The 72089-nt window shown below is 39.1% G+C and overlaps 3 non-coding genes and 1 pseudogene across 3 annotated transcripts; 1 reads left to right on the top strand and 3 right to left on the bottom strand.

The window, feature by feature from the left end:
* Positions 1–17848: 17848 nt before the first annotated feature.
* Positions 17849–17955, bottom strand: LOC120267388. Its single transcript, XR_005538451.1, has one exon. It is a non-coding gene; the product is annotated as a small nucleolar RNA R71 (small nucleolar RNA).
* Positions 17956–45406: 27451 nt separating this feature from the next.
* LOC120266434 lies at positions 45407–45513 on the bottom strand. The gene has a single exon (XR_005538174.1). It is a non-coding gene; the product is annotated as a small nucleolar RNA R71 (small nucleolar RNA).
* Positions 45514–61715: 16202 nt separating this feature from the next.
* LOC120265984 lies at positions 61716–61822 on the bottom strand. Its single transcript, XR_005537832.1, has one exon. It is a non-coding gene; the product is annotated as a small nucleolar RNA R71 (small nucleolar RNA).
* Positions 61823–68074: 6252 nt separating this feature from the next.
* On the top strand, positions 68075–69257 carry LOC120258195 (annotated as a pseudogene).
* The last annotated feature ends 2832 nt before the right edge of the window (positions 69258–72089 follow it).

The raw sequence follows: 72089 nt of genomic DNA, 5'->3' as shown, positions 1-72089 counted from the left end.
TCTTATATTCGACCTCACAAACCTATCTGCATGAAAGTAATATAAAACACACATATTAGCGTTAAAACCCGATAAAATTAATGCTCATCATAAGGAAAGAAAACTTTGCATTCTTATCGCACAAGCACTTATCAGGAACCAAGGAAATCCATATAGGAACACATACAATCCGGGTTAGAAGAGTCATCCCAATTTCTCTGGAGTAACTAAGGTCCACAAAAGGCTATAGCACCACCGGGTTTCTAACAACAACAAGCCCCAAACATGGAGAACCGAGTTTCAGGTTTGGAGACCTGAAAGACCGATTTGGAAAAGGCCATGACTAGGTTTGTGTAATCATCGGATACAAGGTTTTAATCAGTTGAGGCTACACTTCGTAACCACACTGCTTTTTTGCACAATCTTGAAAATCATGTGGGACAAATTGCTAAGTCTCTATCGGAGGGACCACAAGGAAGCTTGCCGAGTAATACCGAGACCAATCCTAGAGAGCATGTGAAGGTGATCACTTTGAGAAGTGGTCGTCAGGTTAAAGGTAGGCTTCCGAGTGAGAAACCCAATGAACATGCACTCGAGGTCATACATGTCGAGGAGGGAACAAGCAAAGAGAAAGAGGTGGCACTTCCACCTTTCAAGCCAAGAATCCCTTATCCCTCTAGATTGAAGAATGACCAAGGTGATGAGCAATATAAGAAGTTCCTGAGTTTGTTCAAGCAACTCCACATCAATATTTCTTTTGTTGAGGCATTGGCTCAAATGCCTGTATGCAAAATTCTTGAAGGACTTGTTGACTAACAAGAGGAATTTGGAGGAAAGTGCTTCAGTAATATTAGATGCTTCTTGCTCGGTTGTGTTGTAAAACAATATGACGAACAATAAGAAAGACCTGGAAGCTTCATCATTCCGGGTAACATTGGCAATTTGGGTGAAAAAAAGGCATTGGCGGACTCAGAGGCCAGTATCAACGTCATGCCATACACCTTATTTCAGAAGCTAGGCTTGGGAGAGTCTAGGCCCACCCAGATGACATTGCAATTGGTGGACCGAACAGTGAGACATCCGAGGGGCATCATAGAAGACGTGCTTGTTAAGGTGGACAAGTACATTTTTCTGGTTGACTTTGTAGTGTTGGATGTCGATGAGGATGTGGATGTACCTTTGATATTTTGAAGACCGTTCTTGTGTACTTCTAAGGCATTAATTGACATGGACGGCGGGGAGCTGACACTAAGAGTTGGAGATGATAAGCTCACATACCGTCTCACTGTAGCCATGTGGCATTCTCTCGATTTCAATGGTACTTTGTATTTTCTAGACACTACTGATGTGATTGTTGATGAATACATGCAGGAAATGATCAACCCAGATCCATATGAGGGTTTGTTCGACCAAGAGGTGGACAATAAAGAAGTAATGATGCTTGGTCCAACAGAATAAGTACCATCTACTTCGGGGATCATGAAGAAGGTCCTCCGGAAGATGAAGAGGGCTAGGAGACACCACCAGAATTGCTTCAAAGCTGTTGGAGATGGGCGTGAACCAAACAAATTGGATGAATTCATCCTCTACCTTCAAGAGACTTTGCTCATCATGCTTTCAAGTTATGGGTAAGAGGGCAACCTTCATCTCTGAACCCCCGTGAGGTAAGACAAGGTATGTCAAGCTTAGTGACGTTAAACAAGCGCTTCTTGGGAGGCAACCCAAGTGTTTACTATTTTCTTAGTTGAGTAGTTTAGTGTTTGCATGAATAAAGTGTTGAGTGTTGGTGTCTTGATTTTTATATGCTTTTGCTTTGTTTTATTGTGGGGTTGTAATGTCATCGTGTGTTTTCATGTGGATTTGGCGATGTTTTGGTCGCTTGAGCTAGTTTCTCATGATTTTCACTAGTATAGTTTGCATAATAGGGCAGGCTCTGAGTGTGTAAACATGTTCAGGAATTATCTGCAGAGCCTGCAGAGTTTTTAAGGCATTCAGAGAAAATGCACGAGCGTGTGAAATTTCCGCACGCCCGTGGATTTGTACTGCAAGCTCATCCAGAGAAGACACATGGGTGTGGACATGCCCCTGTGAGCAACCTTGTGATTTCCACATGCCCGTTGGTAATTTCTGCACGGCCATGTGTTTTCGTATAGAGACTTAGCAAATTATCCCGAGAGCGCACAGGAGCGTGGACTAGCCCCTGTGGGTGAACCTGTGACAAACGCACGGGCGTGGGTATTTTCCTAATGCCCATGCGAATCTCTGCAGAGGAGCCATCTCCATCTCGAGAAGACACAGGGGCATGCGTTCGCCCCTGTGAGTTGGGTCTGTGAATGTCCACGGTCGTGCGTAATTTTCGCACAGGCGTGCAAAACAATTAGATGATTCTCTCGGTTGGACAGAGAAGCCACGGGCGTGCAGCTGCCCTTGTGAGTCGAGCGCACGGGCATCGGTATTTTCCCGCACGACCGTGCGGTTGCATTGAGAGACAATGAGTGTTTTCCCGAGAGCGCACAGGGGCGTGCATCTGCCCCTGAGAAAGCTCTCCTATAGAGGCTCACAGGCGTGGGTAATTTTCGCACGCCCGTATGGATGTGCAGAACACCAAGAGGCGCAAGTCCTTTTAAAGGATCATCATTTCTTTTCATTCCCACACTCCCTATTCGTCTGAGAGCACATTCACACTTCTTCCCGACTTCCTACTGCAATTTTTGGAGAGATTTTCACTTGGTTTTCCAGCCTATTTAAAGTTTTTTTCTTCATTTCATCTCATCGAGTAAGCCCTATCTCTTTGTTTTCTTCATCAATTCTTGATTTTAATTGATGAAAATGGTTAATGTTGCTTCGTTTCTACAATTAGAGTGGTTATGCGTGTTTAGAATGAAGTTAGACGTAATTAAATGGTGCATTGTTGGATTTTTGAAGAGCAGCCATGCTTTTTTTATGGCCAGTGAATCCACACCGCCGTGAGGAAATTCCACATGACCGTGTGAATTTTTGTGCCACTACTTATTTAGTTTGTTTGATCGATTTTCTTTCAAATTTTGCAGATCATGGTACCTCGGTCAAAGAATCAAGCGGATAAACGACCGCGTGAGTCATCTCCTTAGTCCCGAGAGCATGAGATTCACTATCCCTGAGCATCAGGCTCGTTTCGTGCATTTGTCAAGAGTTAGATTCGGACAGACTTGATTCATGGACACAAGCATGTTGCGAGATATATAGCCAAGAGGAGAGTTAGTGGATGAGTTAGAGGAGTCGGTATCAGTTGGAGGTTGGGGACAGTTATTGATGATCAGAGAGCACACCATCCATACACTTACACTCAAGGTGTTATCCTCATTTGAGCTCGATCATGCGTATAATAGTTTTGACAGCAACATTGCTATACAGTTCAGAGCACTGGGGGATTACTATAGCATGAGTGTGACACAGTTTTTTATCAGACTAGGATTGTATGAGGAGGCATTCATGGGTACTGAGGAGTATGCACAGTTACTGACAGATTATCCGGGCACTTTGACTCCGCAGAGGGCATATGGAGTGTTATGGAGACAGGGCCAGTATGAGCCAGGGGTGTCCAAGGCCACATGTCTTTCCCAACCTGCGTATCGATATTTACATGCTGTTATGAGCAAGTCGGTAAATGGCCGTGGTGATAGCACCGGCATCCTGTCCCAGCAGGAGCTCTTGTATCTGTATTCGATGGTTCAGCACACACAGATCAATTTGGGACACATCTTCGCGGAGTATATACGACATTAGGGGCAATATGCTAGATTGGGAGTGATCTTCTCGGGGTCCGTACATCACGAGATTGGTTATGGGTATGGGTCTTCTGACCATGATTCGAGGGATCGAGAAGGCGAGTATACCTACTCCTTTAGGCATAGAGATGCTACACCTGATGGGGATGGTTCACAGGGTCCGATCTGGAGTTTATGTCTGGATTATGCCGGCTCAAGAGATAACTGAGGGGGATGATGATGACACCGGTGCTTCTCAGCCTGCCCCTAAGCCTCAACCGGCATCGATGGAGACCGAGGCATCTCCTGTGGTAGAGGATCCACCCCCATTACTCATGTTTTCACCATCTCGAGCCCATGATCGCTTTGAGAGGCTCGAAAGTGCTGTGGGAGTGCTTCAAATAGAGATCACTGAGGTCCGAGCAGATATTGCTGAGGTCCGAGCTACACAGGCCTCATAGTATACAGAGTTCATGGCACGTTTTGATATGCTACAGTAGATTTTTGAGGGACACGTTGCCTCATCTTTTATTCTGAGACCTCGGACTCCCCTGGCATCTCTAGCATCTCCATCATCTAATCCAACACCGGTTGACCCACCGTATACCTCATCACCACCAGCATCAGGAGTAGAGCCAGAGCGTGACATCGGCACTTGACTTTATTTTCATCATTTTTATTAATTTTTCATTTCATTTTGGACTTGTATACTCAGAAAGGATTTTCCTTCTGAGTTTATTTTCGTTTTGTTATCTCGAGTTGTACTCATTGCTTTATCTTTTATATACTCATGTTGTTTTTGTTTTATTGAGATTCACTGAACCCCCTCGTGTATGCGTGCGGATGGTCTTGTCATTGGCATGGCCAATGGTGCTTCACAACCCGTTGGAACATTACTCCCAAGGATTTAGCTCCATCAAATCCAACACTAGGAGTCAAGGGAGTATTGTTTTGATTGCTTCTCCCACATTTGTTCTTGATTGATATACATTATGAGTGAGCTTCCATGTGTACATTGGGGACAATATACAACTTAAGTGTGGGGGTGGGGGGAGGGGAGTTTTATAGTGCACACATCTCTTTTATACTAATTTTGATTGATATACATGCCCACATAGACAATGGAGGTTCACCTTAGTTGCAATGATTGTATTCTTGAGTTTAGGAGAATTTTTAACATTTTCTCATGCTCTAGTTTTTGGTTGAATTTCTAGGAATTTTTGCCCGATTGACACTTGTTACACTACTCACTTATTAAACTCTTTTGGAAACTCAAGTTTGATGTTAAAGGGACTAGTTATAGATGTTTCTTTTGTTAATTATAATAAAAAAACGGAAAATGAAAAGAAAGAACAAAAATAGTTTTATTGTTTAGTTGTGCTTGTTGGGTGGAAAGAGCTACCGCTTATGAAGTATGAAGCTACTCTCATAAGTCAGATACTAGTTTTGCCCTAATGAGAGAAAGAGCTATCTCATAGGATGAGTGAAAGCTACCACTCCGGTAGAAAGAGCTACCACCTCGAAAGTGTGAAAGCCACCTTAGCGGCCGTTTTGGAAACGGCTACCTTAGAGGATGTGTGAAGCTACTACCATCTTTGAAATTTTTGTTACTTTTTGTAGATAAATAAGTCCCTTATACTTAGAATTTTGAGGAGTATACCTTGGGTTGACTTGAGTGAGTTCACACACTTACACGATTTTGGGTTTGTTGTCCTTTTTGATTCAAGTTTTTAGCTAGAGCATTGACTTTTCGTATTTAGTGTTGAAATCTCCCTTACTTGTAGAATGCTCTCTTTGTATGCTTTGGTGAACCTAAGGCCAAGCACTTCCAATATTTTCTTCGTCTATGCTTTATGTTTTAATTTTTGCTTGAGGACAAGCAAAAGATTAAGTGTGGGGAAGTTTGATAAGTGCTTTTGTGATAATAATGCGAAGTGTTCTTTCCTTATCATAAGCATTACTTTTATCGGGTTTTAATGCTAATATGTGTGCATTTATGTTACTTTCATGAATATAGGGTTGTGAAGCTGAATGTTAGAGAAAGAAGCCAATGTAGATCGTGAATGCACCATTTGGAGGAAATCTTGAAAAGGTTGAAACGCGAAGACATAAGTCGGGTTCAAGATGCGAGAATGTATGGCAACCTCCTTGTATTCAAGTTAGCACATCGATTTGGAGGGGCACAAGGGCAGTCACATTCAAATATTCTGGCTTGGGCATGTATAGCAAGATCTCCACCAATGTGTCCGTTTATTGAAGAAGCAAAGCGATCTAAGGTGTCAATGTGTGCCTGTTTATATTGCCTCGATGAAAGCATGGATTCGGGAGTGTTTCGGGCTGGTACTCTAGCAGGTAAAACATGAGAATCCACACGGCCGTGTGGAAATTCCACACGCCTGTGTGAAAAATCCACAGGGGTGGCCACATGGGCGTGTGGATTTCCGATTCCAGCACTATTTAAGGCTGATTTCAGCCCCGATTTGAGGATTCTTTTCTACATCTTTTCCCAAACTTGAGAGAGGACTGCAGTTAGGGTTTTGAGAGGTATTGGCTAGGGATTTGGAGAGGTTCTATGGCTCCGATATCATGCTCCATTTGGAAGAAGGTTAGTGGGAGAGCTTTCGTCGACACCGATCCGGCGTGGTGTATCCTAGGCTGGACAAATGGACCCTTGGACGAGTAGAGGACTCTCCACAAGACTATTAAGGGGGTTTTCTATGGATTCTTTGCTTTTACATTTGATTTCATTGATTGTAATTAGCTCCATGGAGAGCTAAACCCCCTAGTGGGTACTTGGGTATTTGTGAACCGTAGGATGTATTCATTTCATTGAACCTCTTTATTATGCTTTCAATTAGTTGATGTTTTATTTGAGTTCCAATCTTGAATGCTTGATTGTATGAATAGTCCCTTAGAGTGACAGTAGGGTTCAGAGTTCTTGTTAGTAACTCTTTGTGAGTGAGTGACACACCATGAGAGTTAGACAAAGCTATATTAGAGAGGGTTGAGAGGGTGAGTCGAGAGGTAGCGGAGCGTCCCCTTTCCCCTCCAATGTGATTTATTCTACCTACATTTCATCTAGCTCTTTGCGGTCATAGTAGAGTGAATGGGCTAAGGGATAACCTTCAGCTGGGGCTTAGTTGCAGGGGCAAAAGAGTGAAGCGTTGAAGTGATTTTAGTACGTAGGGCTTAATTGTTGCTAGGGACCTTCCACCTGGACCAAAGGGTTAGGTCTATATCTAGGAAGAGGATTTATCACTTGGAATCCCTATAACTCATTACGATTCTATATCGAGTGCGAGGTTGAGAGGTTATTCAATTTCTCATCCGGGACATGTATAGAGTTAGGCATAGTTGACCTTAGATTTGGGACCATGTATTTAATGATCTCCATGACTCATTAATTCATTAGTTAGAAAGCATAATAGAGAGTTTTTGCACTTGAAACGAATGTCCTAGGTGGAACAATATCTGGGAACCCCACTTATATCGATTTCCTTACCTTCCCTTTGACTTGTACTCTCTCTCTGTTTCCTTTTTGACACGTCCGAATATGTGTGTATGCCGCAAGTGCACGGGTGTCGAAGTAATAATACCTAGGTGAGAGGGATAGTCAAATCCACAGGGAATAGTGCTTAGAGCCACCAAGATTGCTATTTAACTAGAATGAAAATATGTTGAAAGTGATGTGACAACAAACTCAATACAAATGAAAATAAGAAAACATAAAGGAGGCGCAATTAAAAGATAGGGGAGGCAATCGATGATAAATGGGGTACCCGGATATTGTTCCGCCTAGGACAATCATTTCAAGTGCAAGAAACCTCTACTATGCTTCCTAATTAATGCAATAGTGAGTCATAGAAATCATTAATTGCATAGTCCCAAATCTAAGGTCAACCATGCCTAACTCTATACATGTCCCGGAGGAAAAATCTAACAATCTCAACACCTCGCACTCGTATAGAATTGCAATGAGCTGTAGGGATTCCAAGTGATAAACCCTATTCCTATGTATAGACCTAACACTTTGGTTCAGGTGAAAGATTCCTAACCACAATTACGCCCTAGATGCTAAAATCACTTCAACGCTTCACTCCATTGCACTCGAAACTAAGCCCCAGCGGAGGGTCATCCCTTAGCCCATTAACTCTACTATGGCGGCAAAGAACTCTTTGAACGTGGAGGTAGGATAGACACACCGGAGGGGAAAGGGGACGCTCCGCTACCTCTTGACTCACCCTCTCAACCCTCTCCAATCTAGCTTTGTCTAACTCTCATGGTGTGTCACTCACTCACAAGAGTTACCAAGAAGAACTCTCAACCCTAGTGTCACTCTAGGGGAGTATTCATACAATCAAGCATACAAGATTGGAACTCAAAATAAACATCAATTAATTGAAAGCATAATAAAGAGATTCAATGAAATTAATACATCCTAGGCTTTACAAATACCAAAGTACCCACTAGGGATTTAGCTCTCCATGGAGTAAAATAAAATAGATAATGAAATCAAAAGTAAAGAGATGCAATCCATGAATGAAGACCCCCTTGTGTTCGTGTCGAAGGTCTTGTGGATCGGCCTCGTCTTCTTCAAAGGTCCCCTCGTCAAACCTAGGGCACACCTCGCCCGATCAGTGTCGACGAAAGCTCCCCCAATAGCTCTCTTCCAAAAGAAACACGGTGTCGAAGGCCGTTAAACCTCTCCAAAGCCTTGCCAAAGCCTCTCCAAACCCTAGCCGCCGACGCCTCCAAAGATGGGGAAAGGTAGAAGAAAATATAGGGGAAAAAATTGAAAAATCGGGGCTGAATCACGGCTTTTAAAGGGCTGGAATCGGGCATCCACATGGGCATGTGGAATTTCCACACAGGCGTGTGGAATTTCCACACGCCCGTGTGAATTGTCTAGAAATTCTAATTTTCGGACAGCAGTGAACAGTAACTGTAAATCACTGCATTGTTTTGCTACAGTAATGTGCTACAATAATCTGCCAAAGACACTCCCGAAGCCACTTTTCATCGAGGCAACATAAACGGGTACATGTTTATGCCGTAGATCACGTCGCTCTTTAAATGAACGGGTTCATTGGTGAAGATCTTGCTATCAATGCACAAGTCAGGATACGCAAATGTGACTTCCCTTGTGCCCCTCTAAATCATTGTAATTGCTTGAATACATGGAGGTTGGCATACATTCACATATCTTTGAGCCCAACTTGTGTCTTCGCGTTTGTTCCTTCTAAGATTTCATCAAATAGTGCATTCGTGATCTACTTTTGGCTTCTTTTCTTAAAACATAGCTTCACAACGCTACCTGCGCAAAAGAACACAAATACACATGTATTAGCGCTTAAACCTGATAAAAGTAATGCTCATTATAAGGAAAAAACACTTCGCATTCTTAACACACAAGCACTTATCACTTTTACTTTTCTTACATCACATTTTGTCAGACAACTCACTATTCATTTTTTTTAATTAAGAAACAATTTAAGTGTTTTTATTCCCTACTCTTTGTAAATACGATACCCACTCATCTGAGATTTATTACTTTGACAAACCCATGCGCTTGTGTGACATACGCAAGGGGCGTTGTTAACATAAACGCTTATCACTTTCTCCTAATTCGTGTGCTACACTTCCAGCCGTTTTGTGTGGATTAGTTTCTAGTTTGTAGTTTTGGGGCAACTACTACTATAAATAAATAAATAAACTTGTTGCTCGGATCCAGCCCGGTTTTAAATCTGGACAAACCTAACTTGTCCGGACCTGGTTTCTTTCAAAACTGCATTGTCCGGATGTCCGAATTTTGTCCAAATCCTATAAATTACATTTAACTTCACTCAAATATTAAATTATAAAAAGTAATTTAATTCACATTAAATGCAAAAAAAATCCAACAATCCAAAACTCAAATAAAATCATACAAAATTCCAAGTCTCAATAAAAAAAGACATATAAGTTTGAAGTTTTTGGAAAATTGGGCTTAAATTAATTGGGCTCATAATTTGGGCTTTTGAAAATTTTAGAGGTACAAAAGCCCGGTTGTCCGAATTTCTTTGTCCGGACCCAACCCAGATTTAAATTCGGACAATCAAGCATTGCCCAAACCCGGCCCGGATTAATACAACTTTTGTCCAAACCCTTTTTATTCTGGGCTGTACAAAACCGGGCCGGTGGGCCCGGACAAAATATTGCCACCCCTAGTAGAAATTGGTGTACAGTCTTGCATGTTAAAGCGCAACAAGATTTTCTTTATATAATTCTTCTGAGAAAGCCAAATCTTTCTATTATTTTTATCTTGGTAAATTTGTATCCCTAGAATCTTATTTGTCGGTCTCAAGACCTTCATTTCAAATTCTTTAGCCAACTATGCCTTCAATGATTGATACGATCATTGTTGGGGCCTGCTTCAACATGTCGTCAACATACAGCAATAAGAAAACAAAATCTTCTTCTTCAAACCTCTTGACATATGCACAAGGGTCTACATTGAATTTTCTGTATGCAAGGCTCATGATGAAGTAATCAAATCTCTTGTACCAACATCTCTTTCCTTTTGAGCATATCTTTTCACCACTAATCTAGCATGATAACAATCTACTTGATCATCACTATTGTGCTTGATCTTGTAGACCCATTTTGTTGCCAATGGGCTTTCGCCCTTATGGTTGTGACACCAGTTCCCATGTCCTATTTTTAGGGCTTCAATTTTTTTCTAGCATTGATATCATACAACTTGGTGTCTTTCTTGTACAAGTTGACTGCTAAATTTTTAGAACTTCAGATTCAACTAACTCTTGTATCTCGTGCTCTTGTTCAACTTTAGCTTATGTTTCTACATGTAATGTTTTAGTCTCTGTGCTTTCTTTTGTAGTGCTTCCACCATCTTCTTGCTCTTATTCTTTGTCTTTAATGAACATAACATGCCCGCTGATTACAACCTTGTGGGCAGTGGGATCCCATAGGTTGTACCACTTAACTCCATCAGCATAACCTAAGAACATACATTTTCTAGATTTTGGATCTAGCTTTGTAGTTTCTTGTGTTTCATGCATTTTACATAGACAGAACTTCCAAATATATGAAGGTTTGAATAATCAACTGGCTTAATATTCCACATCTCCATCAGTGTCTTCAACTCGATTACAGTTGATGGAGTCTTATTCACCACATAATAGGCGGTGCTGACTGATTCTGCCAAAAACTTCTTGTCTAGGGGTATAATTGGTGCTTACCACACATCAGAGTGAATCAATTCTAGAATCACCTTGAAGTAGATTTCTTTATGCAAGAATCTTCATTCCTTGATCCGACATGTGTCCAAGTTTTCTGTGCCATGTTATTGTGCATCTTTAACTTGCTCTAATTATGGCAACTGAAGCTTCTCCTTATTTCAAAGTTTCTCCCTTTAGCATGTATAAATTTGCAGCTATTTTATCTCCCTTTATACATTCAAGTGCTCCTGGAATTATCTTCATCACCTTGTTCTGGACTTTGATTTAGTAACCAAGATCAAGTCATCCAATAGACAACAAGTTCTTAGTCAGCCCCTTCATATATCAGACTTCTTGAATGGTCCTATTTGTTCCATCATACATCTTTAGTTTGATAGTGCCAATACCAATGATGTTTAGAGCTTGATCATTTCAGCTATACACAGAACCTCCAGAGATAGGTTCGTAGTGATAGAACTATTCTTTTCTGGGAGTCATATGAAGCATTGGCGCTGAGTCTAGAAGCCAAACATTAGCAAACCTTTTCCCTGTGTTTGTTGCTACTTCACATACCATGGCATTTCCATCTTCTAAAGCATTTGCAACATTTTCTTGAGGATTGGAATCCTTTTTATTTAGACTCCTATATTATTTCTTCAAGTGAACTTTCTTACCATAGTGATAGCACTTGAAAGTCTTCTTACTCATTGATTTTGATCTACCATGACCGTAGCTCCCACTGGGGCCACGTTCTATTGGTCTTCCTCTCATCACCATCAAGGCCTCCGCTTGTTGTGTATTTACCAACCTGTCTTCCTTGTTCTTGTGCAGACCCTCTTCCTCCACAATGACAGCTGTTATGTGATCGAAGACTAGAATAACTATGTGGACATTATTTGTTAAGTTGATGAAGAGTTGATCATAAGAATTTGGTAGACTTTAGATTAAAACTTTTGCACATTCACCAAACTCTATTTCATGTCCCAGTGATGTGAGTTAGGAAGATAGAGTATATAGTGTGTTCAGGTGCTCAATCACTGAAATGGATTTCGTCATACACAAAGTGTAAAGTTTCCTCTTAAAGAAAATCTTGTTCTAGAGTGACTTGGCCCCATACAGCTTTGTGAGGTAATCCCATATCTCTTTTGTCGTCTTCTTCTCTACTATACTTTCTAGAACTCCATCAACAAACACCAAATGAAGATTTGCAATGGCATTACCATCGATCTCATTCCACTTATAATCTTTAACCTCAGGTGGGCTTTCAGTAATAGCTGCTAAGCAATTATCCTTCCTTGGGATAGCCTTCATCTTTAGCTTGCACAATGAGATATTACTCCAATTGAATTTTTCAAACTCATACTTTGCTGTCATTGCTTCTATCACAGACTACTTCAAAGGAAATAACTATTCCTACAAAGGATGAATAATAATCTAACTTATTTTCTAATGTGGAGGATCCACTATTAGTGGAAGCCACAAAGCATACGATAAGTAGATATATATATAGATACCCTAAGTCAGGCTCTGGTACCACTTATCGTGAAATTATGGAACTGGGTAGAGCAAGGTCAGAACAAACGTACTTGAAAAATAATAACAATAAAGATGGAGACAAATTTTGCATGGAAAACCCCCAAAATGAATTAGGGTAAAAACCACGGGCAAGGTAGAAAAATTCGCTATAGCAAAAAAATAGGAGCTACAATCTCTCTAATAAGGAGAACAACCGTCTGTCTTATATTAGAAGAAAAACACTAACTCTCTTATTCTTCTCTTCCACTATTTATCACTCTTTCTTCTTCCTCTCAATTGGTGCAATTAAGGCTTTAAACTTCACTCTATTTATAAGTAGGAGAAGAAGATAATTAAATAATGATTAGCCATTATTTTTTAATTAGGTGGCCATAATACTCACCAACTTTATCATACTAGCCATTCTTTTTTGACATTCATGCAGTCGCCCAGGAGATGTATGGAGATTTGTGAGCTATCATATTTGACCAACAGTTAGAGATACTCAGAATTTGAAGGAAAAATATCTGCAACTTTATGGTGATTGGTCAAGTTTTGATTGACTGAAGCTATTGGCTTCATTTTTAAAACAACTTAAGCAATATGAAATGATTGTGAAAACTAATGAATCCAATAAAATGCAAGCGTAGCATAATAAATTATTAATATTTTTTTACAAATATGTGGAAAAGCAAGGAACTCTCATTTTTGCATAAGTTCTCTACAAATGACTTTTATTTTTTTATGTTTATTTGCATGATTGGGTGTATGTTTCTTAGAATAAAGATACTAATTTTACATTAAATATGGATTTTATTATGTCCCTACTTTCTTTTGATCTAAGCTCTTTGTAGTTTATGTACATAGTGCATATATTTATGTGGCTTTGATTAGCTTTGTTTCGGTACTACTTTAGAATTCAAGGAGGCAACGCAAAATATCTTTAATTAGCTTTGATTAGCTTTGTGCAATACAAAATATATTTAAGGACATGAGAATGTTGTCTTCTATTTAATGCCAGAATGGATTAGGCAACAAGGTAAACATTCTTTTGTGGAAATTGAGTTTCTTTTAACAATTTTCTCTTGCTTTAAATTTCCTCTTTTAAAGCACTTTTTAATAGAAGTTTACACTAGCATAGCCATTTTTAAATGCAACTAAGGCACTGATAGGCTCCAACTTGGTGCAGAAAAAGGAGATCTAAATGACAGTTCGATCTTCACAGTGTATGATCTAGGTTGAGGCATAATTAGTTGCGAACAGTCGGGTTTGGATGAGACCAATATGTTGGAGAGAGATGATTCGAAGCTTCAAGAACTCTAACCCCCTGTCCGAACAATTGCAAAACCACAAACCGTAAACTAATGCACACAAAACGCCTGGAAGCATAGATCACGAATTAGGAGAAAGGCAAAACTTTCCTCTCGCGAATCCAGGAGAACGCACAAGAACAATGGTACTAAGACAACACTTATTTCGTGAATAATAATCAAAGTTCTATCCTTCAAAAGAAAAGGCACACGGCTATTTATAGCCAACTTAAACTTTGGAAACAAGAAAATTATCTTATTAAAATTGGCAAGGGAATCAATCTAAAAATAGAAAATGAAAATTTTATAGGAAAATAAAATTAGTTAGAAAATCAATCTAAATATAGGAATAGTATCCCACAGTACTATAGCACGTGAAGATGGAAGGCGAATCTCTCCACTCTTAATCTTGGAATACTTGATTTCCTAGTTGATTAGGATTTGATTTTGTTTCCTTCCAGAAATTGGTTTGGTTTAGAAAAGAGATATTTTGGCCTAATTTGTCTTAACGGGAAATCACATCTCCCTTTGTTTGCAGGGGGCCAGCGAAGGTAGCCAAAATTTCCTTCTTGGACATGCACGTGAGTGTGAGGCCAACATGTGGTGTAGCTCCAAATGCTTCTCTCTTGCTATCTTCTTGTTTAACTAAGTCTGGAATTATGTCCTCACTTCCTATACACCTAAGTACAATTAAAGTAGAAGAAATTGGAAACACCACCATTTCAAAATATTTTAAGAATAAGCTTAAGTTCGCGTTCACCTGGTTTTGGATTTGTTTAGCATGGTTTCGTGTAAATGGTCCTTGATATGCTTCCTCTTCTATACCAGATGAAATATTACCATCCGTAAGTGGTGTAATTGGCGTGAGAATGATGTCCTCATTAGGTACTTTTGTTTTTGTCTATTCATTGTTATGTGGATATGGTTGTCAAAGAAATAGAGAAAGAAAGTGGAACAAGTTAATATGCTTGAACAACTTCATGTGTGACCTTTTGGGTCTACATATAAATATGGACAAGTATACATATATGTTTATACATACATATGCATGTATATATACATATATAATTTAACAATACCCAATAAATCTAACACCCCCTCAAACTCAAGGCGGATCATGTGTCTTTGCTTTGGATAACATGAATAGATGCTGATCACGTGTCTGCGTCTTAGTAAAGGAATCAGCCACCTGGACCTTTGTAGGAAGATAGTGAAGTGACACAGTTTGGGCACGTACATGGCATCGGGTGAAGTATGCATCAACACCAACGTATTTGGTTAACTCATTCTCGACAGATCTGCTTGACCAGTGTTTGACCAAAATCCTGTAAAATCGAACGCAGCCAGAGCCCCTCATAGAATGTAAAAGGCAACACACAAACCTCAGCATTAGTACTAGATTTGGCAATGGTAGGTTGTTTCTTAGTCTTCTAAATAACAAGAGAAGTTCTAAGAGAAATACAGTAACCAGTAACAACTCGATTATCAGGAGAATTAGCTCAGGTAGCATCAGAATAGGCCTGCTGCTGAACAATGGATTGGCGTAGGTAGAACAGACAATGAGATATAGTACCACGAAGATATCATAGTACCAAGATAAAATGAGCATAATGAACAGAAGTGGATGCCACAACAAACTAATTAAGAATGTGAATTGCACTGGATATGCAAAGACGAGTAATGGCCAAGTACACCAAACTGCCAAATAGATGTCAATAGCGAGAAGGACCTGATAAGGGAATCCCATTAGAAGCACAAAGCCGCAAATATAACTCCATCAATATAGCGGCAGTATGGGCATTAATCAAACTAGAGTGAGCAAGTAGGACATGAGTATAACGTTGCTGAGAGAGACGGTAACCATTAGGATGAGAAGTAATCTTAATACCAACGAAGTAAAGAAGCGGACTTAAATCAGTTATCAAGAAAGTCTCACACAACTTCTGCTTCACAAATAAAATATAAGCAAAGTCATCGCCAGTAAGGATCATGTCATCCACTGATAAGTGCTTCATATTGGTAATATGAAGTATTCTTTTCTTATAATGAGCATTACTTTTCTAAGATTCACACAGGCATGTGGAAATTCCACATGCCTGTGCGGATAGCCGATTCCAGCCCTATTTAAGTCACGATTTCAGCCCGTTTTGATAATCTTTTTCTCCCATCTTTTGCCCATCTCTTTACCATCTTTTGAAGTGCTCGCAGCTAAGATTTAGAGGGGCTTTGGTAAGGCTTTTGGAGTGGTTCTACGGCTTTTAACACTGTGTTCCTTCGAAAGAGACTTATTGGGGGAGCTTTCCTCGGCATCGATTCAGCGAGGTGTGCCCTAGGCTTGACGAGGAAACCTTTGGAGAAGACGTGGCCACTCCATAAGACCATCAACATGAATACCAAGGGGGTTTTACTTATGGATTGCATGCTTTTACTTTCGATTTCATTGTTGATTGTATCTTACTCCATGGAGAGCAAAACCCCTAGTGGGTGCTTGGAATTGTAAACCCTAGGATGATATTATTTTATTGAACTTTCTATTATGTTTCTTTAATTGATGTCTTTAATTGAGTTCCAATCTTGAATGCTTGTTGAATGGGTTTTCCCTTAGAGTGACACTAGGGTGGAGGGACTACATTGGTAATCCTTATGAGTGAGTGACACACCATGAGGGTTAGACAAAGCAAGATTGGAAAGGGATCGAGAGGGTGAGTCGAGAGGTAGCGGGAATGTCCCCTTTCCCCTTCTATGTGATTATCCTACCTCTGTGTTTAAAGAGTTCTTTGCAATCACATTAGAGTGAAGTGAGAGAGGAATTCTGCTAGGGCTTAGTTGTGCAAGCAACAGAGTGAAGCATTGTAGTAATCCTTAGTGTTGGGGCTTAATTGTGACTAAGAGTTTTTTGCCAGGACCAAAGGGTTAGATCTATGTTAGGGAATAGTATTTATCACTTGGAGTCCCCAAAGCTTTAAGCAACATTTACATAGTGTGAGGTGTTGAGATTAAGCGATTTCTCTACCTGGGTATAATGTAGGGTTAGTCATGGCTGACCTTAGGTTTGGGACCGTGTATTCTATGATTTCCATAACTCATTAAGAATCAGTTAGGAGACATAATAGTTTGTTTTGCACTTGAAGCAATTATCCTAGGGGGAGCAATATCTAGGTACTCCACTTTCTATCGATTGCCTTTCCTCTCATTTTTTATTGTGTCTCTCTTCCTTCTTCCTTATTTATTTTCATTTTTATTGATTTTGTTCACCCCACTATCAATTCATCTTCATTCTAGTTAAATAGCAATCGTTGTGTTTCTTATCACTATTCCCTATGGATACGACTACCCACTCACCAGGGTATTATTACTTTGACAAACTCGTGGACTTGCGGTTCACACGTAAAACGGAGTTGTCAAGTTTTTGGCACCGTTATCGGGGACTAGGAATTTTAGAAACAATTTGCACTTTGCTATTTTAGCCATTCACCATTTATTCTATTTCACAGTTTCTTATTCTTCCATCATTCTGATTTTTTTTCCTTTCTTTGGTTATAACTCTAGGTTATGACCCAAGGGAACCCTTCGACATTGGTTAATGAAGATCCTGAACTTGAACAAAACACTTCATAGAAGGGGGAAAGAACCTGTGCAAGAACAGTCAAATCAAGCTGAGGTAGAAGGTGAAAGGTCAAATATCAGATAATATGGCAGAACAAAATAAACAGCAAAGGATACTATCAGATTATGCCAGACCCGTAGTTCTGGGCACACAGTCTAGTATTGTGCGGCCACCGTTTACAGCTCAGAACTTTGAGCTAAGCCAGCATTCATCCAGATGATACAACAGTCAGCATAGTTTAATAGTTTGGCCGATGAGGATCCGAACTACCACATAGAGAACTTCTTAGAAGTATGCAACATGCTTAAGATTAATGGAGTTACGGATGATGCTATATGATTGAGGGCCTTACCATTTTTCTTGAAGGAGAGAGCAAAGCAGTGACTACATTCATTACCTAGACAATCGATTACTACTTGGGAGAAGATGAGAGAAGCTTTTCTTGCCCGATATTTCCCTCCCAGAAAATTTGTAAAGTTCAGGAATAAAATTTCCTCCTTTGTGCAAATGGAATTGGAGTCTCTTTTTGAGACATGGGATACGTTCAAAGAGCTCCTGTGGAAATGTCCTCAACATGGGTTCCTTAAGCGGATGATCATTCAGACTTTTTATAATGGGTTGAACCCAAGCACAAGCCAGTTCCTTGATGCAGCATCAGGAGGTACCTTAGGAAGAAAAACCCCTAAAGAAGCCCGACATCTCATTGAAGAAATGGCTATGAATAGTTATCAATGGAACACAAGAGACAGAAAAAAGATAGCCGGACTTTATGAGATCGATGCAGTTACTTCATTGGCAGCCCAGTTTGAGTCATTGAGCAAGAAGTTAGATACTCTAACTTCTCCTAGAGTGGCGGCCTTGAATAATTACACTGGGTGTGGAGGAGGACATGCTTCGTCCGATTGCCCGATTTCTACTGGTGGTACATCATCAGTTGAACAAGTGGATTTTATGGGTAATGCAATGAGAAGCCAAGGCAATCCGTATAGCAACACCTACAATCCAGGTTAGAGGAGCCACCCAAATCTTTTATGGAATAATCAAGGGTATCAAATGGCGTACCAGGTTTCCAACAATAACAACAAGCCCTGAACATGGAGAATCGAGTTTCAGGCTTGGAGACCCGGATAACTGATTTAGAGAAAACTTTGATCAAATTCATCCAATCGTCGGATACAAGGTTCCATCGGTCGAAGCTACACTTCGCAACCATACCGCTTAATTGCATAATCTAGACAATCAAGTAGGGAAAATTGCCTAGTAACACGGAGAAAAATATGAGAGAACATGTGAAGGCGATCACTTTGAGAAGTGGTCGTGAAGTTGAGGATAGTCTTCCGAGTGAGAAGACCAATGTTGAAGTACCCGAGGTAGTGGAGGTTGAGGAGAAAGCCAAATAAAAGGAGGTGGCACCCCCACCTTACAAGCCAAGAATCCCTTATCCCTCAAGATTGAAGAACAACCAAAATGATGAGCAATACAAGAAGTTCTTGGGTGTATTCAAGCAGTTGCACATCAACATTCCATTTGCAGAGGTGTTGTCTCAAATGCCTCGCTATGCAAAGTTTTTAATGGACCTCTTGACCAACAAGTGGAAGTTAGAAGAGAGTGTATCTGTGATTTCTATGATTCTAGATGTTTCATGTTCGGCGAGGCAATGATGGGTCCAAACCCGTACGAGGGGTTGCTAGACCAAGAGGCAGAGAATGAAGACATCATGACACTATGTCTAGAGGACAAGGTGCAACCTACCCCGGGGATCATGAAGAAGATGATCCGAAAGATGAAGTGTCCAAAGAGACGTCATAAGAAACACCCCAAGATTAATGGGGATGTACAAGAATGGAGTAAGGGTGACGAACCCTTGTGTAGTAACAAACTCAATAACTCCCCCTCTACCTTCAAAAGATTATGTTCATCATGCTTTTAGGTTATGGGTAAGAGGGAAACCTTCATCTATGAGCCCCTGTAAGGTAAGTAGAGGTACGTCAAACTTAGTGGAGTTAAACAAGCAGTTGGTGGGAGATAACCCTAAGTCTTTACTATTTTTTTCTAGTTTTTAGTTTAGTACTTGCATAAATAAGTGCATGAGTGTTGGTTTCTTGATTTCTACATGCTATTAATGTGCTTTTCTCGCGAATCATTAGTGTTTTCATGTGTGACATGTCCGAATATACATATAAACCGCAAGTGCATGGGTGTCGAAGTAATAATTACCCGGTGAGTCGGGTAGTCGAATCCACAGGGAACGGAATTATTAGTAATAACCACTTCTCTATTATCTAGTCGAAAATCAATGAATATGATGGAGTGAACTTAATTGCAAGCAAAGTAAATAAGTTTGCAAGAAATAAAGTAGAAGAGTCTCAATCACTAACGATGAGGTACTCGGGCATTGATCCCCCTAAGATCTTCTATGAAGCTCAAGATTCACTAAATGCTCTAGAATCGAGTCTAATGAGTTGAGGTATTCCAATAATAACCAATCCTTGTCTCCAAGCAAAAGGCACTAGTCCCCTACAAGGTCCCAGTGGAGAAATCGACCAATCTTAACACCTCACACCCCATATGACAGCAATACGCTCTAAGGAAACCTAAGAGTGAAACTGATTCCAAAATATAGATCCAACCATAATACTCGGTAAAAGATCCTAACCAGCTACAAGATCCCGGCAGAGAAATCGAGCAATCTCACACCTCACACAAAATATGGTTGCAAAGAAAAAAAGGAATACGGAGATAGGAAACACTCAATCAAAGGGGAAAGGGGACACTCCTCTATCCTCAGGCTCATCCTCTCAACCCTCTTTAATCTTGGCAATCTAACTCTAATGGAGACCTCTCACATAAAAGTATTAAATCATGCAATGTAAATTAACCACAAGGATTAACAACACTAGCAAGCAATTAAATCACAAGATTAAAACTCAAAACAACTTGGATTAACTAGAAGCATTAAGAGAATCAATACAAAGTATAGATCTTAGGGTTCACATACCCAAATACCTACTAGGGTTTAGCCTTCCATGAGCCTAGTTACAAAACAATAATGGATACAATAAAAAGCAATAAAACCAACAGAGAAAACCCCCTCGAATTTGTGCGGATTGGCCTTGATTGGTATTTCCACGTCTTGAAGGGTTCCTCTCCGAAGCTAGGTCGCCAATGGCTCCCCAATGCTATGACATCGAAGGAACCTACCAAAGTTGGTGATGAACTCCATCTTAATCGGTGAAGACATTCTCCTCCAACCCTAGCCGCCTTTTTCTCCAAATCTATGCTCAAAGCTTAGCAAAAAGCCACTTTAGAATAGGCCAAATAGTGTATTATAGCTTTCAGATCGCGCCTGTCACGTGCTCCCATGCGCCCATGTGGACTGCAGAAATTTCCACGCGGGGGCGCTGAATTTCCACCCGGGCACATGAATAGTAATTTTTTGCTTCAATATTACTACAGTAAAATTGATGCACCGCTTTGCTACAGTGATTTCCACAGCCGCGCTGTCAAACATTCTCCTCTTAAGGCCACACAATCGGGCACACGATCATATAGTAGGCTATAAGCTTTTCCTTCATCGACGCGTCTTGAAAAGTCTTGAAATCTTTACAAAGAGAAAAAATGTGGAGACATGGCTGCCTTTGTGCCCTTCCACTAGTAAATTGGCTTGCATAACCATGGAAGTTGGCACACATAAACTCTCAACATTGTGCCTTGCTAGCCTATCTTTGCTTCCTTTTGAATTCCCAATGCCTTCACAACCTATATGCATGAAAGAACACCCAATACACGAAATTAGATATAAATTATATAAGATATGATGCTCAATGTATGTAAAACATTCATAAAAACGTGTTCACTTAAGCACTTATCAAACTCCCCCACACTTAAGCCTTTGCTTGTCCTCAAGCAAAATTAAACATTAAACTCATGGAAAAAAAAGAGAAGTGCTTGGCCTTAGGTTCACCAAGAGGATACTAGAATAGGATTCTAAAGTTTTGGAGAAAATAAAACACAAGACAATAACAATCAATGCTCTAGCAAACAATTTAATCAAAAATAAAAGTGATAGAATCCGAATGCGTGTGTGTGAAAAACTCAACTCATGACAACACTATGTCCACTTCTAAGTTCTTATTTATGAACCAAAAGAATAGATAGTAGCTTCACACAATCCTCTAAGGTAGCCCTCTCCCAAGAAGCCTCCCGAGTAGCTTTCACACTTTTGAGGTGGTAGCTTTTTCTACCAAGGGTGGTAGCTTTCATACATCCCATGAGATAGCTCTTTCTCTCATTAGGCCATAACAAGTATCTGACTTATGAGAGTAGCTACATACATCATGAGTGGTAGCTCTTTCCACCCCCTATGTACAAACAACAAACATTGTCCAAAATTTTTTCCAATTTTTCTGATTTTTCTGATTTGGATTTTTTTTTATTTTTTATTTTATAAAACTAGCAACTAAAGTCCCAAACATAATGAACTAGAGTATCATAGGTCTAATGAGTGAGAAATGTGCACAAAGAGCAAACGGACAAAAATATTCAAGAAAAAATTAGATGAAAACTAGAGCATGATAAAATCCAATGTTTACAACCTCCAAAAACTAAGAATTAAACTCTCAACCCTAAGGTGAACCTTCATTGGCAACAAGAGCATGCTCATGAAAACACAAGTAAAAGTCATGTAAAAAGTGAACCCTCCCCCACACTTAAGATGTACATTGCCCTCAATGTACACATGTAAACACAATAAAAATAGCATCAATAGAAGCATAATGTGTGCGGGAAGACAATTAAAAATAATACTCCCCTGAACTCCTCATTAACATGTGGTGAAGTCTATCTCAAGGGCGGTTTGTAACAATTGTGAAGCTCACACGACCATGGAATAATGCACATGATTGTGTCTTTGACTAAAACATCAACAACATCACTCTCAAAGCCAACTTCACGGAATACAACGGGTTCAGTAAAGCTCAACAAAGTAGATAAGAAAATAATAGCATGAAAGAATAAAGATAACTCTCAGAAGGTGAAACTTTTCTGAGCACAGAAGTCCACGAACTAAGGATAAATCACATAAAATGCAAAAAATAAAAAGTCTTAATAGTGTGACAACTCAAGCGTCGGCATCTGGAGCTGGTGCTGGTGCTACCACGGACGCTGGTACAGAAGTAGATGAGAGCTCCTCATTAAGAGTCTCTTGAATAAGATCAAGTCGCTCCAGAATCCGCTCCTGGTTCTACAAGATGACGGCAACGGCAGCCTCGAGTCAAGCCAGGCACTCGTGTACTCGAGGAGAAGATGAGTCTGGATCCGTGATGCTATCGGTGCTGCCTCGATGATCTTGGGCTCAGCTATAGATGGTGTCTCGGTGGCCTCAACAAGCTCCTCATCATCCTCAGATGATGACTCCACTAGTACGTAATCACCTGAGCCTGTACGTCTCACAATGCGCATCGACCAGAGAGTAACCAAACCCAATGATGCTGGACTACTGACCCTTTCCTCGGCCCTAACCGAGAGGATTAGACCCATCTTGAACATAAGACGAGTGATGTAGGGTCCCGCAAACAATGCTCCCAATCGCAAGTACTCACTCTGATGACGAAAGTAATCGGCGACCACATATCCTAAGTGGAGAGGAACTCCATTGACCACGAGTGGAGGTACAAAAGATCTGTCCTGTAAAGTGAACCAGTACTATCTCCATGACCTGTCACTAACCTGCAAAGAATGGCATGAATGTAAATGTGCGCTACTCGAGGCGCAAAGAGGCCTTCGACTGGCCTACGGAATATTGATGACCACCGCATAAATCATGGAAAACCTGGCCCGGAATGAAATCATAAGAATAATCGGTGAGGAGCTGAGTGCACTCGATAGTATCAGAATAGTCCTGATCATACAATATGAGATATATCGAGAACGAAGGCTCTGAAACGAATGCCATCCTTCTTGTCAAAATTGATATTAATTGTGTCACGTTCGAAGGAAATGAGGCAAGAACCTCCAAGGTGATATCTCGTCTTACGGGCAACTGAATAGCAAACAGTCGGTCCCAACCTCGCACACTAACTAGTTCCCTGACCTCTTCAGTAAGACCAATATCATCTAGTGCATCCCAGTCAATAAATTGTGACTGTCCAATCTTGAGATTCTGGAGGCGCTCGAACCGTTGCTGATGAACGGGGTCAGGAAATTTGGCTGCCGATTGTGGGGTTGGCTCCCTATCATGGCAAGGACATTTCTGAGCCAATCTCTTGGTCTGTGGTGCTATAACTGCACACAAAACATGTAAAAATATCAGTTCGGAATATATATAGTGTAAACAGGGCACCGCGCGGATGAAGGCAGCGAGCTGGAGAGAAAACAGGGCCAAACGCCCACTGTCCAGCCGACGTGGGTGCGTAGGTAGGCCACGCGCCCGTGTGGGCATGTGCTGGCCTCTGCCAGTCTGCCACGCGGTCACGTGGCCTGTGCCCAGCGCGTGAGCACAGTGCGCGATCGCGCGGGCCAGAGCTCGCGGCTAGCCAGGCTGCTCGCCCGCGTGCCCCAGCGACGCCCTCGCGTGGCTGGGGCCGCTCTCCGCCAAGGGGGAGGCGAGGGCACGTAGCCCAGGAGACTGTGCGCGACCAGCCCACACGGACGCGTGGGTAGGCCGCGCGCCCGCGTGAAAGCCCGACTCTGGCGAAATCGCCAGAGTAGGTCTCCTATGCTGCATACAAACCATTTTCAAGCATTCAATAAGTGTCCAACATGATCTACTATGAAAAATAGCACACAAATACCATGAAAACACCAAAAAAATGGTTATAAAGAACATGGAAAAGATATGAGGGAGTAAAAGCTTACCAGATCAAATCGAAGAAGAAAACTCGATGTAAACTCCAGCAAATCACCTCTAATCCTTCAAAGAGTTGAAAACAATTGGTTTTAGAGATCAAAACTTGAGTTTTATAGGAGTGAAGGGTGGAAGATGAAAGGGTTCTTTGAAAATGGAAGATGATGAATAGTGTCCCTTCACATTCTTATAGGCACATGGGGGTGTGAATTTTCCACTCCCTCGCATGGGTAGTGTACATGATTGTGTGAAAATTCCACGCGACCGTGTGAACTGTAAAATTTCTGCAAACAGTTCACTGAGGGCCCAAAACTCCCAATTAAAACCAATTTTTTGACAATTAACATTAAAATCACCCTGAACCATGTCATACACATGATAAATAATTAACAACGCCAAAAAATGTCATGAAAACACCAGCATACATCAGAAATTGATCGAGGCACAGACTCATGAATTTATTACTGCAGGAAGTAAATTTTAAGTCTAAAAACTAACTAAAAAGTTTTGGGTTGGCTCCCAAAAAGCGCTTGTTTAATGTCACTAATCTTGACATACCTGTCCCTACCTCATGGTGGCTCATAAAGATGGAAAAGCCTCTTTATTAGCGGCTTGTCCATCTTCTTCAAAGTAAGGCTTCAACCTATGTCCATTTACCTTGAAGGTTCCCTTCTCCGGGTGAGTGATGTCAATTGCACCATGTTGAAATACTTGACTGACCTTGAATAGCCCTAATCACCTTGACATTAGCTTCCCCGGAAACAATTTCAACCAAGAGGTGAAAAGTAACACTTGGTCACCCACTTTGAAGTCCTTGTGCAGTCTAATGTGCTTGTCATGCCATAAATGTATTCTTTCTTTGTAGATTCGTGTATTTTCATAAGCTCTCAAGCGCCACTCATCTAACTCATTCAACTGTAGCCTTCTTTGGTTACTAGCCCGGGAAAGACTGAAATTCATTGCCTTAATTACCTAATAAGCCTTGTGCTCAAGTTCCACCGGTAGATGGCATGCTTTCCCATAGACTAAGTTATACGGCATGGTCCCCACCGGAGTTTTGTATGCTGTCCGGTATGCCCATAACATGTCATCTAATCTTTCTGACCAGTCCTTCCGGTTGTGCTCCACTAACTTTGACAAAATTCTCTTCAACTCTCGATTGGTCACCTCCACTTGCCCACTTGTTTGGGGATGATATGGAGTAACAAGACGATGGTTCACACCATATCTTTATAGAATTTTCTCAAGTTGTGCATTGCAAAAATGAGTACCTCGATCACTTTTGATAATCCTAGGTGTCCCAAAACGAGTGAACAATTTCTTGAGAAATTTGACTACCATTCTAGCAGCGTTCTTGGGGAGAGCCTAAGCTTCAACCCACTTAGACATATAGTCCACAACCACCAAGATATAACGATTCCCATTAGAGCTAGGAAATGGCCCCATAAAGTCAATGCCCCAAACATCAAAAACCTCACAAAACTGTATTGGATTTTGTGGCATCTTATCCTGTTTAGATAGATTCCCTGCTCTTTGGAAACTATCACAACGTTGCACAAATTGTCTTGCATCTTGAAATAATGTTGGCCAATAAAAAACCAGCTGCCCGGACCTTTTCGGCTATCCTCCCTGAAGCATAATGACCGCCCACCGGTCCGTAGTGACAATAAGCTAAAATATCCCATCCTTCTTTTCACGATACACATCTTCGCACTACATGGTCTGCACAAATTATGAAAAGGTAAAGATCCTCCCAAGAAAAATGCTTCAAATCAGCAAAGAATTTCTTCCTTTGTTGGAAAGAAAGTCCTCTAGGTAGAACTCTCCCTGATAAATAATTGGCGAAGTCAGCAAACCATGGCGTATCAACTTCTGAAATCTCCTGCAGAATATACAAATGCTCCTCGGGAAATGCATCATTAATGTCAGTCTTCCATGGCCCCTCTTCTTCTAAACCTTCAAGGCGAGAAAGATGATCTGCAGCAATGTTTTCAGCCCCTTTCTTATCCCTGATTTCAACATCGAATTCTTGCAATAACAATACCCAACAAATCAACCTTGGCTTCGCATCAGACTTGTTCATTAGATAACATAGTGCCGAATGGTCTGTGAAGACAATCACTTGTGAAAGAATGAGGTATGATCTAAATTTGTCAAATGCAAAAACTATAGCCAGCAGTTCCTTCTCCGTAGTAGTGTAGTTTTCTTGGGCACTTGTCAAACTCTTGCTTGCATAATAAATGGGCTGAAAATGTTTATCTTTTCTCTAGCCAAGAACAGCCCCCATGGCATGATCACTAGCATCACACATAACTTCAAAGGGGAGGTTCCAATCCGGTAAAATAAGGAGTGGTGCTTGCACAAGTCTTTCCTTTAAAATGTTGAAGGTAAGCAAGCAAGCTTCATTAAACTCAAATGGGGCATCTTTCACCAACAACTTGGTCAACGGCAGAGCTATCTTCGAGAAATCTTTGATAAATCGGCGATAAAAACCTGCATACCCCAAGAAACTCCTAATTGCCTTAACAATAGTTGGACGACGTAGGTTTTCGATAGTTTCGATTTTTGCCCGATCAACTTCAATCTCTTGGATAGAAACTTTATGACCAAGGACAATCCCCTCCTGGACCATGAAGTGGCATTTTTCCCAATTCAAAGCCAAATTCGTCTCTTCACACCGCATAAGCACCTTCTCAAGATTTTTCAAGCATGTCTCAAAAGAATTCTCGAATACCGAAAAATCATCCATGAAAGACCTCCATTACATCTTCTAAGAAGTCATCAAAAATAGCTAGCCGTCATACATCTTTGGAAGGTAGTGGGTGAGTTGCAAAGTCCGAATGGCATTCTTCTATAGGCAAAAGTACCAAAAGGACATGTAAAGGTTGTTTTCTCTTGATCCTCGGGGGCGATTGGGATTTGGAAATATCTCGATATAACATCTAGAAAATAATAGAATTTGTGGCCAGCTAGTCATTCCAACATTTGATCAATGAATGGCAATGGAAAGTGATCCTTCCTTGTGGCATCATTCAACCTATGATAATCGATGCAAACACGCCATCCCGTCACTGTTCTTGTTGGAATTAATTCATTTTGTTCATTTTTAACCACCGTCATGCACCCTTCTTTGGTACCACTTGTGTTGGGCTCACCCAAGCACTATACGAAATGGGATAAATAATTCCTGCGTCTAGAAGCTTCAAAACCTCCGCTTGTACCACCTCTTTCATATTTGGGTTTAGTCTTCATTGAGGTTGAATCACGGTTTTGTAATTTTCTTCCATCAAAATCTTGTGAGTGCAGAAGGAAGGATTTATTCCCTTGATATCTGAAATTTTCCAAGCTATGGTTGTTTTGTGCGACTTCAACATGGTAACAAATTTCTCTTTTTGTTCCGGAGACAGATTTGAAGCAATGACTACTCACAACTTTGACCCCTCGGCGAGGAATGCATACTCCAAATGTTCTGGTAATATTTTTATCTTTAACTCAGGGGGTTCTTCCACCGACAGTCGCAGCCTACTTGCATGTTTCCAATCGATTTCTTCAAACCCTTGTGAGGTGTCTTTGACTTCTTCCTTAATTACCTCCTGCTCTAGCTCACACACACCAAGGTCACCCAAAACATCTTCATCATCCACTCGGTCATCCAAACTACAAACATTAATTAATGAGATTGATTCAACACAACCGATGGTTTCATCTTCTTCGATTGTTTCAGATTTAGGCCCAATTAACCCTGCTGCAACTTCCCTTGATATAGATATAGAGACTTCTACTAATTTATTTTTAGCCCCATTCTTAAAAGACATAAATGCAGATTTGTCGAAGTCTTCTAACAAGCTCAACAATTCAGCTCCTTGATAAGATATTCCATATCCTTGAACTATCTTTTGCAGTTCGGTTGTCCTTACCCCCAAAACCTCATCATGTAGCTTGCTCGAGTCTAGGTACGCTACAACTTGTTCTATCTTTTTCTCATTAGATGCCATATGTCCCTTTATTGTCTCCATTAGCAATGCTTGGTCAAACATCATCCCGAAATATAATGAAAGGCCAGGAATCACTGTTCACTTAATAGGGAGAAAGAAACAAGGCTACGAATAACGAGAAATGTGGAAGAGAGAAGTGTGACATAGAAAGGCAAATGAAAATGTTAATGACTAAAGTAATCAAGTCATAGTGTTCCAAATATCCCGTTCCCCAGCAACGGCGCCAAAAACATGGCACATCCGAAAATGCGTATAAACCGCAAGTGCACGAGTGTCGAAGTAATAATTACCCGATGAGTCGAGTAGTCGAATCCACATGGAACGAAAGTATTAGTAATAACCACTTCTCAATTATCTAGTCAGAATCAATGAATATGATGGTGTGAACTTAATTGCAAGCAAAGTAAACAAGTATGCAAGAAATAAAGTAGAAGAGTCTCAATCCCTAAAGATGAGGTACTCGGGCAATGACCCCCCTAAGATCTTCTATGAAGCTCAAGATTCACTAAATGCTCTAGAATCGAGTCTAATGAGTCGAGGTATTCCAATGATAACCAATCCTTGTCTCCAAGCAAAAGGCACTAGTCCCCTACAAGGTCCCGATGGAGAAATCGACCAATCTCAACACCTGACACCCCATATGACCGTAATACTCTCTAAGAAAACCTAAGAGTGAAACCGATTCCAAAATGTAGATCCAACTCTAATTTCCGGCAAAGGATCCTAACCCCCTACAAGGTTCCACTGGAGAAATCGAGAAATATCACGCCTCAGACTAAATATGGTTGAAAAGAGAAAAAGGAATACGGAGATAGGAAACACTCAATCAAAGGGGAAAGGGGGCACTCCTCTATCCCAAGGCTCATCCTCTCAACCCTGTTTAACCTTGGCAATCTAACTCTAATGGAGACCTCTCACATCAAAGTATTAAATCATGCACTGTAAATCAATCACAAGGATTAATAACACTAGCAAGCAATTAAATCAGAAGATTAAAACTCAAAACAACTCGGATTAACTAGAAGCATTAAGAGAATCAATACAAAGTATAGATCTTAGGGTTCACGTGCCCAAATACCTACTAGGGTTTAGCCTTCCATGGGCCTAGTTACAAAACAATAATGGATACAATGAAAAACAATAAAACCCACAGAGAAAACCCACTCGAATTCGTGCGGATTGGCCTTGATTGGTAGTGCCACGTCTTGAAGGGTTCCTCTCCGAAGCTAGGTCGCCAATGGCTCCCCAATGCTATGACGTTGAAGGAACCTATCAAACTTGGTGAAGAACTCCCTCTCAATCGGTGAAGACCTTCTCCTCCAACCCTAGCCGCCTTTCTCTCCAAGTCTATGCTCAAAGCTTAGCAAAAAGTCCCTTTAGAATCTGCCAAACGATGTATTTATAGCTTCAGATCGCGCCTGTCACATGCTCCAACTCGCCCTTGTGGATTTTCTACACGCCCGTGTGGACTGCAGGAATTTCCACGTGGACGCATAAACAGTAATTTCTGCTACAGTACTACTATAGTAAAATCACTACAGTACTTTGCTACAGAGATTTCCACAAAATGCGATGACAAACATTCCCCTCTTAAGGCCACACAATCGGGCACACGATCATGTAGTAGGCTATAAGGCTTTTCCTTCATCGACGCGTCTTGAAAAGTCTTGAAATCTTTACAAAGAGAAAAAATGTGGAGACATGGCTGCCTTTGTGCCCTTCCACTAGTAAATTGGCTTGCATAACCATGGAAGTTGGCACACATCTCCTAATACACGAACTCGTCTTGTGTCTTCCTCCTTGATTCGCACAAGAACTCTCAACATTGTGCCTTACTAGCTTATCTTCACTTCCTTTTGAATTCCCAATGCCTTCACAACCTATATGCATGAAAGAACACCCAATACACGAAATGAGATATAAACCATATAAGATATGATGCTCAATGTATGTAAAACATGCTGACTTAAGCACTTATCAATGTGCTTAATTATGTTTGGCAAAGTTTCTTAGTCATTTGAGCATGTTTTTCATGATTCTCTGGTCAATTTTGTATAGAAAATGTAGGTTCTATATGTGTATAAGTGTGCAGAAATTTTTTGCAGAGTCTGTAATTTTTTCTAAGTCATTCAAAGAAGACACATGACCATGTGGAATTTCCACACGGGCGTGTGATTCTGTTCAGAGCTCAACTTCTCTATCCCGAGAAGACACAATGGCGTGTGAATGCCCCTGTGAGTGGCCCTTGTGAAGATCCATGACCGTGTGGTATTCCCACACGGGCGTATGAAACACTTAGATAAATTTCTTGGATGGACAGAGAAGCCACAGGGGCGTGTGGGTGCCCCTGTAGGTCGGGCACACGTGCATGGGGAATTTTCACAGGCCCATGTGGATGCGTTCAGAGGCAATATGTGCTATCTTGAGAGCATACAGGGGTGTGTGAGTGGCCCTGTGAAGCTCACCTACGGAGGCACACGGGCGTGGGTAATTTCCACACGCCCGTGTGGATGTTCAGAACACTAAGATACACGGCTTTTCTTTAAAATCTATTCGTGTTTCTTCATCTTTACACTCCCAAACACTCGGAGAACACATCCTTCCACTCTCCTAACTCCTCACAGTCATTTTAGAGGGATTTCACTCGATTTTTCCGGCCGATTTTAAGTTTTTCATCCTCATCTCGTCGGTAAATTCTTTTCCACTTTTCTTTGCCAAATCTTGATTTCTTTTGTTTAAATCTAGTGAATGTTGTTTTGTTTATATGTTAAATGGTTGGTGCATGTTTTTAGAGTGGTTTAGAATGAATTTTTGATGTATTTTTGAGGATTATACATAGAGACCGTGTGGTTCTCACGCCCCATGGATCCACACGGGCATGTAGAATTTCCACACGACCGTGTGGATTTTTGCAGTATTGATTCTTCAAGTAAATTTGATCAATTTATTTTCAATTCTTGTAGACATGCCAACACCAGAGACAACAAAAGCCAAGGGCGATGTAGCAGGGGGGTCTCAGCCGGCTTAGGAGCCCCAAGAGGAGCAGATGGAGACAAAGGCACCTTTCATAGCACAAGAGCCACCTCCAGTGCACATCTTCTCTCCACCCCAAGCCCATGATCATTTTGAGAGGCTCGAGAGTGCTGTGGGGGTGCTACAGAGTGACTTGGATGAGGTTCGTGCGCTAAAGGTAGAGAACCACACTGAGGTGATGGCGTGTCTTGATGTTCTACAGCAGTTACTTGAGCGAGACGCGACATCTCCATTTGTGATGAGACCCAGGACCCCTCAGGCACCACCATCACCACCAGCACCAGCCGATCCACCGGTTACAGCATCGTCTCCAGCAGTATAGTAGATAGAGGATGGCACCGATGCTTGATGCGTCTTCACTTTATTTGCTTTTATTTTCGTATTTCATTTTCGCAATTTATTTTGGACTTGTATCACTCAGAAAGGATCTTCCTTCTCAGTTTATCTTTTATTTTCATTATCTCGAGCTGTATTTCATTGCTCTATCTTGATATTCTTGAGTTTATTTTATTTTTGTTGAGCTTTACTAAACTCCCTTGTGTATACGTGCAGATGGTCTTGTGAGTATGGAATTTGAGGACTAGTTATGGACACGGTCAATGTGATATTCACATGACTGTGTGTGCTCCAGAACCCATTGGAACTCAACTCTCAAGGAACATAGCTCTATCAAACGTACCATTAGGATTTCATGGAAGTATTGTTTCAATTTCCCACCTTCACATATGTTTTTAATTGTTATACTTTTTATTGTACTTGCATGTGTACATTGATGGTAATGTACATCTTAAGTGTGTGTGTGTGTGGAGGGGAGGATCACATTACACATGTTCTTTATATAAATTTTTATTGAAAATGCTCACGTAGCCAATGGTGGTTCACCTTAGTTGCAATGGTTGTATTCTTAAGTTTAGGAGAATTTTTAACATTGAATGTTCTCATGCTCTAGTTTTTACTTAAAGTTTTAGGAATTTTTGCACAATTGACAGTTGTTGCACTACTCACTCATTAAACCTTTTTGGAAACTCAAGTTCGATGTTTAAGGGACTAGTTAGTTTTGTTTCTTGTGTTAATTTTTCCTACAAAAATGGTTGAATGAAAAGAAAAAGGAAAATATATACTTGTTTTTGGTTGTGCATTTGGGGTGGAAAGAGCTGCTGCCTATGAAGTATGAAGCTACTCTCATAAGTCGGATACTAATTATGCCCTAATGAGAGAAAGAGCAATCTCATGGGATGAGTGAAAGATTACCCCAGTAGAAAGTGCTACCACTTCAAAAGTGTGAAAGTCACCTTAGCGGCCGCTTCGGAAAGGGCTACCTTAGAGGATGTGTGAAGCTACTACAGTCTCTTTGCCTTGTTTTGTAAATAAATGAATCCCTTATACTTAGAACTTTCAGGAGTATACGTTGGGTTAACTTGAGTGAGTTTACACACACTCACATGATTTCGGGATTGTTATCCTTTTTTATTTGAGTTTTTAGATAGAGCATTGATTTTTTGTATTTAGTGTTGAAGTTTCCCTTACTTGTAGAATGCTTCTTTTGCATACTTTTGGTGGACCTAAGATCAAGCACTCTCAGTATTTCCTTCTTCTATGCTTAAATGTTTTATTTTTGCTTGAGGACAAGCAAAAGCTTAAGTGTGGGGGAGTTTGATAAGTGCTTGTGTGTCATTAATACGAAGTATTCTTTTCATACAGTGAGCATTACTTTTCTCAGATTTTATCGCTCATACATGTGTATTTGTGTTACTTTTGTGCATGTAGGGTTATGGAGACAAGTATGGAAGAAAGAAGCCAAAGTAGATCATGAATTCATGTTGTTTATGAAATCTTGTAGTGAACAAACGTGAAGACACAAGTTGTGCTCAAAGACACGTGAGTGTGTACCAACCTCCCTTGTGCTCGAGTGAACATGCAAAGTGGAGGGGCACATAGGCAGTCACACTCATGTGTTCCGACTTGTGCAAAGCTTGCAAGATTGTTATCAAATGTGATTTTGTTGAAGAAGCAACACGATCGACGGTATGAATGTATGCCCATTCATGTGGCCTCAATGAAAAGTGTGGATTCGGGAGTATTTCGGTGGAGTATTGTAGCAAGTTACTGTATAAAATCACTGTAGCAAGTTGCTATAGTAGTCACAGTTCACAGGCCGCAGAAAATCAATTCCTGCAGATTCACACGGGTGTGTGGAAATTTCACACGCCCTTGCAGATGCCCAATTCTAGCCCTATTTAAGTCACAATTTCAGCCCGTTTTGAGAATCTTTTTCCCATCTTTTGCCCATCTCTTCACCATCTTTGGAGGCGCTCATAGCTAAGGTTTAGAGGGGCTTTGGCAAGGCTATTGGAGTGGTTCTACGGCTTTCAACACATCATTCCTTTGGAAGAGAGTTATTGAGGGAGCTTTGCTCAGCATTGATTCGGCAAAGTGTGCCCTAGGCTTGATGAGAGAACCTTTGGAGAAGATGGGGCCACTCAACAAGATCATCGACATGAATACCAAGGTGGTTTTACTTATTGATTGCATGCTTTTTCTTTTGATTTCATTATTAATTGTATCTTGTTCCTTGGAGAGCTAAACCCCTAGTGGGTAATTGAACTTGTAAATCCTAGAATGATATTGTTTCTTTGGCCTTTCTATTATGTTTTTTAATTGATGTCTTTAATTGAGTTCCAATCTTGAATGCTTGTTAAATGTGTTTTCCCTTAGAGTGACACTAGGGTTGAGAGTAGACCTGACCTCGGTTCGGTTCGAACCGTAGAACTGAACCGAAATTGTCACTATTGGAGCCGAATTAGAACTGTAAAAATGGTTTCAGTTCCAAACCGGAACCTTGAACCGGAACTTTAAGGTTCCGGTTAAGGTTCTTATGAGTTGAAAACCGGAACCTGAACCGAACTGGAACCGAACCACCGGTTCCCATTCAATTTTTTTTTTAATAAAAAGTATATATAATATAATTTTTATATATTTTAATTAATCGTAATTAAATTATTTAGAACCAAAGCAGACCCAGAACCGTATTGGAACCGAACCGAGAATCGAATACTTAAGACTACGATTCGGTTCCGGCTCTATAGTTTATAAAACCAAACCGGCGGTTTTGAACCAAAACCGAACCGAAACCAAACCGTGGTCAGGTCTAGTTAAGAGCCTACATTGGTATTCCTTGTGAGTGAGTGACACACCATGAGGGTTAAACAAAGCAAGATTGGAGAGGGTCGAGAGGGTGAGTCGAGAAGTAGCGGAACATCTCATTTCCCCTTTGGTGTGATTTATCCTACCTCCGTGTTCCAAGAGTTCTTTGCAGTCACAATGGAGTAGAGTGCTTAGAGAGGAACTCAGCTAGGCCTTAGTTGCGCAAGCAACAGAGTGAAGCATTATAGTAATCCTTAGTACTGGGGGTTAATTGTGACTAGGGGTCTTTCGTCTAGACCAAAGAGTTAGATCTATGTTAGGGAATAGAGTTTATCACTTGGAGTCCCTAGAGCTTTAAGCAACTTTACACAGTGTGTGGTGTTGAGACTGAGAGATTTCTCCAACGTAGCATAATGTAGGGTTAGTCATGATTGGCCTTAGGTTTGGGACCGTGTATTCTAGGATTTTCACGACTCATTAAGCATCAGTTAGGAGACATAATAGTTTGTTTTGCACTTGAAGCAATTGTCCTAGGAGGGCCAATGTCCTGGTGCCCCACTTTCTATCGATTATCTTTCCTCTCATTTTTTATAGCATCTGTCTTCCTTCTTCTTTCTTCATTTTCATTTTCATTGATTTTGTTCACCCTACTATCAATTCATCTTCATTCTAGTTAAATAACAATCTTTGTGTTTCGATCACTATTCCTTGTTGATACGACTACCCACTTACCAGTGTATTATTACTTCGACAAACTCGTGCACTTACGGTTCACATGCAAAAAGGCATTGTCATCCACATAAAGAAGAAGAATGGTCTGACTGCAAGGGTAAATGTGAATGAAGATTGCTTGATCATGTATGCTTGGAGTGAAACCAGTAGTTTCAACCAAGATGCTAAATTGCTCAAACATGACAAACAGAATTCAAAGGAACCCAAAGGCTCAAAGGAAGAGTCATGTAAACCTCTTTCTTTAAGTCCCTCGTGAAGAAACACGTTCTTCACATCAAGCTGATGAAGAACCCAACCACAAATAGCGGCAAAAGCAACCAAAGTGCCCACAATATGCATGTGGGCTACTAAGGCAAAAGTCTACTCATAGTCCCAGCCATACTCTTGCTAAAAGACACAAGCAACTAAACATGCTTTATAGAGTTTGAGAGACCCATTAGACAAGTCTTCACCCGGTAGATCTAGCGACAGATGATGGGAACAACATAAGAAGGAAAGAGAACAAGATCTCATGTATAAGTCCGAGTTAAGGCATCAAGCTCCTCTGCCACTCAGGTAGCCAAACTACTTCCCTTTAGATACCCGACTCAAAGACATTAGAAACACTGGTGCTAACAGAAGTGTAACAGACAAGTGGATTTAAAGTGGAGCCATCACTTAAAGAATAAGTGTGAGAGAGTACCTTAGGAGCCTAATTGATAGTAGGGGAGGTGTTAGAGATGACCAGCCAAGATAGAGGTTCTGCGGGTTACCGGCGGTGGTATGTGAAACGAATAAGAGGGTGAGCAAGAGGAAGAGAGAAAGGAGGATAATAGAATACAGGAGACTCAACAGATAAAGGAGGAAAGAAGTCAAGAGAAGAGTGAAAAGGAAGCTTTGAAAAAAGGTCAAATGATGGAGGACAGGAAGACACAAGGGGAACATTCTCAACCGAAGAGGTAGGGAAAAGGAAGAACAGAGGGACCAAGGTAAATGGATACTCAGTAGAAGAAAGAGAATAATAAAAAGGAGTAGACTCATAAACGTGACATCATAGGAGATGCGAGTATGATAAGTGACAGGATCATAACAGTGATAACATTTATGCTCAAGGTAGTATCCTAGAAAACACAAGAAATAGACTGAGTTGTTAGCTTCGTTCTCTCCCTAGGTGAGAACAAAACAGAGTACTGACAATAAACAACAAAAAGATGATCATAGCAGAGAGGTGTCCTATGGAGACATTCACCTAGACTACAACCATTAAGGTGAGAAGAGGGTTGTAGGTTAATGAGATAAACAATAGTGCTAACAAATGGGCGTGAAAACCAAGCCTTCAATTGATACTATTGAAGAAATTAAAAATATTGCAAGAAGTGGCACACAAATGGGCGTGAGAACCAAGCCTTCAATTGCTTTTTTTTTTCAAAAGCTTGATGTTGACTGGTGGCAGGGAGATGGTCGCGGCTTTATGCAAGAGTGGTAGACAAATAGGTATGGGAACCAAGTCTCCAAATTTTTTTTTTTATGTTTGATTTTGACAGGTGGTAGGGAAATGGTGCATGTTCAAGCGCAGGGTGATGGTAGCAAGTGGTGATAGTCCCCAAAAAGAGGATGAGAAGGAAGCAGGCCTGCAATCTGGTGCTCGACGATGTCACTAGTTTCAACACCGAGTGAAATGTGGTTGTGCTGATTGTGGCTGAGCGCAATGAGAGAAGAGGAGAGGATAGCGGTAGCATGGTCGGAAGAGAAAGGAAGGCGGCAGGGGGAATACATGAGCAATGGCGGCCAAAGAAAATGAGGCATTGATGTTAGTGGGAAGGAGAGGAGGTGGCCGAAGAAAGAGGCGAGGGTCCGTTGGCGGCGGTGACATGAGAAAGAGGAGGAAGAACCTTAGCTCATGATACCATGTTAGAGAAATAGAGAGAGACAGTGGAACAAGTCAATATGCTTGAAAAACTTCATGTTTGACCCTTTGGGTCAACATATAGATATGGACAAGTATACATATATGCCTATACATATATATGCATGTATACATACAAATACAATCTAACAATACCTAATACATCTAACAATATTCATGCATTTGGTTCTATGTATAAACACTGTAAACTAATAGATGTGTTGTTTTTTTTCATTCAAAAAGTTGATTTTTATTTATTATTGTCGCATGGTCTATTCATGTTACTTTGCCATATATTGCTTGAATGTTCCAATTTTGACCTTGATTAATACTAATTCAAATAAATATTTTGCATAATAAATGAGTCGCTTGTTGGTAAATTTTTATTTGGAAAAAATATAAGCATATCATGGTGTGCAAAACCCCAAGACTTTTGACTAAGGAGTAAGTTTGGATAACCTTTCCAAGCAAACAAGAATAACTTAGTGTAGGAGTTAATTGTTTCTTAAAATTTAGTAAAATAAATAAATGTGATCATTAACTAATATTAACTTAGATTATCCTCATGCCTATGAAATTTTTGTGTTAGTCCAGGTTTGAATGGTTTTTTATTAATGTGCATGTATGCATAAACAAGCAATAATTAAACCAAAACACTAAATTGTACTGTGAAAATGATTAAAAGGAAATAGTTAGACTCTATTTCTTTTTACTCATGAAGTTTTGATATGAGATTGAGTTGCAATGTAGTCCTCAGAATCATGTTTATATTTCTTACTTTTCAATCTAAAATAGTGTCTTTTTTTAAATTGCTTATGTTTCTTCTTTGTTAGTTCCTACTAAAATTCTTAACTTTTTTTAGTTTGTTGGGTTTGATATTGCTCATGCATGGTTTTCTTATACAGGAAATAATCAAGGAGTTAATGGCGAGCAGTGATACTAAGATGGTCTCAGTGCATGCTAGGTAGCAGATTTCTCTATGTTACATTTTGTTCATAGAAGGTATAAGACAATACTATTTCATAAGAAATCTATACCATTTCTTATTATGCTTGTTCTAATTCATGACTTATGAACAATTTTGTTATGTGTGTTTTAATTTGATCAATAAAATTGTTTTTATATATTGTAATTTATCATTTTTGTTTTTACCTATTACCAGGTGAAAAATATTATAAATTATATAATATGCAAAAATTGTATAGATATAATGATGATATTATCTCTCCGTAAAAAGTTTCAATTAATTTATAGATATACTGACCATCATATCCGTCACTAAAAGTTTTGAAATTTTGTTTTAAATAGAGATATAGTGATGGAAGCTCCATCACTATGATGCTATCAGCAAAACTTTATAATTTGTTCTAAAAATGAAACTATAGTGATAGAAACTTTCGTCATTATAAATATCATAAGCATAATCGTCAGTAAAAACTTTTAAAAATTTCATCACTATAGATATACTGATAGTATTATCTGTCAGTAAAAACTTTTTGAAAATATCACTAAAGATATACTGACGGTATTTTCTATTGGTAAAAGCTTCTAAAAATTTCATCACTATAGATATATTGATGGTATTATCCATCAGTAAAAACATTTTGAATTGGTTTAAAAATAAAGATAAAGTGTTGGACATCTCTTTCAGTATAGGTTATAGCTACATACTCTATGCTGTCAGTATATCCTGATGGGATATTGCAACAACCATACTTTTTATCAATATAAACCTATAGCGTCAAGGGATAACTTAACATAAATTTAACTATTGCAATAGATTTCATGGCCGTTGGTATAACATGAAAATTATTTTAGTGACAGAAATTGAGGTTTTAATGACGGATCTTTGATTGTTACTATATAACAATTTTTTTGTAGTGATAAATGAACACACCAATCATGATTAGTGAATAGCACACTATGAATTGTTTCATAGCCCAGTGAATCCTCAAGCTCTTATTTATGAATTATATGACCATATCGGTATAGATTGGTTTGAGAGACGCCTTCTATTTAATAAACAATATTTCCTATTTCCTTGAAGAAGCTAAATGTGTAGCATGAATATGAACAACTCAGTATTGCGTAAATGTTTAGGCAAGTTATAGCGTTGGCCTAGGCCTCAGTTGTCCAACCTAATGATTATATTTTGAAATGTTTGTATGTTTATTGTAGAGTAGGCTATAAAGTTTTAGGAAAAATAAAAAATTCCATGGATTTGTGTTCCTAATAATCACTATAGTGAGATGATAAAAGATTTGTGATGAGATTTGTTTTAATGCATTATTAATTGGCAAAAATGGGATTTTACGTAAGATATTATCGATGCTCTGATTTGAGGAGCTAATCAGTACTTAGTTTAGATTAATTGGCAGAAGAGTACTAAAACCATTAAATGAGTCATAGTAAAAATATATGGAGTAATAAAAGTAATAAAAATTTAACTAGTTTATATATATATAGTAATCATTTTGAAATAATAATAGTAAAAATATCCAAATTCCTGCAATTATATTTCGGAATTATATTATTTTTAAATTATGGATAGATGCTTCTTTGTGTATTTCAGAATTATATATTTTTAATTATGCTATATTTGGAAAGCAGCATAATGGTTGAGAAGCATGGTGGATTGAATCAAACAGCTGCTGTGCTGGAGGCTTGATCATTAACTACCCACCTACTTCAATAAATAGCTAAACCTAATCTTGTAAATTGGATGACAAAAGTGGCATTTGTAAGTATGCTTTAAATGGTAAATGAGACAGGGACAGAGAAGAATTTGATTTAAATATATGTGATGAAAGACTCCAACTCATATATCAAGGAAATTCATCATCCGGTATCAAAACAATAAAACTTTCTAGCTTCCAAATAAAACTGCGATAAAATTATTGAACAATATATTTTCTACTAAACAATATATTTTGCAACGACGGAATATTTCTGTAGTAATTTATTGGGGAAAAAAATTCGCAGGAAATTTAGGGCATGTAAGCTTTAGCAACGGAATTGCAATCGTCTTATTTCATTGCTATGTTTCTATTGCTGTTCATTTAAATTCCATTGCTATATTGTATAATTCAGTTGGTAATGTAATAAAAACAAGTTGATCTTTTAGAATTTATTCCATTGATAATCTGATGCTGAATCCGTTGCCAATGGTTACAAATTATGACAGAATATTTCTGTAGCAATTTTATTGGCAAAAGGAAATTCACTGGAAATGTCGGGCGCGTAAGCTTTAACAACAGAATAGCAATCCACTTATTCCATTTCTATGCTTCCATTGCTATTTTTTTAACTTTTGTTGCTATATTGTACAATTCTATTGGTAATGTATTAAAAACAAATTGATCTTTCATAATTTTATTCTGTTACTAATCCGACACTATTCCCTTGCCAATGTTTACAAATAACGATGGAATAGATTCGTAGCAAAATTTCGGTAACCTTACCTTTTTAACATTAATTTACTAAATACCCAAATTTTGTAAATTTGTGGCCAAACTTTTCATTCTTACACTATAATAAAAAAAGGGAATCAAAGACAAAATTTTACCTCTATTAAAGAATATTTCTTCATTAGAATGCCTTTTTTACTAATGAAATTCCATCTCTGATATGAAATCCTATCATAAGAATATTATAAGAATTAATTAAATAAAATTGAAATTTAAATAATTTGTAGCTAATGGATCTAACAATAATGGATTCCCAACTCAAAAACATTTTATTACTCATCGAATTCTATCTCTAAAAGTTTTTCGTCAATAATGGATCATTCCTTCTCTAAAAATATAACCATGGAATTCTTACTATGAAATTCTATTAGAAATATAGTTTAAATTTTAATAAAATAAATTTTAATTTAAATATTCAATAGTCAATGGATCTAACAATGACGGAATAATATCTCAAAAACTTTATTACCCATAGAATTTTGTCTCTAAAATTCTTCATCACCTATGGCCTTCTGTCTCTAACGTGAAATTCTGTCAAAAATATGTAATAAATTAATTAAATAAATTGAAATTAAAACATTGCTTCACCAATGGATACAATAGAGACAAAATTCCACCTACGAAGTCTTTATTACCTATAGAATTTTGTCTCTAAAGTTCTTTATCACCCACGGAATTCTATCTTCGAAATGTCTTATTACATACAGGATTCTATTACTAATAAGCAATGAAATTTCACCATTGATATTTTAATTTTTTATTTATTCTATTAATAATTGTTATTTTCTTAATATGTGTAATTAAATATCAATTGAAATGCTCATTATGAAGTCCAAGATCAATTATTCATTATCAAATAACAATACATCAAACATCCATTAAAAAACATTTATATGTTTTAAGAAATGCAATGTCTTGAAAGCAAGCAAAGTTTATACATTTCCAATAACATAAATAAGAGAACAAAATGTAAATTGGAAAGTAATAAAATAATGTAAGTTCTATGAATCACTCTGTCACATTCGATCTTCACAAAAATTAGTGCTTTCTTCTCCTTAGTGTCCATCATTGCATCCAAGCGGAGATAGTCCAATAAAAGCATTTCCAGCAAACATTATAGGATTTGGCATCTTAGTAATTTGAAACATATGGATTGATTTCATCTATAGTTTGTATTAAGTTTTGATTTGACTCCTCTAAGCTTCATAGTTTATCCTTTATAACTATCATTTTTCTTATAGATGATCAAACTTTAGTCAATAAAGTTGGATGTTTAGCTATTAGCCTACAGGCTGGGTGGGATGTTTTTGCAGTACAAACAAAAAAAGGAAAATGAAGTTCTTGTATATAGCAAGGTTCCAAAGCTTTATACATGAGTACCTATAGTTCCCATCCCACCAATTGCATCACACCAAGCTTGTGAGTCAAACTCAAGAAGTAAGATACATCAAAACCATTTTTTTACACATTGATAAAGTATAAGATTCCTACAAGTTTATACATTTTAGAGCCAGATAACATAACAAAAGAAAAAAAAAATTATAAGTATAATAATCACATATATTTAATATTGATAAGTAGGAAACAATTTTGAAATAAAAATCATGTACATTAAAAAATTTTGACATATTATTAACATAATTGCCATGACCATGCTCACATTTGTCAATAAGATTAAACCCCTCTCTGCATGTTGGTTTTCTTTTCAATTGTTTTGCTTATACAAAATTTTGGAATAAGTTATTCGTGATACATACAAGTAAGAGAAATATAAATATGTCATATTCTCTACATGAAGCATAAAAGGAATTGATCCACCTGCATACTTGGTAATGTTTCCATATTTCTCTAAGTCTTAATTTTAATTGTCTTTCTAAGATTGATTTTTCCAGGCTTTAGTATTCCAGAAAATATCAATCAGTTGATCCCAAGTATCAACTCTAATACAATCTACATTATACCTTTTACGCTCTACAAAAAGAGCTCCCTTGTCCGGCTCCTTTTCTTTTTCCATCATTCCTTTAAACTATTCCTTATAGTAATACCCCAAAAATTTTCTACAACCTATTTTTTCTACTAGCCATACAAATTTTTTCTAACTACTTACATAAAGGAATATCTAATTCATAGAAATAGAGCTTATTAAAGGATTTCAAGGGATTGGAGATTAGATCAAGGAGAATATAATTATTGACTAGAAAGATAGCCTGAACTAATATTGCAAGTATGTTTAAATATGATAGAGCATGATAATAATATAATACAGTAGGGTTAGTATCTTAAAATATATATTCACATATAAAGTTTTCATCATTAAATATAAAACTAAGTTTACTAATTTATTTTTCAGTATGTTCATTCAAGTGCTCAATGCTTCACAACAACTAATGCTATTGTTCCTTTGGTAGAATGGTATCATAGTTATCATTGTTAAACCTAGAGTTTTGCTTAACTCAATGCAAGACCATCATCGCCTCAAGACTCAACTAAAACCCATAATTTTTTGTGATTTCTCCTCAAACATTTAAAAATTTTCAAACCATAATCAACTTCAGCATTGATAAGTGCTTGTGCGATATGAATGCAAAGCGTTCATTTCGTATGTTGAGCATTACTTTCCTTGGGTTTTATACTAATTTGTGTGTTTTTATGTTACTTTCGTGCAGGTAGGCTTGTGAGCCCGAGTATGAAGGAAATAAGCCAATGTGGATCGTAATGCAGCGATTTTGGAGGATATCTTGCTAAGGTTCAAACCCGAAGACATAGGTCGAGTGTGAGATGCTAGACTGTGTGCCAACCTCCTCGTATTCTAGTTGGAACATCCATTTGGAGAGACACAAGGGCAGTCACACTCGAGCATTCCGACTTATGCACATAGAACTGTAGCAGCACTGTTCACAGCCGACCGAGAAAACAGGAATTCCGAGAATCCACACGGGCGTGTGGAAATTATCCAAGCCTGTGTGGAAATTCCACATGGGCGTGTGAAAAATCCACAGGCCCGTGTAGTCGCCTGACTCTAGCCCTATTGAAAGCCAATTCAGCCCCGATTTCAGCATTCTTTTCTCCATCTTTTCCCCAACTTGAGAGAGGGCTTCGGCTAGGGTTTTGAGGCGTATTGGCTAAGGTTTTGGAGAGGTTCTATGGCTCCGACATCGTCATTCATTAGGAAGAAGGTTGGTAGGGGAGCTTTCATCGAGGCGTATCCTATATCGGACGAGGGAATACTTGGACGACGAGAAGAGGACTTTCCACAAGATTATCGGCACGACCATCGAGGGGGTTTCTTTATGCATTCATTACTTTGACATTCTATTTCTTTGATTGTACTTAGCTCCATAGAGAGCTAAACCCCTAGTAGATACTTGGGTATTTGTGAACCTTAGGATGTATTTGTTTCATTGAATCTCTATTATTATGCTTTTAATTAATTGATGTTTATTGTGAGTTCCAACCTTGAATGCTTGATTGTATGAACATTTCCCTTGAGTGACACTAGGGCTGAGAGTTCTTGTTGGTAACCTTGTGAGTGAGTGACACACCCCGAGCGTTAGACAAAGCTAGGTTGGAGAGGGTTGAGAGGGTGAGTCAAGAGGTACAGGAGCGTCCCCTTTCGCCTCCAACGTGATAGATTCTACCTCCGTTCCTCGAGTTCTTTGCGGCCATAATAGAGTGAATGGTCTAAGGGATGACTCTCCGCTGGGGCTTAGTTACTGCGTGCAATGGAGTGAAGCGTTGTGGTGATCTTAGTATCTAGGGCTTAATTGTGGTTAAGGACCTTCCACCTGGACCAAAGGGTTAGGTCTATAATTAGAAAGAGATTTATCACTTGGAATCCCTAGAGCTCTTTGCAACTCTATTCGAGTTCGAGGTTGAGAGGTTATCTAATCTCTCCTCCGGGACATGTATAGAGTTAGGCATAGTTGACCTTAGATTTGGGACTGTGTAATTAAGGATTTCCACGACTCACCATTGCATCGATTAGGAAGCCTAATAGAGGATTCTTGCACTTGAAACAATTATCTTAGGTGGAGCATTATCCGAGTACCCCATCTTTATCGATTGCCTTACCTCCACTTGTTATTTTTACTTTTGAGAATTGAATCATTTTCACACTTATCACTACTGATCTTTCACATAGCTAAGAATCGGATTAAGTGTTTTTATTCTGTATTCCCTGTGGATTCGATACTTGCTCATTCGGGATTATTACTTCTACAAACCCGTGTAATTGCGGGATATACGCAAGGGTACCTTGTCAAGTTTTTGGCGCCGTTTCCGGGGAATAGGCGTTTAGAGATACTTTGCACTTTGTTATCTTAGCTATTTCACCATACATTCTATTTCCTATCTTCTTATTTTATCATCGTTCTGATTTCTTTTTCTTTCTTTTTTGGTGCAGCTCCAGGTTATGACCCGAGGGAATCCCTCAATATTGGTTGAAGGAGATCCTGAGCTTGAACGTACACTTAGAAGAAAAGGGAAAGAGCCTGTGCAAGAACAGTCTAATTTAGTTGATTTGGAAGTGGAAGGATCTGGAAACATGGCAGAACAGAACGAGCAACAGCGGACATTATCTGATTATGCCAAACCTTCAGTGTTGGTAACACAATCGAGCATTGTGCATCCCCCGATCACAGCTCAGAACTTTGAGCTGAACCCGGCATTCATTCACATGTTGTAGCAATCCGCACAGTTCAACGGTTTGGCCGATGAGGATCCAAAGTCATGTAGAGAGTTTTCTCGAGGTGTGTGATATGCTAAAGATAAATGGAGTAACGGATGATGCTATCAAGTTAAGAGCCTTCCCATTTTCCCTAAAGGGGAGAGTGAAGCAGTGGCTACACTCATTACCTAGAGCATCGATTACCACATGGGAGGAAATGGTAGAAGCTTTTCTTGCCCGTTATTTCCCTCCTGGAAAAATCTGCAAAGCTTAGGAATGAGATCTCATCCTTTGTTCAGTTGGAATTGGAGTCTCTATTTGAGACATGGGAAAGGTTCAAGGAACTCCTGAGAAAGTGCCCGCGACACGGATTTCCGGAGTGGATGATTGTTCAGACTTTTACAACGGTTTGAATCCGAGTACAAGGCAACTCTTGGATGCGGCAGCAGGAGACACCTTAGGTAGCAAGACCCCCGATGAGGCCCGTCAGTTAATTGAAGAAATGGAGTTAAACAGCTACCAATGGAACGCTAGGGAGAAGAAAAAAGTGGCCGGTCTCCATGAAACAGATGTGGTAACTTCATTGGCCGCTCAAGTGGAGAGTTTGAGTAAGAAGTTAGATCTTCTAACTTCAAAGAGAGTGACGGCCGTGACTAATTGCAACGGGTGTGGTGGAGGACATGCTCCCTCCTATTGCCAGATCTCTATCGGTGATGTTTCTTCCGTGGAGAACGTTGATTTTGTAGGTAATGGCATGAGACCTCAAGGAAACCCATATAACAATACCTACAATTCGGGTTGGAAGAATCATCCCAATTTCTCATGGAGTAATCAGGGTCCACAAAAGGCCATGGGGCCACCGGGTTTCCAACAACAACAACAACAAGCCCCTCAGGTGGAAAACAGAGTCTTAGGTTTGGAAACCCGAATGACTGACTTAGAGAAGCACTTGGCTAGATTTGTGCAATCTGCAAATACAAGGTTTGAATCAGTCGAGGCTACACTTCGGAACCACACCGCTTTTTTGCATAACCTTGAAAATCAGGTGGGGTAAATTGCGAAGTCTCTCTCTGAAAGGCCACATGGAACCTTGCCGAGCAATACAGAGACCAACCCTACAGAGCATGTGAAGGCAATCACTTTGAGAAGCCAAAAGAACACGCACCCGAGGTTATAGAGGTGGAAGAGGGAACAAGCAAAGAGAAAGAGGTGGTACCTCCACCTTTCAAGCCAAGAATCCCTTATCCCTCTAGATTGAAAAATGACCAAGGGGATGAACATTATAAGAAGTTCCTGAGTTTGTTCAAGCAACTCCACATCAATATCCCTTTTGTTGAGGCATTGGCCCAAATGCCTAAGTATGCGAAGTTCTTGAAAGACTTGTTGACTAACAAGAGGAAGTTGGAGGAAAGTGCTTTAGTGATTTTAGATGCTTCATGCTCGGCGGTATTGCAAAAGAACATGCCGAACAAGAAGAAAGACTCGGGAAGCTTCATCATTCCTTGTAATATTGGCAATCTAGGTGAGGAAATGGCATTAGCGGATTCAAGGGTCAGTATCAACGTTATGCCATACACCTTCTTTCAAAAGCTAGGCTTGGGCGAGCCTAGGCCTACTCGGATGACTTTACAACTAGCGGACCGACCAGTGAGTCATCCGAGAGGCATCATTGAAGACGTGCTTGTCAAGGTGGACAAGTACATTTTTTCGGTTGACTTTGTAGTGCTAGACATCGACGAGGATGCAGATGTACCTTTGATACTTGGGAGACCGTTCTTGCAGACTTCCAAAGCATTGATTGATATGGACGGCGGAGGACTCACATTGAGAGTTAGAGATGACAAGCTCACATACCGCCTTGCTGAAGCCATGCGGCATTCTCTTGATTTCGATGATACTTTATACTTTCTAGACACTACTTATGAGATTGTTGATGAATATATACAGGAAATGTCCAATCCAGATCCGTATGAAGGTTTGTTCGACCAAGAGGAGGGACATGAAGATGTAATGATGCTTGGATCGACGGAAGAAGTACCATCTACCCCAGGGATCCTGAAGAAGGTGCTCCGGAAAATGAAGAGGGCTAGGAGACGCCACCGGAAACACTCCAAGGCTGTTGGAGATGTCCGTGAATGGAAGGAGTTGGATGAATCATTGCTAGGTGGTCCCAAGCCCGATAATACACCCTCTACTTTCATTAGAATGTGCACATCATGCTTTCAAGTCATGGGTAAGAGGGCAACCTTCATCTATGAACCCCCGTGAGGTAAGAAAAGGTACGTCAAGCTTAGTGACGTTAAACAAGCGCTTCTTGGGAGGCAACCCAAGTGTTTACTGTTTTTCTTAGTTGAATAATGTAGTGTTTTGCATGAATAAATTGTGGAGTGTTGGTGTCTTGATTTTTAGATGCTTTTGCTGATATTTTCTTGTGGGCTTTGAATATTCATCGTGTGTTTTTATGTGGAATTGGCGAAGTTATGTTGTTTGAGCTTTATTCCATGTTTTTCACTGGTAAAACTTGCATACTAGGCAGGCTCTGAGTGTGTGAACATGTTCAGAAATTTTCTGCAGAGCCTGCAGGTTTTTCTAAGGCATCTAGTGAAGACGCACGGGCGTGTGGAATTTCTGCACGCCCGTGGATGTGTATTGCGAGCTCATCCAGAGAAGGCACAGGGGCGTGCGGCTACCCCTGTGAATGACCATGCGACTGTCACACGCCCGTTGGTAATTTCCACACGAGCGTGTGAATTCCTGCAAAGTTGAGTGGATTATCCCGAGAGCACCCAAGGGCGTGGACTCACCCCTGTGGGCGACCTTTTGGACCACACACGGGTATGGGTAATTTCCACACGCCCGTACGAAATTCTGCAGAGGAGTTCTCTCCATCCCGAGAAAACACAGGGGTGTGTGGCTGCCCTTGTGAGGTGGGCATGTGAATATCCACGCCCGTGCTGAATTTCCGCACGGGCGTGTAGAACACTTGCCAATTTTCTTGGATGTCCAGGGAAGCCACAGGGGCGTGCGGCTGCCCTGCTGGGTCAGGCGCACGGGCGTGGGTATTTTCCGCACGCCCGTGAGAGAGAAGTCAAAGTCGAAGGAGTGTTTTCCAGAGAGCGCACAGGGGCGTGTGTGCGCCCCTGTGGCTCTCTTGTAATGAGGCGCACGGGCGTGGGTATTTTCCGCACGCCCGTGTGAATGCACAGAATTCCAAGAGACGCGATTTTTTCCTTAAAAACCTTGTGAACCATCTCATTCCTCATCTCCAGTCACCTGAAAACTACTTCTGATATCTTCTCGATCGATCACTGTTGTTTTGGAGGATTTTTTTCATCGCATATCGTGTCGATTTTCAGAGTTTTCGCATTTATTTCATCGGTAAACTTTTTTCTTCGCCAACTCTTGTATTTCATGGATTAAATGTCTTCATGAGCATGAATTTTCATTTAAAAATGCATGGTGCATATATAGAAAGCGTGTAGACACGGTTTTAAGTTGAATTCTTGAGAATTGTTGTGCACCCGTGCGGGTTTTTTATGTCCTGCAGGTCCACACGGGCGTGGGTGATTTCCACAAGCCTGTGTGGACTTTTGTAGAATACTGTTTTTGAGCTTCTTTGATCATTTTCCTCTTTTTGTACTCCAGATATGGCACCTCGAGTGAGGAAGAACAAAGTTAAGCGTCTCCGAGTCACCCCACTCGAGCCAGTACACATGGATTTCTCAAATCCCGAGCATCAGACTCGATTTGAGAAACTTTCAGCACTTGGTTTTGGTCAGACTCATTTTGTGGATTTGCAAGTGCTAAGAGATATTCAGCGGGGTAATGAGTTAGCTGATGAGATTGATGAGATGCTAGCAGTAGGAAGCTGGAGGAGACTACTGACGATCAGTGAGCCAGCTTACTGCACATTGACGGTTGAGGTTTTACCGTCTTTTGAGTTTCATCTGATGCATGGGAGATTTGACACTACGGAGGCTATACAGTTTCCGGTATTCGGACATCCATTTTCCATGAGTGTCACTGAGTTTTTGATTCGGATGGGCCTGTACGATGTCGTGTATACAGGTACAGTGGAGTATGGACAGTTACCTGTGGATTTTCCAGTATCAGTGACTCCACATCATGTGTATAGGATTCTGTGTGGCCATGGGGAGTATGAACCGGGGATGTCGAAGGCCACTAGCCTATCCCGGTTGAGCTACAGGTATTTGCACGCGGTTATCAAAAGGTCTGTGTCTGGTCGAGCCGATAACACAGCTGCTCTGACCAGGTAGGATTTGCTCTTCTTATACTCCATGGCCCGCAATGTGCTGATTCACTTGGGGTGCATATTAGCGGATATTCTGAAGTACCAGGGTCAGTCTTCGAGAGTGGGTTTATTATTTGCTGGCCCTTACATCACCAAGCTCATCTTGGGAATAGGTTTAGGGGATGCTTTACGTGGTGCTGAGAGGACATTTGTGCCTACCCCTCTTGCGTTTGAGACGATCAGGATGATGGGGTTGGTACAGAGATGTGGGTCAGGGGTCTATATTATAGCTATAACTACCCTAGAGACCGCCAGGAGCGGAGGAGATACTACGGAGAGTTCCCGACAGATTCCTAAACCCCTCGCATCACAGGGTCCTCGAGCTTATGACCGTATTGAGAGGCTCGAGAGCGATGTGGGTGAGATTTAGACCGAAATAGCGGAGCTCTGAGCTACTCAGGCAGTGCAATACACTAAGATATTAGACCATTTCGACATGATATAGCAGCTACTGATGGGCAGGCCACTGGTCCCCCCACCACCTCCTCCGGCATCTCCCTAACCATTTCTGCCAGCACCCTTCGATTTAGCACCATCAGCATCAGCAGCAGTTGAGCCAGAGGACGACGCCGACACCTGACTTTTATTTCTTTTACTTTTATGCATTTCATTTTAGACTTGTTCACTCAGAAAGGATTACCCTTCTGTGTTTATTTTCATTTTGCATCTCGGGTTGTATTCATTGTCTATCTTTTATATATACTCGAGATATTTTGTTTTTATTGAGCTTCACTAAACCCCCTCGTGTATGCGTACAGATGGTCTTGTCATCATGGGAATTGAGACTTAGTCATGGGCACGGCCAAGGTGCTTCAGCACTTGGCCGTGTGAGCTTTACAACCCGTCGAAACATTACTCCCAAGGACTTAGCTCCATCAAACGCGACAGTCAGAGTCAGGGGAGTATTGTTTTGATTGCTTCTCCCATATCTATTTTTGAATGAAATACATTTTGAGTGAGCTTGCATTTGTACATTGGGGACAATGTACAACTTAAGTGGGGGGGGGGGAGTTTCATAGTGCACACATCTATTTTTTATTGTTCTTGATTGATATACATGCTCACATAGCCAATGGCGGTTCACCTTAGTTACAATGATTGTATTTTTGAGTATATGAGAATTTTTAACATTGAATGTTTTACATGCTCTAGTTCTTGCTTCATTTCTAGGAATTTTTACCCAAACTACACTCAATACACTACTCACTCTTTAAACTCTATTGGAAACTCATGTTCGAAGTTAAAGGGAATAGTTATAGTTGTTTCTTGTGTTAAATTCTGAAAAAAAAAATGAAAAATGAAAAGAAGTAACAAAATAGTTTTATTGTTTATTTGTGCTTATTGGGTGGAAAGAGCTACCACCTATGAAGACTGAAGCTACTTTCATAAGTCGGATACTAGCTATGCCCTAATGAGAGAAAGAGCTATCTCATAGAATGAGTGAAAGCTACCACTCCGGTAGAAAGAGCTACCACCTCCAAAGTATGAAAGCCACCTTAGCGGCCGCTTTGGAAAGGGCTACCTTAGAGGATGTGTGAAGCTACTACCATCTTTGAAATTGTTGTCACTTTTGTAGATAAATAAGTCCCTTGTACTTAGAACTTTGAGGAGTATACCTTGGGTTGTTTTGAGTGAGTTCACACACGTACACGATTTCGGGTTTGTTGTCCTTTTTGATTCAAGTTTTTAGCTAGAGCTTTGATTTTTTTTATTTAATGTTGAAATTTCCCTTACTTGTAGAATGCTTTCTCTGTACACTTTGGTGAACCTAAGGCCAAGCACTTCCAATATTTCCTTCATCTATGCACAGAATGACTAATTTTTGCTTGAGGACAAGAAAAAGCTTAAGTGTGGGGGAGTTTGATAAGTGCTTGTGCGATATGAATGCGAAGCGTTCATTCCTTATGTTGAGCATTACTTTTTTCGGGTTTTTACACTAATTTGTGTGCTTTTATGTTACTTTCGTGCAGGTAGGGTTGTGAGGTCGAGTATGAAGGAAATAAGCCAATGTGGATCGTAATGCACCGATTTTGGAGGATATCTTGCTAAGGTTCAAACGCGAAGACATAGGTCGAGTGTGAGATGCTAGACTGTGTGCCAACCTCCTCGTATTCTAGTTGGAACATCCATTTGGAGGGGCACAAGGGCAGTCACACTCGAGCATTCCGACTTATACACATAGAACAAGAGCTCCACTAACTTGTCTATCATTGAAGAAGCAAGTGATCCATGACGTGAACGTGTGCTCGTTTGCGTTACCCTGATAAAAGTATGGATTCGGGAAGCTATTAAGGCCGGATACTGTAGCAACAATGCAGCAAGGTACTGTAGCAGCATTGTTCACTATCGGCCGAGAAAATAGGAATTTGGAGAATCCACACGGGCGTGTGGAAATTATCCACGCCCGTGTGGAAATTCAACATGGGCATGTGAAAAATCCACAAGCCCGTGTAGTCGCCCGACTCCAGCCCTATTTAAAGATGATTCAGCCCCGATTTCAGCATTCTTTTCTCCATCTTTTCCCCAACTTGAGAGAGGGCTTCGGCTAGTGTTTTAAAGGGTATTGGCTAAGGTTTTAGAGAGGTTCTACGGCTCCGACATTATCATTTCTTAGGAATAAGGTTGGTAGGGGAGCTTCCGTCGAGGCGTATCCTATACCGGAGGAGGGAATCCTTGGACGACAGGTAGAGGACTTTCCACAAGACCATCGACACGACCATCGAGGGGGTTTCTTTATGGATTCATTACTTTTACATTCTATTTCTTTGATTGTACTTAGCTCCATGGAGAGCTAAACCCCTAATGGGTACTTGGGTATTTGTGAACCCTAGGATGTATTTGTTTAATTGAATCTCTTTATTATGCTTTCAATTAATTGATGTTTATTGTGAGTTCCAACCTTGAATGCTTGATTGTATGAACATTTCCCCTAGAGTGACACTAGGGTTGAGAGTTCTTGTTGGTAACCTTGTGAGTGAGTGACACACCCTGAGCGTTAGACAAACCTAGGTTGGAGAGGGTTGAGAGGGTGAGTCGAGAGGTACAGGAGCGTCCCCTTTCCCCTCCGATGTGATAGATTCTACCTCTGTTCCTCAAGTTCTTTGCGGCCATAATAGAGTGAATGGTCTAAAGGATGACCCTCCGTTGGGGCTTAGTTGCGCGTGCAACGGAGTGAAGCGTTGAGGTGATCTTAGTATCTAGGGCTTAATTGTGGTTAAGGACCTTCCACCTGGACCAAAGGGTTAAATCTATAATTAGGAAGAAATTTATCACTTGGAATCCCTAGAGCTCTTTGCAACTCTATTCGAGTGCGAGGTTGAGAGGTTATCTAATCTCTCCTCCGGGACATGTATAGAGTTAGGCATAGTTGACCATAGATTTGGGACTATGTAATTAAGGATTTCCATGACTCACCATTGCATCGATTAGGAAGCATAATAGAGGGTTCTTGCACTTGAAACAATTATCTTAGGGGGAGCATTATCCGAGTAGCCCATCTTTATCAATTGCCTTACCTCCTCCTTTTCTCGTGCTCTCTTACTTGTTGTTTTTACTTTTGAGAATTGAATCATTTTCACACTTATCACTACTGATCTTTCACATAGCTAAAAATCGGATTAAGTGTTTTTATTCCATATTCCCTGTGGATTCGATACCCGCTCAACCGGGATTATTACTTCGACAAACCCTTGCACTTGAGGGATATACGCAAAGGGACCCTGTCAAGAATCATCCCAACGGGAGGCCATTTCTGGTTTTGCTTTTCTCTTCTTCACAAAATATCACAAATTTTATTTTAGATCTTGAACCCAATTCCCGACTCTTCTCTCTTTTGCTCCTGATCTCTTCGATCTCTCATTGCTCGAATCCATGGATGCGCTGAGGAAGCAGCCCACCGGGCTCCAGTGAACATGTCGCCAGGCAGCAGCAGTCTTCTAATCCCATTAAATCTATTTTTTTTAATTCTTGATTTATTGTATTTGTTATCATGTTGATTGGATTTAGGTTTTGGTTGTAGTTCAGGGAGGATTTGCGGGAAATTAGAGTGGCCATTGGTGGGTTCGATTGTTATGACATTTTATATGGCCAAGGATTTATAGGTTTGGGTCAATCGAGATTGATTTTGCTAATTTTTATGTTCAATGGAGCTCGGAAGGGGATGATAGAGTGAGTTTTTTCTCCTTGATGACAAGAGATTTTTAATTTGCGTTAGGTGCAAACCCTATGTTGCAAGTTTTCATGTTCTTGAAACCTAATTTTATAATGGACAAGCTTGTGGTGAAGTTAGCAAAGTTGATGGTTTGATCCTTTTATGTCACCTGCCAGTGTAATATTTAGCAAACCTGTGCTATTAGAGTCATTTCTTGGTTGTTGTTTTGAGGCTCTCTGAAGACTTCCATTGGTCTTCATCATCCTAAATTCCATTCTCTATTTTATGTTAATTGGATGACATATGTTTTGGTGCGGTGTTTTACAATGCAAGCTACTTTTGCTTATTGAGTTCTATATGTCAGTGGATCTTTGCTTCTTAGCATGTGTAGATGATTCTATATAAATAATTCATTATGAAACATCAACCATATTGTTAAATCGACTATGGTTGATTATGTTCCTTACCCAAGGCGTGTTCAAGCGCATGAATGTTCTAGTCTTCTTAGTCTTCGCAACTGCATTTATTTTGAGCATGTAAATTATTTAAAGTAGGAAGTTTATTGGAGTTAATACATAATCATTTCAATTTGTTTTGAGTGACATTGAAGAGCTTGGCACTTCTTTGATTTCAATAAGCATGGAAAGTCATCTCTATGGTTACTGGAGAATATCCTTTTTAATATCGGCCTTCTGGTTAAGTTAATTCATATTGATTGACTTAATGATCACCAATTTCTTGCTTTCTTCTTGTTGTTTGTTGAATTTTAGTACATCTTGTGCTGTATCTTTTTATCTTCTTATGTATAGAAGACTACCTAGATGCACCCAAGAAATTTAAAGAATTAGAGTGTATCCTAACATTTTCTTCATGGACAAAAAAAATCCTTAGTGTGGAAAAGTGAACCATTCTTACAACCTTTTCACATTTCAATTTCTAGACATCCCTAGTCAATAGCATCTACTTTTCTCCCTTGTCTTTCTCATCTGTTCTTCCCTTGAGACCGCTCCTAATTATTGTGGATAAATTTTTTAGTTCAAATTTTTAGTAAGAAGCATTTAACTTTCATGCACTTCATTAATGGATATCTTGAGAAAGGATGGGGCTAGCCATGGGACATCAAATGCATTACAAATGTATGATCACTATGCTTGAACTAGGTTATTTCATTTCAAGACATTTATACACAACTTCTATAGCTAAGCTGGTTCCTTAGTTTCACTTACCTAAAACTTTATAACATTACCTTAACGGACGTGACGTTAAGTGACCTTGTAACCTTTATGGACTTTTGTTTTCATACGTTCTTGGAGCAAGAGACTTGTTGGCAACAACAAGAATGATAGTTTATTTTTCTGCACTTTTGTCAGAAATACCCCTCAAAAAAAGTCCTTCCTTTTTCTGACAACATTAGATAGTTTATTTTTCTGCACTTTTGTCAGAAATACCCCTCAATAATTTTAAACTGAATTAAAAAAATAATAAACAACAAAGTAAGATATTAAATATTAACAACAAATATTAAACAAAAACGTTATATTTTAAATGAAAATTTGTGTAGTTACACGTAAACACACAATGTTAAATAAAAAATTTAATTAATAAACAAGAAGTACATTTTATAAGGGGGGAAAATTTGGATTTTTTAAATAAAATAAACTGTTGTAGAGATTGAAAGATAAGTAAACTAAAAATGGAGGGAGTGCCGAGGAAATTGAAATGTCAGAGAGAGTGTTAGGGATATTTGAAAAGTTACAAGAACTAATAAATAATTTTCCTTTAATTTAATATTTATATTTGATATAATTTCAATTTTCAATAGAATGGATCATTTTCTGCATTAATAATAATAATAATAAGTCATAAATTAACTTCCAAAATAATAATAATAATAATCATATTTGCATTCAACTTCCATGGTCTTTTTTTTTTTTTTAAGTACAGCTACCTCCGCAAAACTGATTAATAAACCATGAACTATTATGTTTGCTGGTACTGGTTTAGACAAATACAACAACATTGCAACTGCACAAAACATGCATGTTAACCAGGCATAGTTCAACACCATTTGTATGTAAAATCATTCACTATCATGTATAAAGTTTTTCCCCCAAAAATACATTGTTCTCAACAAAGAAATTCATTATTCTCAAGTATAATGTGCAAGTTAAAAAAAAGAACCTATTAAAGCCTATATCAAATACTTTTGTAACATTGTAATTTTTCAGTTAGATCTCCATGTGGAGTTCTATTTTGACTGAATTTGTCTAGGGCAAAATTGAATTTATCATTTCATCAATATTTTCCCTTAGACTCATTTACAGGAAAGTGACCAACCTTCAGGAAGTTTCTCAAGGGGTTTGTTGGGAGGAAAGTGAATTGGTGTTTGTTTTTGGAGGAATTTTTACAGTTTTGAGACCACTTCAAATGCTTCTTAATCACATAAATGGTCTGCCTAGGAATTGCCATCCATGAGGCTTCATCTGCCTCATCAACTTAAGCTGTTCTCTTTGGAATTTTTGGTTTGCAAATCATAAGCCTTCTCACCATCCAAGACCATAACTGCATTTGAACATGAAAGGTAAGCAACAGACTTCCTAAGGAAGAATGATAGCTACAAGTTTGCATATTCACTGCACTTTCTACACCAATCTAGACAAAGGTAAACAACAAACTTCTAAGGTCTAACAAACAGAACAAGTCGGGAACAAATCTAAGAAGTAATGCGGTCCAAGTAATAGAAATGCAAGCTTCAATGCTGACATTTCTTGAATTAAAAATTTTTGTATTTCTTCGTGTTCGGCATTGTACTTGTGTTTCATCTGCCAATCACAAGCATAATTACTTATGTTAGAAATTCAAACTCTGGATAAAATGAAACTTAGAAAATATAATGCAGTCTAAAAGTTTAACAACAAAATACAAATAGAAAATAAGTATCTTATAGATGACAAAGGGGAAAAATCACGCGTAATGTTCTTCTTGGTTAATGCTCTTCATTTAATTTTGGGCAAATAATACCATTAATTTTTGTTTTGTACATATTCATTTTCAATCCCTTGCCATTTTTACATGATACATCAAATATTTAAAATGAGTTCTAAAAGTAGGGTTTAAACCTATGTAATAATGACTATGGCTGAAAAATGTTATCCTTACAAAATCTTTCACAAATTCAAGTAATAATATGAGCAAGCACTAGCACAAGTTACATAAGAAATAAATATGGGTAATTTACTATCACATCAACCAACATAAGACAAACCAAACCTATAAACTGATAAATAGAAAGTACCAATGTCCATAATAGAGAATTCACAAGGAAGTAAACCATTGGCAACATGATCAGTTATTTCATGGCATCAAATGAGTGTTTATAGACGTCCTAACTTACTTCAAGCATTTGAAAAGGTGAAAATATTTCAATTAGATTTTCTAAGATTAATCCTCTCAATAATAACATAGTCGGTCATCACAAATTTCAAATTTGGAGGTAATAAAAAAAAATAATATTGAACTCATCCTTTCTCAAATGATTAAACAATAAAAAGCAGCTTCTTCATTTGATAGAATTTTTTCCTCAACTCTCAGGGTGTTAAGGTAGATGAAGACAAGATCAAAGTGGTACGTGAGTGGGCAACACCCCAAAATCGTGAGCCAAGTGAGAAGCTTTCTAAGACTTGTGGGCTTTTACCATTGGTTCGTGAAGGATTTCAGCACCATTGCCGCCCCAATCAATGAATTGATAAAGAAATAAGTTCCATTCAAATGGGGGATAGCACAAGAAAAGGCATTTCAAAAATTGAAAGACAAATTGGCATCCACACCACTACTAGCACTTCCTGACTTTAGTAAGACTTTTGTAGTAGAATGTGATGCAAGTGGTGTAGGTATTGGCGGGGTGCTTATGCAAGAAGGTAGGCCCATTGCTTATTTTAGTAAGAAGTTAAGTGGTCCAGCTCTAAATTATTCTGTTTATGATAAGAGTTGTATCCGCTTGTGAAGGCTTTGGAAACTTGGCAACATTACTTATGGGCTAAAGAATTTGTGATACATTCAGACCATGAATCATTGAAGCATATTAAGGGTCAATTGAAACTAAACATAGACATGCAAAATGGAGTGAATTCATTGAGTCTTTTCCTTACATTGTCAAGTACAAGAAAGGGAAGGATAACCTTGTAGCTGACGCGTTGTCTAGGCGCCATGCTCTAATGTCCCAACTATATGCTAAAATTTTGGGTTTAGAGAGCATTAAAGAGTTATATACTAAAGATTCATACTTTGCTGAACCATACTCTAAATGTAGTAAAGGAAAAGGTTGGGAAAAATTTCACTTGCAAGATGGTTTCTTGTTTCGAACTAACAAATTGTGTATACCAGTTTACTCTATTCGCTTATTACTCTTGCAAGAAGCTCATAGAGATTGTCTGATGGGCCACTTTTGTGCCAAGAAGACAAAATGTGCTGATCTACCTTTTATTTTGGCCAAATATGAGGCATGACGTTGAGCGCTATGTCTAGCGATGCAAGATGTTATACAAAGCTAAGTCTTGTTTAAAACCTCATGAATTGTATACTCCCTTACCTATTCCTATTGTACCATGGGAAGATATTTTTCTGGATTTTGTTCTTGGATTACCACAGACTAAGAGGGGAAGGGATTCAATATTTGTGGTAGTTGATAGGTTTAGCAATATAGCTCATTTTATTCCCTATTATAAGAGCGCTGATGCTTCACATGATGCTGATCTATTTTTCAGGGAACTGATATGACTACATGGTGTGCCACAAACCATTGTCTCAAATTGTGATACCAAGTTCTTGAGTTATTTTTGGAAAACCTTGTGGGGGAAGCTAGGAACCAAGCTATTAATCTCCACTATGTGTCACCCCCAAACAGATGTGCAAATAGAAGTTGTGAACCGCACACTATCTATGATATTAAGAATCATTTTAAAGAAGAATTTAAAGATGTGGGAGGAGTGTCTTCCACATGTTGAATTCGCTTATAACAGGGCCATACATTCCACCACTAAACTTTGTCAAAATTGTATATAGCATTGAATAACAAATATCTCAGGTGCATTGTTATCCATACATGGTTTAAGAAATAAAACACAACATAAAAGACGAAAATCATTACAAACCAAAAACAGTATGATGTTTGACCTGCCCATACAGTTAGAACAGATGCTACGGATGTTCCAAAGGTAATCACCACCCGATGCTTCTCAAATACTTCCTAGAGCAAAGAATATGCAAAAATGAACATCATTTAGGTAAATCAACAAAAGAACTCCAACAGATCCAATCCAATAATATAATCATGTATCATCTCATATGGCAAAGCACAAGTCAGCAGCTGAAATAAAAAGGTTAGGCAAACTATAAAAGTTAGCTCTTTTATCATAATTAGGTTTGGCACAACCATAGTTGTTAGAGACTTAAGCGCATCTAGGCACCTATTAAAAAAATTAAAACTTATTTTTCATGCTATATGTTTTTAACTTTTAGAATGTTCCAAAGATTAATATCATAAAAGACAAAACATACACAATAACATGCAAAATAATTTTCAAATATTCCATACAAAATGCAATAACATGATATAATGCATGCATCAAGTCCTAAGTTCTAACTCGAATAATAAAATTTGGTGACTATCATCAAAAACATCAAGTTGATCATCGTTATCATCACTACTAACATTGATAAGTGCTTGTGTATACATATTATTGAGCATGTTTTACTTATAATGAGCATTACTTTTATCGGGTTTTATGGCTCATTCGTGTGTTTTTGTGTTCTTTTGTGCATTGAGGGTTGTGTTGGCAGTATAAGAAGAAAGGAAGCAAAAATAGGTCATGAAGGCAGATTTTGAAGTTTCTCTTATATGGAACAAGTGTCATGACATGAGCCGTGATTAAACACATGAGGGTGTGTGCCAACTTCCACAAATGTGCAAGTCTATCGACAAATTGGAAGGGCACAAAGGCAGTCATAAAATCATGTTCCAGCTTGTACAGAGTTGTTGAGAGTGTCATTTGACATGACTTACCCCACTGGTGTGTGCCCAACTGTGTGACCTCAATGGAACAAAAGGCATTCGGGGATCACTGTAGCTGTTACAGTTCACAAAATCAAAATTTTGAAAATAAGAGAATCCACATGCTCGTGTGAAAAATCCACAATGTCATGTGAAATCCCAATTTCAGCATTATAAATATCCGCCTCAAAGAGTTATTTGGAAGTTTTTTTTCTATCTTTTGGAGAGAGCTCAGCTAGGGTATGGAGGAGGTTTTCGCCAGGTTTAGTAGCATTTCTAGCAGATTCAACATCAATTTCCTTTAAAGGAGAGTTATTGGGGTAGCTTTCGACGGCATTGTTTCCGCGAGGTGTACCCTAGGTTTGACGGAGGAGTCATTGTAGAAGGAGAAACGGCTCTTGAAGATCATCATCACAGAAAACAAGGGTGTTATTCTTATGGATAGTTTGCATTTATCTTTGATTTATTAATTGATTTTGTATTGCTCCATGGAGACCTAAACCCCTAGTGGATGCTCAGACTTGTAAACCCTAGGATGATTTTTTTTTATTGACTTTTATTATGTTTCTTTTAATTGAGTTTTTAATTGATTTCCAATCTTGAAAGCTTATTGTTTGATTTTCAATTAGAGTGAAACTAGGGTTGAGAATCTATCTAGCCACCCTTTTGACGAGTGGCCATCACCATTACGGTTAGACTTAGCAAGATTGAAGAGGGTTCAGAGGGGCGTCCCTTTTCCCTTCTAATATGATTTATCCTATCTCCATATTTCAAGAATTCTTTGCAATCACAATAGAGTAAAGTGTTGATAGTTCTCCTCCACTAGGCCTTAATTGTGCAGGCACAATAGAGTGAAGTGTGAGAGATCCCTTACGCTGGGGCTTAGTTGTGATTAGGGATCTTTCGCCTTGACCAAAGGGTTAGATCTAGATTTTGGGAAAAGGATTTATCACTTGGAGTCCCTAGAACCCCAAGCAGTCCCACCCAGTATGAGATGTTGAGATTATTCCTTTCCGTCATGGCATACGTAGAGGGCAAGTCACAGTTGACCTTAGATTTGGGAATGTGTACTTTTGGATTTCCACAACTTTTTAGATGTCAATTAGGGAAGCATATTATTAGTCTTGTAGTTGAAACAATAGTCGTAGGGGAAGTACTTTCCAAGTCCTCCTCTTTATCATTGAATATTTCTTCCTCTTTACCCTTTATTTATTTTTCTTGCTATTCTATTTCATTAACATCTTAAATACAATCACCAATTAATCATCACCTTAGCTAACTAACAATACCATTTGTTTCTAGAGTCTATTGCCTAAAGATTCGACTACCCACTACTTATGTACTTTATTACTTCGACATCCATGCACTTGTATTGCATACGCAAGGGTGTGTCATGTTTTTGGTGCCATTGCCGTGGAATAGGGGATTTTGAAACATTTATATTTTGGTATTTTAGCTATTCATCATTTAGTCTATTTCACACTTTCTTATTATTCCATTGTTCTGATTTGTTTTTCTTTTCTTGATTTTAGCTCCAGGTTTTGACTCGAGGAAACCCTTCGATATTAGTTGAAGGTGATCCAGAGATTGAGTAGAGAATTCGTAAATGGGTACAAGAACTTTCATAAGAATAGAGCTATCAAGCTGAGATAGAAGTTAAAGGATCTTATAATATTGCTGAGTAAAATGAGCAACAAAGGACACTCTCTAATTATGCAAGACCCACAGTTCTTGGCACGTAGTTTTGTATTGTTAGGCCACCGATTACAGTTCAGAGTTTTGAGCTCAAGTCAGGCTTTACCCAAATGGTGTAGTAGTCAGCACAGTTCAATGGTTTGGCCTACTAGGATTCAAATAATCACATCATGAATTTTTTTAGAAGTGTACGACATGCTCAAGATTAATGGGGTTATAGATGATGCCATATGGTTGAGGGCCTTCCCATTTTCCTTAAAGGGGAGAGCAAAATAGTGGTTGCACTCATTACCTCGAGCGTCGATTACTACATGGGAAGAGATGTTGGAAGCTTTTCTTGCTCAGTACTTCCCTCTTGGAAAATTTGTGAAGCTTAAGAATGAGATATCTTCCTTTATGCAAATGGAATTGGAGTCACTTTTTGAGACATGGGAAAGATTCAAGGATCTCCTATGGAAATGTCCCCAACATGGGTTCCCCGAGTGGATGATTGTCCAAACCTTCTACAAAGGGTTGAATCCAAGTACAAAACAGTTATTAGACACTACAGCAAAAGGGTAACTTAGGAAGTAAAACCCCAAAAGCCATCCAATAACTCATAAAAGAGATGGCTATGACCAGTTATCAATGGAGTGCTCATAAAAGAAAAGAAGATAGCCGGTCTTCATAAGATTGATGCAATCACATCCTTAGCAGCCCAAGTGGAAGCATTGAGCAAGAAGTTAGACACTCTAACTTCTCCAAGAGTGCCAGTAGTGATGAACTGTGACACACCCCTTGCGTGTGTACACCGCAAGTGCATGGGTTGCCAAAGTAATAAAGTACCCAACAGGTGGGCAGTCAAATCTATAGGGAATAGATGTTTAAAAATAAGAAGTAATACTACTTAGTTAAAGTGAAAATCAATTTGGTGATTGTGATTCAAACTATTAATGAAAATAAAAAGAGAAAAAAGAGAGTAAGCAAGAGTAATAGGAAAGGTAATCAATGGTAAAGTCGGGTACTCGGACAATGCTCACCCTAGGACTATTGTTTCAAGTGCAAGACTAATATTATGCTTCTCTAATCAAAGTTTAATGAGTTGTGGAAATTCAATGACACATGTTGCAAAACCTAAGGTCAACCGTAACTAGCCCTCAACACTATGCCCTAGCGGAAATGGACTGCTTAAGATTCTAGGGACTTCAAGTGATAAACCCTATTCCCTAATTTAGATGAAACCTTTTTGTCCAGGTGAAAGATCCCTAACCATAACTAAGCCCCAGCACTAAGGATATCTCAACACTTCACTCTGTCGCTCACGCAACTAAACCCCAATGGAGAAGGTCTCTTAACACTTCACTCTATCATGATCGCAAAAAAATCTTGGAACAAGGAGGTAGGATAAATCATGTCAGAGGGGCAAAGGGGATGTTTTGCTACCTCTCGACTCACCCTCTCAACCCTCTTCAATCTTGCTAAGTTTAACCAAATGAATCTGTCACTCATTCAAAAGGTTACCTAGATAAATTCTCAACCCTAGTGTGACTCTAAGGGAAAATCAAACCAATAAGCACATAAGATTAAAATTTAATTAAAACATCAATTAAAAGAAACATAATAGATGTTCATGAAACAAAGTCATCCTAGGGTTTACAAATCCAAGTACCCGATAGGGGTTTTGCTCTCCATGGAGCAATACAAAATCAAATATAGAGTCAAAATTAAATGCAAAAACTTCATAAAGATAACCCCCTTGCTTTCCTTGGTGATTGTCTAAAAGAGCCGCTTCTTCTTCTCCAAAGATTCCTCCATCGAGCCTAGGGCACACCTCACCAACTCAATGTCATCAAAACCTACCCCAATAACACTCATTCGAAGGAGGTTGATATCAAAAGCCATAGAAATGCTCCAAAATCCCATAAAAAATCTCTCCAAGCCCTAGTTGCGCTCTTCCCAAAAGATAAGCAAAAGATCCCCAAAATAACTCTTTGAAGCGGTATTTAGATGGCTGAAATCGGGATTTCACATGCCCCTTTCGAAATTTCACACGGACGTGTGGATTTCCAGGTTCTTCATTTTTGCACATAGAAAAATACTACAGTAAAATGCTACAGCATTCCTGAAATCATCTTCTTCCATCGAGGCCACATGGTCTGCTGGCACACATCCATGTGGTAGATCATGTCACATTCTCTCTTTTAAACATGTTGACGAAGCTCTTGAAAATGTTACGCAAGTTGGGGCATGTGTGTGACTGCCTTTGTGCCCCTCTAATTTATAGGTTTACTTGCACACTTTTAGAGGTTAGCACACACCCACATGCATATGATCACAACTTGTGCCTTGATCCTTGTTTGATGCAAGAGATTCCTCAAAAATCACGTTCACGATCCATTTTTGCTTCCTTCCATCACAATTTGTCTCCACAACCCTAGATGCACAAAAGAACACAAATACACATGAATAAACCATAAAAACTGATAAAAGTGATGCTCAATGTAAGAAAAGTATACTTAATAATACTTATACACAAGCACTTATCAATCTATGATGGATGTGGAGATAGACATAACACAGCATATTGTCCCATTTCCATTAGTGGCGCAACACCTATTAAGGTATTGGATTTTGTAGGGAAAGCTGTGAGAGGACAAGGCAACCCATACAGTAGCACATTCAATCCGAGGTGGAGAAATCACCCGAACTTCTCTTAGAGCAATCAAGGGGCAGTCTAAACCTATAGAATGACCAAGTTTTCACCAACCACAAGCTCCAAATTTGGACAATAGAGTTTTAGGTCTAGAGAATCGGATGACAGATTGGGAAAAGACATTAACTAAGTTTAATCTAAACCTCTGACACACGCTATCAAGGCTTGGAGACTACACTTCACAACCACACTTCATCTTTGCACAATTTAGAAAATCAAGTGGGGTAGATTGCGAAGTCACTTTCGGAGAGACTTCATGGGAGTCTACCTAGCAACACTGAGACCAACCTGAGGGAACAGCTGAAAGAAATCACTTTGAGGAGTGGCTGCGAACTCGAGAATAAGCTTCCAGCAGAGAAAGATGCTCATGAATCACCCAAGGAGAAAAAAATCAAGAGAAAAGATAAAGACAAGGAGGTGGCATGCCACCTTACAAATTTTGTGGTTACAAAGATAAAGACATCTGAGGGTTATTGTTGAAGACATACTTATCAAGGTGGACAAGTATATATTTCCTACAGATTTTGTGGTACTTGATGTGGATGAGGATGTTGAGGATCATTGATACTTGGGAGATTATTCTTACACACCTCCAAGGCTTTTACTGATATAGACGATGGGGAAATGACACTAAGGATCGGGGATGAGAAGTTGACTTATCGCCTCGCCAAAGCTATGCGACATTCTCTTGATTTTGATTACACCTTGTATTTTCTTGATACCATTGATGAGCTAATTGATGATTATGTGTAGGAAATGCTATTTCCTGATCCATTTGAAGGATAGCTAGAACAAGAGAGAGAGAATGAATAAGTTTCATCATTTCCTATAATGGAAAAGGTCCATCGAGCTACCCCGGGGATTATGAAGCAATTTGCTCAATAAGCTAATTAACTTGAGACGTCGCCTCAAGAAACATTCCAACACTTCTAGGGATAAGAAAACACATGCTAATAGTGATACTTCCTCATTCGGGAATAAGTTCTGTCACTTTACCTCTAACTTGAAAAATTTAAGTTCATCATGCTTTAAGCTTGCAGGTAAAAGGACATCTTGGCCATATGAACCACCTTGAAGTAAGCATCAAGTACGTCAAGTTAAGGGACATAAAAACAAGCGCTTCTTGGGAGGCAACCCAAGGTTCCTTTGTTTTTCTAGGTTCTAGTTTTATTTTTTTGCAATAATAATAGTCATAGTGTCGATGTTTATAATAATATGGTTGTTGTGTTGTTCTTATTGATCTTTGGTGTGTTATCGTGGTTTAATGCTAATGGCGAGGTTTAGAATGTATGATTATGTGTTCACAGGAATATGGTTAGTTCTATTCTTCATTTTAAAGTTTCTTCATTTTAAAGTTTCTTCACATCATAATATTATTTTAGAAGTTTTTTGCAAAATCTGTATTTTTGAACTAATCCATGAAATTCACACCGGGCATGTGGAATATCCACACCGCCGTGTGTTTGCGTTCAGAATGATTTTTTTTCCCATCCTGAAAACGCACAGGGTCGTGTAGATGCCCTTGTGACCTCCCCTGTGAATCCAGACGAGCATGTGGAATATCCACACGGCCGTGAGGATTTGCTCAGGAAATTTTTTGCAATCTAGAGAATACACAGGGGCGTGTGAGTGGCCCTATGGCCTCTACTGTAATTCTCCAGGTCGCACACACGGGCATGTGGAAATTACCCATGCCCATGGGAATTTTTCCTGAGGCTAGGTTACGATTTAGAGATTCACAGAGATGTGTGGATTCCCCTTTAACTACCCCTATGCGAGACACAGGGCGTGAGGCTTATCCACACACCCGTGTGGACGATTAAAACTTAGGAAGATGCGTGTCTCTTTATATTTCATTTCGTATCTCTTCATTTTAACCCTCTCCACACACAAGGATTGCGCCTCCTCTCTCTCTCCCAAACTTTTCCCCTTTGTTTAAAGGTTTGTGGGCTATTTCCGAGCTATCATTCAAGGTTTAGACTTCATCTTCTCCGGTAAGCTCTTTCATGTTCCTTTGTCTTGCCATTGTTTTGTTTCTTTGATTTATTGGATCTATTTGGCATGAGTTTGTATGGTTTATCTGTTCATGCTTTTATTTAGGTTGCAAGTTGTTTGTGAGAGTTTTTATAGAGAGATGGGGTGCAGGTATGGCGTTTTCACCATTCTCGATTATCCACAGGGGCATGGGTCGTAACCACACGGGCGTGTTGAATCTTACAGAGCTATTTTTAAAAACAAATTTGATCGTTCTCTTTTGTCTTTCGCAGGAATGGCTTCCCTATACCAAGAGACTAGCTAGCAAGAGTCCTTATGACACTTCTCTAGAGGAGGTAGAGTTTGTAGTAACTGAGCATTAAGTAAGATTTGAGCGTCTTTCGAAGTTCAAATTTGGACAGTCGCGAGTTGCTGATCTATGAGCGTTAGAGGAGATTGAGTTGGGTGATGATATGGCCCAGGAGGTTCATGAGCCTCTCTCTCTGTGGGTGGTTGGTAGAGACTTCTCTCTATCAGGGATCTGGCTATTCGTACCCTTACTTTGGAGGTTCTTGTATCATTTGAGTTTGATCGATCTTATTCTAGTCTCAGTCAGATGGACATGATTCATTTTTGTATCTTTGGACAGTACCATAGTAAGAGTTTGACGTTCCTCTTGGACTGACTCCACAGCATGTATACCGTATGTTGTGCAGTGATAGCCAGTATGAGCCAAGGGTTTCCAAGGCTACCTGCCTTATTCGTCCGTCATACAGATATATCCACTGTTTATACATAAATAATATAACGCATGTCCTAATAAAATTCAATGTCTTAATGGAAACCAAATTACAATTTAATTTAAATTCTAATATATTCTAATCATAGATATATTTAGAATTAAAATTTAAATGTCCTAATCTTAATCTTAATAGATTATTTGGTTGTCTTGGACTAAAATGCACATTCCAAGGTAAATACAAAATACAAATTACAAGATTGCCCTTGAGAACATATCTCGAGGCATAAATGCAAAATTACAAGATTACCCTTGAGAACACATATCTCGAGGTAATCTCAAATCTTAGGATAGCGAAACACATATCCCGAGGCAATCCTAAATTTCATATAACCTGAGAACAGATCTCGAGGCAACTTGAGGAATGTAAATCCCGAGGCACACCAACACATATCTCGAGGCAAATTGGGTTAATTGAAATTAAAAATAATAATAATAATGGTAATAATAATAAAAAAATTTAATAAATAAAATTATTATTAAAAAATAATAACAATTCAAAATTTCAAATTTGAAATTAAGGAGAATAAAAAAATAATAATAATAAGTTAAATTAAAATAAAAATTTTAATTAAAGAATTTTGAATTGACCATGTAAGAATGAAGAAAAAATTTGTTTTAAAAGGGATTTAAAATAAAAAAAATTTAAAATTTCAATTTTTAAATTTGAGATTAATTAAAAAATAATAATATAAAAAAATTACTAAAAATAAAAATAATAACCAAAATAATAATAATAAAAATTTAATTCAAAGAAAAAAATTAAAGAAAAAAATTTTTAACTAAAAAAAGAAAAATTAATTAATTATTTAAAATAAAAATTTGATCCTATCCAATCCGTTGTTAGGGAGAGATCGGGATTAGGATAAGAATGGGAAATTGAAGCTTTTAAAAGAAGAAAAAAAGATCTGATGAAGAGGAAGGAAGCGGAAGCAAAAAAAAGGAAGAATTAAAAAAAAACTAGAAAAAAAAAGGTTCGCTCTCTCTTGCTTATTGAGATAAATATGTATATATATATATATATAAAGAAGAGGTCGCTGTCGCTGCTCATCGCCGTTGCCACTGTTCACCGCCGGGGCATGCTTGAATGGCTGAGATAATGCGGCCAAGCATGCCTTCCTTCAAGCACGCCTCACATTGCCGCCGCCTCCTTGCTCCTCTACTTATCTCGCTCTCTCTTTCTCATTCTTCACCTTGGATCAAGTGTGAGGTTGTGGGAACAAGAGGAGACGCATCGATCTTGCACTGTTGGTTTAGCAAATCATGGCAAATCAAGTACATCACCCATTTGTCATTCAAAAGGTTGCGGGTCAGTACCAGATTAGCTCTGGCTTTTCTCGAGATTTGAAGGCTTGCCAAAGCTTTTATGCCCTTTCACGTATGCAAGGCACTTCACAACCGGGAATTATGTTAATGGGCACTGGAGAATCCTTTGATGCAGCCGTAAAAGGCAACCTGTGACCTTTCAATGGTGCCGTCGGTCTTACCTGTCTTTGCTCATGCACCTGCAAAGAAGGGTTTTGCTAGCTTTGCCATAGACTTTCTCATGAGTGGGGTGTGTGCTGCTGTTTCGAAGACAGTGGCAGCTCCTATTGAACGTGTGAATCTTCTTATCCAAAATCAGGATGAAATGATCAAGGCCAGTCGTCTTTCTGAGCCTTACAAGGGAATCTCATATTGCTTTGCTCGCACGATCAAGGATGAAGGTTTTGCTTCATTATGGAGGGGAAATATTGCAAATGTGATTCGTTATATCCCAACTCAGGCATTGAATTTTGCATTCAAAGATTACTTCAAGAGACTGTTTAACTTCAAGAAAGACAAGGATGGGTACTGGAAATGGTTTGCCAGCAACCTGGCATCCGGTGGCACAGCTGGTGCTTCTTCCCTATTATTTGTTTACTCCCTCGACTATGCTCGTACCCGTCTAGCCAATGATTCCAAAGCCGCAATGAATGGCGGGGAAAGGAAATTCAATGGCCTCATTGATGTCAACCGGAAAACTCTGAAATTTGATGGCATTGCTGGTATGTACCGTGGTTTCAACATCTCATGTGTTGGAATCATTGTTTATCGTGGTCTCTACTTCGGAATGTACGATTCTCTGAAGCCAGTGCTTCTGACTAGAAGCCTGCAGGATAGTTTCTTCGCGAGCTTTACCCTCAGCTGGCTGATCACGAACAGAGTAGAACTAGCATCATATCCTATTGACACGGTTCGCAGAAGAATGATGATGACCTCTGGTGAAGCTGTGAAGTACAACAGCTCTTTTGATGCATTCTCTTAAATCTTGAAAAACGAGGGAGCAAAGTCTTTGTTCATGGGTGCGGGAGCAAAAATTCTCTACACCATTGGCGGTACTGGTGTTCTTGCCAGTTACGATAAACTACTGCTGATTGTCTTTGGTAAGAAGTACGGCTCTGGCGGCGCCCAATTTTCAAGCTAACCTGACCATTCCAATAGATGGCGATAAAAACCAAATAACTGAATTTTATATTCAAAATCGTGTGCTTGTTTATTTAGCTAATTTTTTTTAACACCCAATAATTTTTTGCCTACTGAGGAAGGGTCTTCCTCAAAATTTTTGGAGTAAATGTTTCTTCGAAACCTCTATTTTTTTTTATTTTTATAGTCTGTCAGCTACCTTGGGCATTCCATCCTTTTGTGTTAAAAGTGTTAGGTAAAGTGTTATGTTCTCAGCATACTTTTGAGGCAACAATAAGTAGATCGGTAAAAATTCAGATGAGTCTTTGATAAAATACAACTATGCAAGCATAAAAAAATGAAGGGAAAATAATCATGTGCATGTAAAACAAATAAAAAAATAATGAGAAACCATGCATACGTGCATGAAATTAAAAATAATAATGATAACAAAAGAATCAGAAAACATGCTCACATGCATAAAGATATATATATATATATATATATATATATATATATCTAAAGGCGGGCCCACCATCTAAAAAATATATATATACATTTATATATAACAAAAATGAGTGGAGAGTTCCATGCATTTCAGAGGAGAGTATATACATATATATATTGAGATAGCATGCACTCTCATGTCAAGTACATAAAGCTTAAAATTACTTGGCTTTTGTGAAGGTTCTCAATTGGTTGCAATTTTCATATTTAAAATTTTTGGAGTTTATCAGTTGCTACCGTGAATACAAGTAGGAGCAGTGAAAGTTTTAAAACTTATTGACAGTCACTGGTTTTATTAAGTTTGGAAACCAATTGGAATATTCCATCCTTTTAGTATAAAAAAAATCTTTCAATTTAAGTGGCTCATGCATGCTTACCGGAGAATTAAAAAAAACGAAAAATAAATATAAAAAATAAATATAAAAAAAAGGAAAAAAAAAAGAGGGAAAAAAGTGTGCAACGGTAGATATATAAATTCAAAAGTGCATGGCCCATCATAAGAGAGATAACTTAAGTATGGATATAAATCAAGTGTGGTATTTGAACAATTTTCATCCAAAGTAGGATCATGGGTAAGTCAATGATTAAAATTTTCAACTCAAAGGCAGTAATAAGTTTCAAAGCCATAACAAGATGACTATCGCATACAACAGTAAAGTATGTAAGGCGATGATAAGGCACAGATAGTAGGGACTTATTCATTTCAAGACGACAATGAGGCACGCAACGCAGTGGCAAGGCATCGGCGGGGGTCAAAAAAAAATTCAAAACAGGCAATGAGGCATGCAACACGGTGGCAAGTCACAGGTAGCGGCAACGATATATACATATATAAAGTCATATATTAACATATAAATGATGTATTAAATATATGCAATAAAATAACAAAATTTATAATTCGCGCTCTTTACTTGTATTTTTGCCCTTAATCGGAGGTTCCTAAGATTCTAATATGGGGTAATTAATAGTAGAGGCTTGACTCAATTAGAAATGGAAAAAAACCACACAACAACATATGATATTTGTGATTCGATATATCGTCTAGTGTCATTTTTTTTTACAAACATGATGCCAGATGCATATTTTCGATCCCACAAATTCTAGCACGGCCGGTGGAACCCTCATTTCTCCTCCCATCTTTGAGGCAAAAGTACAAGTAAAGACGTTGTTCCTACATCATATAAAAGAAATCTAATAATGTTTTGTTTTATTTTGTAGGAAAAGAAGAAGAAATGGCACTCAATAACTCAACTGTCTCTAGAAGCCCGAAACTCACGATTTTCCTTGGCGAAGGAACTGAAGTTCAATTGCCCAACTGCACCTTTGACAATAGAGCTGCAGGAGCTGAGCTGACTTTTGGCACAATATCTGAGTCGGTGTAATTCGTAAGGAGACCTGCACCTTCGGAGGAGAACCTGACAGTCCCGCGCCATCCATCCAAAGGTCGTCGCCCCAATGTGATTATTCCTGCAACTAGCGAGGATGTTACTGTCAAGAAGTCACCAAGAGTATCTGCATTTGAGAGGCTATCCCACCCTGCAAGGTTAATTTCTATGAATGATGATGATGATGAACCCGCCTTTACCATTACAGCAAAAGGATAAGAAAGCAGAATTTTCCAGTCATCTAATGAAGACAGACCAAAGAAGAAAAGTGTGTTTTCAAGGCTCACATAAAGGAAAGTTAAAATTCCAAAACAAAGGATGGATTTTGTGTCGTTCCAAGGACACAAGAATGATCAAATGAGTACCTTCAACAACTCATTTGAACCTCTTAACCTGGTAAAGAAGAACGCAACCACTCCAGACCTGCGTCCCCAACTGAGTGAATACAGGGTTGGTAGACCTCCAAACTCCTATCACAAGAACTCATTTGGTCAGAATCTCTACAAGGCCTATACAACATCAAAGAAACTGCAGTCAGAGAAAATAAGACCAAGGGAATTTTATCAAAAGAAGAAGCAATTGATTTCAACAACGCAGAAGACGGTGTTTGACTATTTAGCTCCTACAAGAAATCAACCCAGGATTAATTGGTCTAAATTTTAATGGAGAAGAGAAATTAAAGATGAAGAAATGTTTAATGCAGATGTAAAAGTACACACTTGTTAGATGGTCACCGAAGCAAGAGGAGATCCCGCACCCAAACAAGAACAACCAGGGCCTCTTACAAGATCCCGCAGAAGGGCAACATACTCCCTGAATGGAGAAGAAGGTTCCAGCCATGTGGCACCACATGAGGAGTAAGGGATAGGGACTAGCCTTCCACCGCTCCATGTACCAAAGAAACACAAAGAAGTACAACCGCTAAATGAAGATGAAGAGGATGAACCTATCTTTGTTCCTCA

Source organism: Dioscorea cayenensis, chromosome 1 (genome assembly GCF_009730915.1).
Source record: "Dioscorea cayenensis subsp. rotundata cultivar TDr96_F1 chromosome 1, TDr96_F1_v2_PseudoChromosome.rev07_lg8_w22 25.fasta, whole genome shotgun sequence".
Classification (NCBI taxonomy): Eukaryota; Viridiplantae; Streptophyta; class Magnoliopsida; order Dioscoreales; family Dioscoreaceae; genus Dioscorea; species Dioscorea cayenensis.
Note: the sequence above shows the minus strand (reverse complement) of the source record. Positions and strands in the feature narration are given on the sequence as shown.